This window comes from Manihot esculenta, chromosome 7 (assembly GCF_001659605.2).
Source record: "Manihot esculenta cultivar AM560-2 chromosome 7, M.esculenta_v8, whole genome shotgun sequence".
NCBI classification, from domain to species: Eukaryota; Viridiplantae; Streptophyta; class Magnoliopsida; order Malpighiales; family Euphorbiaceae; genus Manihot; species Manihot esculenta.
The window spans coordinates 32,013,353-32,083,649 of NC_035167.2; the positions used below are offsets into that span (position 1 = coordinate 32,013,353).

The 70,297-nt window shown below is 34.0% G+C and overlaps 7 protein-coding genes across 12 annotated transcripts; 2 read left to right on the top strand and 5 right to left on the bottom strand.

The window, feature by feature from the left end:
- Positions 1-12,684: 12,684 nt before the first annotated feature.
- On the bottom strand, positions 12,685-15,834 carry LOC110619453 (heat shock cognate 70 kDa protein 2). Its single transcript, XM_021762909.2, has 2 exons — positions 15,488-15,834; positions 12,685-14,654 (listed from the first exon to the last, which is right to left on the bottom strand). The coding sequence occupies exons 1-2, from the start codon at positions 15,699-15,701 to the stop codon at positions 12,922-12,924; spliced, it is 1,947 nt and encodes a 648-aa protein (XP_021618601.1). The 5' UTR covers positions 15,702-15,834; the 3' UTR covers positions 12,685-12,921.
- Positions 15,835-15,977: 143 nt separating this feature from the next.
- On the top strand, positions 15,978-20,584 carry LOC110619454. 4 transcript variants are annotated; one of them, XM_021762912.2, is made up of 10 exons: positions 15,978-16,201; positions 16,271-16,332; positions 16,659-16,749; positions 17,122-17,208; positions 17,411-17,464; positions 17,611-17,795; positions 18,456-18,550; positions 18,698-18,798; positions 19,331-19,410; positions 20,052-20,404. In XM_021762912.2, the coding sequence occupies exons 1-10, from the start codon at positions 16,154-16,156 to the stop codon at positions 20,119-20,121; spliced, it is 873 nt and encodes a 290-aa protein (XP_021618604.1). In that variant the 5' UTR covers positions 15,978-16,153; the 3' UTR covers positions 20,122-20,404. The 4 variants fall into 4 exon arrangements, with proteins under 4 accessions (XP_021618604.1, XP_021618605.1, XP_021618602.1 ...); XM_021762913.2 differs by lacking the exon at positions 20,052-20,404 and having other exon boundaries at positions 15,985-16,201; positions 18,468-18,550; positions 19,331-19,609; XM_021762910.2 differs by lacking the exon at positions 19,331-19,410 and having other exon boundaries at positions 15,986-16,201; positions 20,052-20,584.
- Positions 20,585-21,140: 556 nt separating this feature from the next.
- Positions 21,141-23,551, bottom strand: LOC110619796 (B3 domain-containing transcription factor VRN1). 2 transcript variants are annotated; one of them, XM_021763351.2, is made up of 7 exons: positions 23,434-23,551; positions 22,778-22,950; positions 22,216-22,711; positions 21,967-22,127; positions 21,594-21,861; positions 21,394-21,521; positions 21,141-21,318 (listed from the first exon to the last, which is right to left on the bottom strand). In XM_021763351.2, the coding sequence occupies exons 2-7, from the start codon at positions 22,868-22,870 to the stop codon at positions 21,268-21,270; spliced, it is 1,197 nt and encodes a 398-aa protein (XP_021619043.1). In that variant the 5' UTR covers positions 22,871-22,950; positions 23,434-23,551; the 3' UTR covers positions 21,141-21,267. The 2 variants fall into 2 exon arrangements, with proteins under 2 accessions (XP_021619043.1, XP_021619041.1); XM_021763349.2 differs by having other exon boundaries at positions 21,967-22,139.
- LOC122723942 (B3 domain-containing transcription factor VRN1-like) lies at positions 23,434-26,721 on the bottom strand. The gene is made up of 4 exons (XM_043957991.1): positions 26,458-26,721; positions 25,827-26,292; positions 25,033-25,163; positions 23,434-24,936 (listed from the first exon to the last, which is right to left on the bottom strand). The coding sequence occupies exons 1-4, from the start codon at positions 26,548-26,550 to the stop codon at positions 24,691-24,693; spliced, it is 936 nt and encodes a 311-aa protein (XP_043813926.1). The 5' UTR covers positions 26,551-26,721; the 3' UTR covers positions 23,434-24,690.
- Positions 26,722-27,527: 806 nt separating this feature from the next.
- LOC110619065 (B3 domain-containing transcription factor VRN1) lies at positions 27,528-29,409 on the bottom strand. Its single transcript, XM_043958167.1, has 6 exons — positions 29,266-29,409; positions 28,710-29,175; positions 28,476-28,648; positions 28,114-28,393; positions 27,852-28,021; positions 27,528-27,770 (listed from the first exon to the last, which is right to left on the bottom strand). The coding sequence occupies exons 1-6, from the start codon at positions 29,368-29,370 to the stop codon at positions 27,528-27,530; spliced, it is 1,437 nt and encodes a 478-aa protein (XP_043814102.1). The 5' UTR covers positions 29,371-29,409.
- Positions 29,410-31,632: 2,223 nt separating this feature from the next.
- Positions 31,633-32,851, bottom strand: LOC110619066 (B3 domain-containing transcription factor VRN1). Its single transcript, XM_043958168.1, has 4 exons — positions 32,744-32,851; positions 32,248-32,657; positions 31,961-32,123; positions 31,633-31,875 (listed from the first exon to the last, which is right to left on the bottom strand). Exons 1-4 carry the CDS (start codon positions 32,849-32,851, stop codon positions 31,633-31,635), a joined length of 924 nt encoding a protein of 307 aa, XP_043814103.1.
- Positions 32,852-50,663: 17,812 nt separating this feature from the next.
- On the top strand, positions 50,664-52,707 carry LOC110618750 (dof zinc finger protein DOF3.6). 2 transcript variants are annotated; one of them, XM_021761984.2, is made up of 2 exons: positions 50,664-51,002; positions 51,213-52,707. In XM_021761984.2, exons 1-2 carry the CDS (start codon positions 50,952-50,954, stop codon positions 52,143-52,145), a joined length of 984 nt encoding a protein of 327 aa, XP_021617676.1. In that variant the 5' UTR covers positions 50,664-50,951; the 3' UTR covers positions 52,146-52,707. The 2 variants fall into 2 exon arrangements, with proteins under 2 accessions (XP_021617676.1, XP_021617677.1); XM_021761985.2 differs by having other exon boundaries at positions 51,216-52,707.
- Positions 52,708-70,297: the final 17,590 nt, after the last annotated feature.

The window sequence follows — 70,297 nt, forward strand, 5'->3', positions numbered from 1 at the left end:
TCTTGAAGAATGGCAGGCACCTTTCTGCCGACCTTGACATGAAACGATTGAGTGCTACTACCCTTCCAGTGAGTCTTTGGACGTCCCTCACACAGGTCGGCTCAGACATTTTCAATATGGCTTCCACCTTCTCAGGATTGGGCTCAATACCTTTTTCACTTACCATGTAACCCAGAAATTTTCAGCCTCTGATGAAGAAAGCGCATTTTGCTGGGTTCAGCCTCATTCTGTATCGCTCCAGTACCTCAAATACTTCCCTCAGGTCTATCAAGTGTTGCCGAAAAGTTGGACTCTTTACCACCATATCGTCCACGTACACTTCAACATTCCTACCAATCTGGTCTTTGAAAATCTTGTTCATCAATCTCTGGTACGTTGCCCCAGCGTTCTTCAGCCCAAAAGGCATGGCCTTGTAACAGTAAGTCCCATATTCTGTTATGAACGAGGTCTTCTCCTCATCCGACCTGTCCATTGCGATTTGGTGGTAACCAGACATTGCATCCAGAGACGATATGTAATCAAAACCGGCCGTAGAGTCGACCATTTTATTAATATCAGGAGGGGGTAACAATCTTTAGGGCATGCCTGGTTTAGGTCAGTAAAATCTATGCACATTCTATACTTGCCATTGGTTTTTTTCACTAGTACAAGATTTGCTAGCCATTGCGGGTACATTACTTCCCTAATAAACCCTGCTTCCTCCAGCTTTGTATCTCCTCCCTGGTGGCCTGTTGCTTCTCTCTTTCCACCACTCTCTTCTTCTGCTTTATCGACTTGGCTTCGGGGAGGACATTCAGCTTGTGAGTCATCACCTCAGGGTCTATCCCAAGTATGTCAGATGGCTTCCAGGCGAAGCCTGAGGCGTGACCTCGGATCAGGGCTATTGCTTTAGTTTTCTGCTCTTCAGTCAGGCCAGCATTGAGACTGAAAACCTTGTCTGCTTCTGCTTTTGATAAGGGGAAGGTTTCTAGTTCTCCAATTGGTTCCGTTCTAGCTTCTTTCTTCTCATCTCGGACTTTCAGGACTTCCGAGTCAAATTTTTTCCCTGCTGAGCTCGGTTCCAACACTGTGGCCAAGTATACTGCTTTTGCCTCTTCTTGACACCCTCTGACTACTCCCTCTCCTGCTTTGGTTGGAAACTTCATAGCCAGGTATCTGATACTGGTCACTACCTCAAAATCATACAGCACAGGCCTTCCCAGTATTGCGTTATAGTTCAAGGGAAGCTTTACCACCAAGAATACTGCGTAGTGAGTTCGAGCCAAGGGTGCTTCTCCGAGGGTCAGAGCCAATTTCACCTTTCCTTCCACAGGTATCGGGACTTCTTCGATCCCCTTCACCGGGGCCTGATCTCGAACTAATTGCTCTTCGGGAATTCTCATTTGCTGGAAGACCCTGTACGACAATAAGTTCACCTTACTTCCGTCGTCAATCAGGATCTTCCTGACTCGGTAGTTGTGAATGACAGTTTCAATAACGAGAGCATTATCGTGAGGCATCTGAATGCCGTTGGCATCTTCTGGGGAGAAAGAGATGACCGTTGGAGAATGTTTTGCCACTTGCATGACTTCAGTATTGCTGCCTTCCCCATCTCGGCCCCTTTTTCTTCCTCTCCTGCTCATCCGACCTCTAGTTCCCCCGACAATCATATTGATGGTTCCACTGGAACCGTCATTCATTGTTCCTATTCCCGGCCTCCGAAGGTCTTTCTGTAGTAGGATTTTGCTGGGGCCTTTCTCCTTCCGGTTTTTCACAAAGTTCCGTAGGTGTCCTCTTTTAATAAGCCTTTCAATCTTGCTAATCAGCTGGTAACAGTTATTGGTGTTGTGGCCATGCGTGCGATGGTACTGACAATATTTATCAGGATCTCTTTGGCTTGCTTCAGCCTTCATGGGCTTGGGCCATTGGAGAAACTCCTTGTTTTGGACTGCCAAAAGCACTTCAGCTCGGGAGGCATTGAGAGGGGTCAGGATCTCAAGAACTCGTGAAGGAAATGGTCTTTGGTCCTTCCGATCCCAGGGTTGTCTGTACACCTTAGGCTTTTTGTTTTGCCTCTTTTCATGTCTTTCCAGCCTCCTCTCCTCCGGGGCTTTTCCTCTATCTGCTGCCTCCTTGGCGAATCTGCTCATCATCAAGGCATCATCCTGCCTTATGTATTTTTCTGCCCTCTTCATCAGTTCTGCCAGTGAGGTAGGGGGTTTCCTACTCAACGAGCCGAAGAACTCGGGAGAGGTGGTCCCTTTCTGTATGGCTTCCACTGCCCTACCTTCATCTAGCTCAGGGATCTGTAGGGCCTCCGTATTGAAACAGGCTATATACTCCCTTAAGGATTCATTCCTCCTTTGCCTGACCATCTCCAGGTAACTAGTTTTTCTGTCTGCCGGTACTTCTGCTATGAACCGACTGATGAATATATTGGCAAGGTCCCCGAAGCTTCTGATACTTCTAGCTTCCAAGCTATTGAACCATGCCCGTGTTGGCCCTGTGAGTATCGTGGGGAATACCTTGCACATCAAGGCATCCGATAAGGTCTGCAGTTCTATGAAAGTTTTATAGTTAAGAACGTGCTCCCTGGGATTTTCCGTTCCGTCGTATGCTGCCATAGGCGGCATCATGAACTTTTTGGGGATGGTCTCCTGCTGCACCCATCTCGAGAAGGGCGAGGATGCAAGTAAGAGGGTCTGATTGTGATCTTTCGCCCCCAACTCGGCCAAAAGTTGTTCTCTCATTTTCTGCAGCTTTTGATCTATATTTTCAGCTTTTGATCTACATTTTCTTCTTCTTGTCTGGGCCTCTTCTCCACGCGATACTCCTCCTTCCATTCTTTGTTCTCTGTTCTTTTGGTTGTTTTGGCAGAGTAACTGTCCGCCTCGTCATTTTCTATCAGCTCCCTTACCCTTCTCCCATGGACTCTAGTCTCCGGCTCTTCTTTTTCACCGGCCCTTCTGCCTCTTTCTCTGGTTTCTCTGCTGTTTTGTTGGGGGTGATGGAAGGTAGGCTGGGGCTCGTTGGTTTGGATTGCTTCTATCACAGGCAGCACATTTGATGGGGTGCCGAGACCCCTTTGTTGCATCATTTGCTCCAGCTAGTGAGCGGTGTTTTGTAACTGGAGGACCATGGCCTGAAGGTCTTGGTTACATAAGGTGGCTCCGGGTACATTTCCTACCGAGCTCGGCGAGGGATTAAAAGGGGTTGGTGGTTGGTTATTGGGAGTTATGGGGCTGGAGAAAGAGAACTGTTGCCCCTCTTGGGCAGAGCTTAGGTCATTGAGGGTATTGGTAATGTTGTTTTCGTTATGGTTGGCCATTGTGGATCTCAGTGGGTTTTGTAAGAGTGGAACTCCGGTGACGGAAAGATCTCCTTCGTTTTCCACAGACGACGCCAATTGATGCTCTGAGATCCAGAGAAAATAGGGTTTACAATTGTTGAGTAAGCTTGGTCTGAGAGGAGGGTGCTCCTCTCCTTTTATTCTTTTCTTTTGTCTGCTAGTGACGTCCAATGGCCTTGCTGCTACTGGGCCACCTGTCTCTGTCATACAGATACGTACATACAAAAACGTTAGACATCTGCTCCATGCTAAACGGCCATTTAATTTTCTCCTTGACACGCGTATAAACAGATCTACTATGTGGATGGGCCGATTATCCCCTCTTTTGCTAAGCCTCATGACCGAGCTAGGGGTGAAGAGACTGAGATCCAAGAGAGACCCGATCTCAATTTGGGCCGGCCCATTTAAGAGGCTTCGTGAACCTTGGACTAAAGCTGTCATCATGGGTTCGGCCTCGTATCGGGGTGGTGAAACCCAGCGGTCATCAATATTTATATATATATATTCAAGCAAATGAGTCAAGACTTGTTTAAAGTCATCAGCTTGAAATTATCTTATAAAGAGATGAGTCCAATGAATTTTATGTTATTAGTACCGGAGCATGAGCTTCAATGGAGTATCTAAAAATCTTATACGGACACGATGTGGGATTTAATAGAGTTAGGGTCGAAAGGTTTTGAGTTCGAAATCTAGTTGAAATTCAAAATCCAGTTGAAATTTTTATAATTTAAAGAAATGGGTTAACAAAACTAAAACTAAGAAAATTAATTACACCCATTTGATCCCAAGTTGTTGAGAATCATTTGTTAGTGCAGGAATTAAACCATGATGAAGAATCAAATTAAAAGAATCAGATATGGATTTTCTTTTTTCTTTGAAAAAAGCCAAATTGTTCGATGTAATATTCTAACTTGCAAATTTTGCTCAGTAGATATTCAATTTCCTGGAAGGTTGCGCTGTTGTCTACAGGGACTATTTCAGTTGCTGGCTTGGTGATTTTACACTTACTTTGGATAGATGTGATCCTTTGGAAGCAGAGTATTAAGGTTGGCTTGAAAAAGAGGGTGGAAGAAGATTGAATTACAATCTGATTGTACAGCTGCGGTGGTTTTAGTTTAAGGACAAAGTCAAGAACAAGGTCAAGGAGTTTTCAGAATTACTAATTTATTAAATAATATTAATAGCCTTTTACACGTGTAAAATTGGAAGGTGAAAGTTAAAAAGAATTTTAAAAAAATTAATAGTGTTACAGATCATTTTGTACAACTGAGCTTGTGTGGTTAGATAAAAAATATGAGACTGACTCACTGCTAAATGCAAATTATATTGAAATTATTCTATCTAAATTAATTCAATTGGGATCTTTCATAAAAAAAAATCTTTAATTTTAATATTATTTAAAATTCATCACCTTTTGGTCACTAGAACATGAGATCATCACCGGCTAACATGGATGGCCCATACGTATTCTCAGCCACCAAGAACCATGGTGGAGGGAAACAAGGATGCAAGCTAAACTACCAAATATCCCCAGGAGATTTGTGTGAAGTCTAAACAAAGGTAACTCAAAAACGCAGGCAATAGGGAGAGCAGATCCACAAAGAGTTGGATCAATTACTGAATTCAGCCACCACAATAGGACACTAGACCTGTCTTTCAAGTCTCATGTCGCAGCTTTGACAAAAAGAAAGACGGTATCCTAATTTGAAAATGATCAACCAAAGACTAAAACAACCTAAGAAAGGCGATTGCGTGTGGTTTTTGTAGATGATTTGGTGCTGTTTTCAATTTGTCTCCCTGTATCTATGGTTGTTGGCTTGCTGATCTGAAATATCTCCATTAATCTTCAATCTATTTTTGGCTTTTATTGGTGGAGCTCCTTTTCCAACAGATTATCAGCGGTGGGGTTGCCGAGGTGTTGTTGGTGAAACGCTATACAGAATTGTATGGTGGGTTAAGATTTGGGTTTGAGTTCTTTCTGGATTTTAGAGTTTCTGGTGTATCTTGGGCTCTTTGATCTTTTGGGCCTTGAGACATTTGATTTGATGTTTTTAAGTCTTAGGATTATGTGGTTGTAGTTGAAATCTATTATGACTTTTTCCTTAAATATATTCTATCTTTTAGAAACGTTTTTTTCTCAAAATTTTCTTAAAGTTTGAAAAATAAAATCTCATACATAAAATGGTGAATTGACAAAAAAAACTTCCTTTTCAATTTAGTATTATCAAATACTTTATCCATCTTATAATTTTTTAATTAATTTTTTAATTATATTATTTTAAAAATATTAAATTTTATTAAATATTAAAAATATTTTGAATATTTATTTTAAACAATAATAATGCATAAGATAATATTTTAAAAATAAGATAAAATTAAATAATTTTGAAATGAATAAAAAAAGAAAAATTATGGAGAGAGTATTATATATGAATGATAAATTATAAAAATTAAAAGCATTATTATTTAAACTAACAATATAAGATTATTTTAAAATATATGTTCTAGTTGCTTCATATACGTTCAGAAATTCAATCCAATATTTAAATAATGATAATGACACATCATCAAATAAATTGAATAAAGTTTTATGCAATCGCAAATTATTAAATATATTCAGTACATATATTCCTTTCTTCCCTTATAAGAATGAATTTTACTATTTATAATTTAAAGAAAAATTAATTTTTATGAGTAAAAATGTACGTTACATGGTAAATCAGTGTATAATTTGCAGCCTGCGAGATACTCGTCAAAAAACTTAAAATGACAATCTCTGCAACACTGATCAATCGAGAAGTAAACACCAAGCAATTTAAGTTTAAAAGGAAAAAAAACAATAAAATCTATTTGAAGGACAAAGAATTTTTATACTAGAAACAATAGATAATAAATAGTTGTTGATCTGACTGAAAATAAAATTGGAATGCAATTGATCAATTTATAGAATATAAAGAATTATCAGTATTGTAGTCCAGTTTGAGTTTGCTAAAAAAAAGAGAACTCTGGGAGGTTCATTGAATTTCAAGAAACAGTGTAAAAATTGATTCGACATAGTAATCACAAAAAGTAAATTATAAACTGTTGAAATAAGATAGATTCACGTGGAAATAATCTAATAAGCTGACACACGATCACATAAATCTCACTCATAAAAACGAAGATCAGGACATCATAATACTCAGTGTTTCACCAAAATTCACTTTCTTTTGAGTAGATCGAGTGTTATGAAAAGTTACCGTTAGCGGATATAATCAAACAAATTCACATTACGCTTATAATCACATGATTCTTTATCCACTAGTCGGTACCAATAAGACTTTTAAAAGATGCGATAACTATTTTAATTTTCTTACAGTATAAAAGTAAATATGCACAAAGTTAAAGATACACATTTTTATACACTCATTCTAAACTCAAAGTAATGCTTTACATTCGTTCATTCTAGTAATTCACTGACTTGAGCGTCGGAGTGGCCAACCTCACCAAAGAGCGTGGACCACAGGAATACGAAGAAAAAGCCTGATTTTGACCTCACAAAAGAGTTCAGATGAATAATCAGGGCTAAAGAGTCTAGCAAAGAGCCAAAATGCTTGAAAGACGCTTGAGGGCAAATGGCCTGGAAGGTGTTTAAGGGCAGAGGGCCTAGAAGATGACAAAGTAAAAGCGCTCGAATAACGAGTCAAGGCTAAAGAGCCCGGAAGGATAAAAAGCTAAATAGCTTGGACGAAGACTTAGGCTGAAAGTCCGCAAGAGAACATAGAGCAAAAGTGCTCGGACTATGGTTCAAAGCTGGAGGAGTCTGGAATGCGACAAAAGCAAGAAGAGCTCAGATAGAAAAATCAAGAATAGGAGCATGAAATATGCAAAAAAGTAGAAAGGCTTACAAGTGGACTAAGGGCAAAAAAGCCCGGAAGCGTACGTAGGGCTGAGTATCCAGAAGACGCAAAAGAGCGAAAGGCTCAAAGAAAAGAGTCAGGGTTAAGAACCTGAAAGAGTAAAAGGGTTCAGATAAAGAACGCAAAGAGCAACGAACCCGGAATGGAGAATCAGTTCTTTGAGCCCCAAAATACTTAAGGGCATATAACCTAGAGGAGCAAAAATGCTCGGAAGACGCTTGAGGGCAAATAGCTTGGAAAGCGAATAAGGGCGAAAATAGCCTAAAAGGCGCTTAAGAGCAAAAATGTCTGAAAGTTACGAAGAGGCAAAGAGCTCAAAAGAAATAATTAGTGCTAAAAAATCCGGAGTCGGGCAAAAAATCAAGGCTAAAAAAGCTTGGAAAAGAGCTAAAATTCTTGTAAAAATAGTTAGGATTTAAGAGTCCGGAATGATATGAAAAATCAAAGAGCTCGGACAAATGTTCAGGCTAGAGAGTCTAGCAAAGAGCCATACCATTTGTGAAACCAATTAAACTAAAACGCTTATCGAAAGACCCAGGGCTTAAAGCTCGGAAGACACTTCAGAGTAAAATGCTCGAAAGGAGACCTAAAAGGGCAGACCATTAAGGTTAGGTCAGAAAGGAAAGGCTAGAAGGGTAGAGCACTCAAGTCAGAACTTCCAAAAGAAGAAACTACCAAGGTCAGACTTTTCATGAAAAAGACCACCAAGATCAGATCTTTCGAAGAGATGACTATCAAAATATAAAATTTACTCTCTTAGTTCGGTCTATACTAAGTTTACCAATTCCATTGATCGCACTTCTCTTTAAAATTCACAAGCGTCAATCAAATGAACAAGTGACATCGAATTAGCAGGACGAGTTTCATTTTCCGACGGTCATAAATAACTATCAGAAAAGCGAGAGGGCAATTGATAATGTATAAAAAATAGGAATCCCTAAGACCGTGACACATGAATCGAAAGCCTTTTCATTTAGTCGGACCGGGCAATAAGAAGCTTGACCTATTAAATACAAAGAATCAGACTGGCAACACTCCTGAGTTTACCTAAGTCCAAAACGGACAGACCGACCGACCTCCTCAAAGGCCAGAGAGGACAGACAGACCGACCTCCTCAAAGCTCGTACTACAACAAGGCTTTGAACGCTAATGTGGCCGACCTCAGTAATTGGGATGAGTTCATTTCTATACAGGTCGGATGAGCCCGACACGACCTAATGAAATCATGGTAAAGATGTTGATCTCTTATGAGCTGGTCGCCTCCTTGATTCAGTAAAAGGATCATAAGCGCGTATGTAGAAAGTACAAACCGGTTAGCTCCACATTTATTGTCCTATAGCCATTATTAATGTACTGCCTGATATATCTGCACAAAAGCATCCTTGTCCTATTAGAAGGGAGCATGGAACCAGAGATCTCAACTTTATTCGAAGGTATTTATCTACCGGACTAACTCTAAAGAAAAGGGGGATCTCTCCCTCTCGGAGGAGGGACCTATCTCTCTCTATCTCTTTAGCAGTCACGCAGGGAGAATCCAGAACCACCATCTTCTTCTCTTTTTTTGCTCTATTTTACTTTGCTTAACTCAATGAAGTTCCCAGATCTGACTTGAGCGTCGGAGGGTCTCCACCGAGAACTTCCCTGGTGGTCCCCTGACTGCCTTCTTCATCTTACAGATCCCATTTCTTAAAATCAAGTATAGAGGGATCTAATGCACCGATCACGGAACAATGATCAACCCAGTGAATTAGAAGTCTGCCTAAGTGTTCCCATCTGGACGCCTCATCGGATCTCACCATTATCACTAACCATCCTTAATATTTGAATGAGACAGGAGAGGAGATCTCAAGCTTAAAGGCGAAGCAAACCAAATTGCACTAACATATGGATAATAAAAAACCAAATAAAATAAAGATTCAGTAGCACAAAAAAAAACAATAGTCTTTGCTAATTTGTTGTATATGGTTGTTGAGGGCAACCTTATATGGAAGCCTCTCTAGAAAGAGATTCCACATAAAAATATTAAGCTTACTAGGTAAGTTCCATTCTCAAGATTGTTTCCAAAACGTTTAAGTCCTATTTGAGCATTAGGCACTAGGTTTCCATTAGATTGATTAATTAAAAAAGTTTGGAATATTTGAGTAAGCTATATCTCAATCTAACAAAATATTTTCCATGAATCTCTATATGCCACAACAACTTGTCCTCCTTAGGATGTAAACTTACAGGAATGAAGAGGATATAATTAACATCTTTTGGGTGGAAATTTGCTTTTAAGTTTTTGTATATCCTAAGAGACTCTTCCAAGAATGAGTAGTTGGCAAACCCAATTAATATTCTATTCGTGCTCTGGATTAATTCTTGGGGTAGAAGGAAAAGGACTTGGAATTCACGCTTCAAATTTGCACATAATGGATTGCTCATTCTCCACTTGCCAACAGAGGCTTTTTTGAAGCAATTCTCTTAAGTTTTGCCATCTTTAAGATGGTATACTCCCTTGCATGGTTGGAAGAAAATTGGAAAGGGGAAAGTATATTCTACAAGATATTGACATGGGAGCTTTTATAACCTTATATGCTGTTTGGATTAGTGGAAAATAAGAAAGGAAAGCAAGTATATGAGTGCTTTTCTCCTTCAGTTGTTTTGAAAGAAAGAAAATAAAAGGGGAGAAAAATAAGTGAAGAAAACCTTGTGTATGACCAGACTGAAACTATACTTTTTCAGATTGCCGAGCCGTGGTGAGCCGAGAAGGAAAGGGGTAAAATGGTAGCAGCTGCAATATATTTCCCTCGTATGAGTTGAACCTAGAGTGTGTTAGGTTTTGTAGCAACATCAGGAAAGCTCTATTGAAGACAACTGTTTGATGGAGCCCAAGGCCCTCTAAAGTTTTTGAATTGTATATAATATCCCAATTTACAAGGGATGGTTTTCTTTGGCTTTCCGAGGAATCCCAGATAAACTTTTTGGTGATTCGATCAAGTTCCTGATCTCTTGACATTGGAATCTTCTCAACTTGCATAGAATATGTCGGAATGACATTAATTATAGACTTGGCTAGAGTGATGTGACCGGCCAAGGATAGGTACCTTCCATGCATTGCTGCTAAGTCGAGCATAAACTTTATTGATCAAATATTGGAAGGAGTTCATATTAATTCTGGAGTAGATAATAGGAATTCCAAGATAGGTACCCACGTCGGATGTCAAGCAACAACCAGAGGCTACAATGATGGAGCTGCTATCCGTTTCCTTAATATTTACTGAGAAAAAGATGCAGGTTTTCTTCACATTGACTTTCTCCCCTGAGGCCTCGCAGAATATGTGTAAGCAATTATTGACAATCTCAATTTGGTCCATTGAGACTTTTGTAAATAGAATAAGGTCATTAGCAAAAAATAAGTGAGTGAACAGAGGTGCAGAGGTGTTGACCTTTTAATATGGATGCCCCTTCATAGGCCTGCTTGAACATTAATCTGATGAGCTGAGTTAGGTGTTCCATGCAGAGGATAAAAATGTACGGTGATAGTGGGCATCCTTGTCTGATGCCCTAGGAAGGAGTAAAGTAATCCGTAGCTTGACCATTCCAGAGAATAGAGAAAGAGGTTGTTGTTATGCACTTCATGATGATGGAAACTAACTAGCTGGGAAGGCCCGAAAAGATGAGGGTTTCCTGGATAAAGGACCAGTGGATACGATCATAAGCTTTCTCCAAATCTACCTTGATAGCCATGTACCCCTGCTTACACTTCATTCTGTCTATAGAATGCACTATTTTTTGGACCATGATAATATTATCTGCGATGTGTCTGCCAGGGATGAAACTGTTTTTTTCAGGGCCCATTAGAGTAGGCATGAGTGGTTTGATGCTATTGGCTAGGAGTTTGGTTAGAATTTTATAGACAACATTGTAGAGGTTGATAGGGTGAAAATATTTTATGTTCTCCGGGTTTTGGAACTTTGGAATGAAGACAAGGAGTTTTACTTAGGTTTGGTTCAAGAGGTTCACCTTTGAAAATATTGTGGATGAAAAAGATGATTCTGGGATGATTTAGGCTCCACTGATTTTGATAAAAGAGAGGATTTAGACCATCGAGGCCAGGTGACTTGAGAGTATCATTGAGAACAAAGCTCTGTGTACCGGTTAAGGAAGGAATTTCAAATAATGCTGAAAAGGAAGTGTGGTGGAAGGTGGGGAAAAGATTCGGTAGATTTTGTTGGTTTGGTGGTTCATCATCAGAGCTCAGCTCTTGACCCGTAACCCAATAACCATCCTTCAGCCCAAGATTTTTGGTACTAGAAAAACTCTTCTTACTTGAGGATAGTTCCATACTCATCCTTTAGGAAAGACTCCAAGTCCTTAAAAAGTTGATTATAAGGCCTTCTCTCAGGAGCTCGTTTGATTCCTTTGATCCTTGTTGTCAACTTTCTCGGTTTTAATTTAATACCTCCAAAGACACAGAAATTTAAAAATATTTAATTGTACTAGAAAGATCAGCCCTAAAAATCCATGCTGCTTTAACCATATTCCCAAAGTCTTTGTGGGTGGTCCAAGTTGCAAGAAATTTGAAATGGTGTTTGTAGATGAAGACAAACCTTAGAGTTCTAGCAAGATTTATGGATAATCCGACTTGATTCTTAGTAAATGGTGAACATTTGCTTGAGGGAAAAGCACTCTGCCCTCTATATTACACAAAGCACAATAAATATGCTCTTCCACACTCACCTCTCTTTCAAGTAAAATGAAAGCCAAAAAAGTCAATAGCAATAAGGTTGTAGCAATCAATCTAGATTCTAAAGTTTGCAACAAACGTCGGTCAGAACAAGGAGCGCTGCCTTGTTTCTCATACCAGGGACACCAGCAAACACTTGACTGCCTCCTGCTTGAAGTCCCTCCAGCTCTACACCAGCTGATTTTAAACGATTGTATTGGAGTCTCGCATGCTAGAATGTGTCTAATGTCACCATCTCTTTATTATTGTTAAAAAAAAAAAAATAAACCTTGTGTATGAGCGTTTTGTTCATTCCCTTTCATTTTCCCTCCATATTTTCCACCCTTATTTTTTTTCCCATATATCGCGTTAATGTAACACAGTATTTTGCTGGGGCATAATTTTCAGAAGACTAATGATATTGACAAGAATAGAGATAAAAATCCGTGATAATCTCACTTAATGGAGATTATGCATTTTGAAGCTTTTAATATAAATATTCAAGAGCAAATTATTAAAAATATAAATAAATATTTGAACCAAGAATAATGTCGGCATATCAATCAAGGATAATCCCTGAAGGAGTGATCCTGACTTATTGGTTTTGCCTGTAAAATTGGGAAAATCCAGCTCCAAAGCAGAGCTACACTCAACAGCAAGGGACACCATACTTGGACTTTAAAATCCCACAAAAGAAAATAGAATGGAAGATAAATTTATGAAATCCCTAAATATGAAATTCTGGCATATAACACAAACAAATTGGAATAAATTCCAGCAATTGTTTTATAAATAAAGAAGAATGAAGCCACCAGTGTGGCATCAGAAAAATTTGCCCCGCTAATGGCATAAAATCCAAAATAAGAAGACATTGTCTACCAACTTAAATAACGATAATAACTATGAGAAATCAAAATCATGCCGACCAAGAGAGAAGCGGAATGATTCTTTTCATCATCATACTGGAAAAATATCAAACAGATCCCTTAATCAACTTCCTCAATCTTAGGACCTGCACCACTCCCACCTGCTGGAGGAGCATCATCATCCATGCCGCCACCCATGTCAGCACCAGCACCTTGGTACATCTTTGCAATTATGGGATTGCAGATGCTCTCGAGCTCTTTCATCTTATCTTCAAATTCGTCTGCCTCTGCGAGCTGGTTGCTGTCTAGCCACTGAATGGCTTGATCGATGGCATCCTCAATCTTCTTCTTGTCAGCAGCAGCCAACTTGGAACTGATCTTCTCATCCTTCACAGTGTTCCTCATGTTGTAGGCGTAGTTCTCCAAGGCATTCTTTGCCTCAACCTTCTTCTTATGCTCTTCATCTTCAGATTTGTACTTCTCAGCTTCTTGTACCATCTTCTCAATTTCTTCCTTTGACAACCTTCCCTTGTCATTGGTGATTGTAATCTTATTCTTCTGGCCAGTGGTCTTATCCTCGGCAGATACATTTAAGATACCATTGGCATCAATATCGAAGCACACAGTGATCTGTGGAACACCCCTGGGTGCAGGAGGAATGCCTGATAGCTCGAATTTGCCCAACAAGTTGTTGTCCCTTGTTCTTGTTCTCTCACCCTCGTAAACCTGGATCAACACACCAGGTTGGTTGTCTGAGTAGGTAGAGAACACTTGTTCCTTCTTGGTTGGAATTGTTGTGTTCCTTGGTATTAAAACAGTCATGACACCACCAGCAGTTTCCAGACCAAGGGACAGAGGGGTGACATCCAAAAGAAGTAGATCCTGCACCTTCTCATTGCCTTCACCGCTTAAGATGGCAGCCTGGACAGCAGCACCATAAGCAACGGCTTCATCTGGGTTAATACTCTTGCAAAGCTCCTTCCCATTGAAGAAATCCTGCAAAAGCTGCTGCACCTTTGGAATCCTAGTGGAGCCACCAACAAGGACAACATCATGTACAGTGCTCTTATCCATCTTAGCATCTCTCAAACACTTCTCTACAGGCTCCATACACTTCCTGAAAAGATCCATATTAAGCTCCTCAAATCTGGCACGGGTAATTGTTGAGTAGAAATCAATACCCTCATACAAAGAATCAATCTCAATAGTCGTTTGAGCAGTGGACGAAAGGGTCCTCTTTGCCCTCTCACAAGCTGTCCTCAACCTCCTAAGAGCTCTTGGATTTCCACTAATGTCTTTCTTATTCTTTCTCTTGAATTCCTGAACAAAGTGGTTCACCATTCTATTGTCAAAGTCCTCACCACCAAGATGGGTGTCTCCTGCAGTAGCCTTGACCTCAAAGATACCCTCCTCAATTGTGAGCAATGACACATCAAAAGTGCCACCACCCAAGTCAAAAATCAAGACATTCTTCTCACCTACACTGGTTGCCTTCTTGTCAAGACCATAAGCGATGGCAGCAGCAGTGGGCTCATTGATGATACGCATGACATTAAGACCAGCAATGACACCAGCGTCCTTGGTGGCCTGCCTCTGAGAGTCATTAAAATAGGCTGGGACAGTGACCACAGCATTTTTCACAGTGGTGCCAAGGTAAGCCTCAGCAATCTCACGCATTTTAATGAGGACCATGGAAGAGATTTCCTCAGCAGCAAACTGCTTCTCCTCACCCTTGTAGTTAACAATAATCATGGGCTTATCTCCAGGTCCTGGAATGACCTTGAATGGCCAGAGCTTGATATCACTCTGAACTGAAGAATCAGAGAACCTCCTACCAATCAACCGCTTTGCATCTGTATCAAAAGAACGAAAATTGTTATTAAATAAAAATACGATAATGAACATCATGCATGGCAAAGTATTAAGCTTGACTGGCTCAAACCCTTGAAGACTTCCAGCCAGCAAAGATAGCATAGAAGCAATACACAAACAAAATTGACACTTGATATAAATGAAAGGTTGCTTTTATTTTGTTTCACAAAACAGAATTAAAATACATGAATAGGTTATTAAACACGAACAGAAGCAATGTCAATGAGAATGGACATGACACGATACCAAATATTAAGCCAGATTGGTTCAAGCCACTAGAAGCTTTCAGACAGCTAAGTTAGCAAGGAAGCAATATTCACAACAAATTCGAAATTTAACACATACTAATGATTGCTTTTAATGTAATTAACATAGTTAAAATTCAAAAATCATAGGAACAGAACCATAACCTTGCAGAGCATTGAACCACAAGTAACACTTTAAAATAACAATAAACGAGAAAAAAAATTCACCGACTGAGGATTTCAGATCCAAGATCTGTCAGTTCCACACAAAACATGACTCAAAATCAATAGAAGATTCAGATCTCATCCAATAATCCCAAATCTAAGCCATTAGTATTCAAATCCTCAGATTCGCATGAAAACCCATTAAGATCTAACCCATACCATACAAATCCCACTCCAAATCAATCTGAAGTTTAGATCTCATCCAAGATATCCCACATTTTAGCCATTAGAATTCAAATCCTTAGATTTGAATTAAAAACCATTAAACAACGAAGCAAACGACAGGGAACAAATTTAAAAAGAAACAAATTCTAAACTTTTATTCTGAGTCAAGAAATACTAACCAAAGACGGTGTTGATGGGGTTCATGGCGACCTGGTTCTTAGCAGCATCACCGATCAAACGCTCAGTATCGGTAAACGCAACATAAGACGGAGTCGTTCTGTTGCCTTGATCGTTGGCAATGATCTCGACTCTATCATGTTGCCAAACACCAACGCAAGAGTAAGTGGTACCGAGATCGATACCGATCGCTGGACCCTCGCCCTTGCCGGCCATTCTCACAAATCACAGAAACGGCGGCGGTTTTGAAATAATAGGAGGCGTAGAAAAGAATAAGCAAAGAATAAGCAAGCGAGCTAGGGTTTCACTCGGGCTTGCCTAGGTATGAATTGTTCCCTACAAGAGAGCGGGGATATATAGGCACTTTGCGGTGTTTTGGTTCTAGAATGTTCTGTCGGTCGGTCAGTGAATCTGGGACGTTGATTTAAAATTTCGTCAACCGTTGCGATTGGTCGATTAATTGCCCGTGTTTTTGAAAATGGAAGATTCCTTGATCGTTGCGTTTTATTGACCAAGTCGACAAAGAATTGGAGTGTGAACCCGAATCCGAGTCCGGGACCGAACCCGGATTGTTTCATTTTCCAATCCCGCCCCGGCCTCCCGCGCAGTCTCTAGGGAGTAATTTCGTCGAGCATTAGGCGTGCAAAGAAATTTCGAATTGAAAGAACATGAAAGGCAGCAAAGCTACAGTCTTAACTCTAGCTGAGAAATGCAAGGTAAGCCTCTATCTTCCTCTTCTCTCTCGCTCTCTCACCAAATTATAGTTTAATGGAAGTCTGTTTCAGAATATACTGGCTTCAAATTGGCAAGCTCGCCTCAATACCATCAAAGCTGACGCCAAGGGAAGGTATTGTTTCTAAGCTCACTTCAATACCATCAAGTATTACTTATGTTTGTTTGGTGAGAAAACCTAGGAAAATGAAAGGAAAAAGGTTTTTTTTTTCATGTTCCATATATGTAATAAATTGCTTCTTCTACCAAGTTCAATGTAAATATTGAAAGCAACTATTGTGGTGTATTTGAGCGAGATTGTGAAACAGAATAAAACTTATTATTGGTCTTCTCCTTTTTTATCCATATACATATAAGATATTTGTAGAGAATGATAAAGAACAAGAAATTAAGCTAATTTATTTGATGGATTTTTTGGGTGCTTTCTTATGTTCATGTTAGCAAGGAGGATTTACACACTTCAAAAGTTAAATACATACTTAAGAAGGGGAGGCCATATATCTGGATTCCTGAAAAAGATGTGCATAATGTGGTATGATCCTCATTCTTTTTAGTTTTTCCCCCCTCACGTTCTTCTCTGTAATGATCTTCATATTCATTGTATTTGTGTATTAAATAACACCTGTTAATTGAATTAACAAATGAAGAAATGTTGTTTATGTTCCATCTATGTAGTTTGTGACAAGTTTATCATCCCATGATAGTTAGAATAGATGTTAGAGCAGTTTAGACTACCTAAGCATGAGATGGATATCAAGTTTTTGTAGATCACCTAAGCATGATAAGGAGATCAATCTGATATTTGCTTCATACAAGATTAGCGTGATAAGTTCTCTGGTGATTATGCCTGACGCCTTTCAATTTCTGCTTCTTCTTCTTCTTCTTCTTCTTCTACTTTTCATAGAACACAATCATTGATGAACGTGGTTCATTGGCTGTTGCATGTCCTTTTCCTGGCCCTCTAGCAAATTTACTCAGATCAATAAAGAAGGTTTGTAGCTATATTTGACTTGTACTTGTTTTATATTTTTCAGTTGCATAACATATTACTGCTCCCATTCCCCTCCACTTCATCATTTCAGCTCTCCAAAATGCCTCTTTTAATAAGTTACTGTTAGATTGTCCTTGCCGGTTATGATGTGACATTAAAGTGTCTAAGAGCCTAACTTGACTGCTTTATCTACATGCTGCAGTTACCAGAACGAATTGCTCTACTTGGGGATGTCTGCCCTCTTAAAGATGGAATGGTATGGCCTTCTTGCACAAATTTCAATGACAACGAAAATTTGGACTTGTGAACAAGTTTTAAAATGAAATGTTTGTCTTCTTCGCTAGCAAAAGGATACAAAGAGGAATATTGGAATTGAATAAATACTTATTGTTCTTAATACAGGCTCAGTTGGCTATGGGAAGCATTAAAGAAGTGATACAGTCTGAGCAGAGAGCAATGAATGAGTCTACTTACACTGTTTCCAGTGTATTAAATTCTTCTAATCTTATTACTACATCCAGAAGTGAAAGCCTTAAGGAGCTACTTGATGGAGGTGGAAAATATCGTGTTTACAGGTTCAATATAAGGTATTAAAATTTTAGTTGAATTTTATCATATTCTTCTTGCAATAGTAGTTAGTGAGTTTCCACGACCATGAGTATTATGATCTAAAGGGGTCCATCACTGATTCTGACATTCTGAAAATTCTTGAAAATCCAATCTTAATAGATCTTGCACAAAGAAAATTTTCTCCCTCTCTCCCCACCCCCCCATCCCCCCATCCCTCTTTCTTCTTTCCCTTAAGATGCAAATTTTTCAATTATCAGTATCAACGTCAGCTCCTGTAAAGAAACCTGTACAGAAAATAAGGAAAAGAAGAGAGTTGTTTTCATTTCCAGTTTGATTAATGCACTTGCTAGGGATAGCACCTACACCGGTGGTTGACATCTAAGAGATACTGTTGTTCTTATATATGTAGCTTCTTTTTTTTTGCACTGAACTTGTGCATGTAGCTAAGTGCTCACATTTTGATACTCTACATTCTGTCTATCAGGGTAGTATTTAGTAAATAGTATCATTTCAGAAATGTTTTTTTTAATTTGAGGTCTTCCATGGTGAATGTCTCTCAAGGAGAATCTTCATAGTTTCAATTGTTAAAGGACTAAATTATCATATATCTTATGATATACACACAGCAGAATGGAGTTGGTTTTTTTTCTTTTTTTCTTTTTCACTAAATTCCTCAGCATATTGTCTAGGTCGTGTATGTTTGTTGATGGCTATGGACGCACTCATGAAGTGGAATCGGAAGATTTTGAAAGGTCTAAAGTAGACCCCTTAGGTAAGACTCTCATCACAAACAAGGATGATTTCTTAAAGAGAGAGGGAAAAGAGGGGTGGGTCTATAAATATACTGTCATTGACATAATATCTTTTTGAGCATTTTGTGTTAATTAAAAATGACCTTTTAAAGTTGTTCCATGTACAGCATCATTTTCTGCGAAGCTAATTGATGGCATTAATAGAAGTGAGGCGAGGCGTAGAGCTCTGATACTTTTTTGTTTGATATACTTGAATGCAAATGCGAGAGTAAGATAACACTTCTGCATCTTGCTTTAACAGAGAACAGTTGATTATCGATATTACTTGAAATAATTGTCATCTAGTACATAATTACATAGGTTGCTTTTGTCATTTATGATAGCTAGGTATTATCATATTATTCAGTGGTTATTTTCATCTAACACATAATTGCTTGGTTACTTTTGTCATTTTATGATAGTTAGGTGTCATCATATTATTCAATGGCTATTTATGTTTGTGTAAAACTGGGGCTTAGAAGAAAACACTGGGATTGATTGAGGTTTTGCTTTGCTGCTTTTGCTGCTTTTGCTGCATCTCAATTTTAGGAGTCAAGTATCAGAGGAATGAACCTATTGTTACTTATGAACATTCCACGTTGTAAGATGTGTCCTCATTTTTAAGTTGTCAAACAACATTTAACCAGATATCATTAATTTGTTGTGTAGAGTTTATTCAATCAAATTGTAAGGGTCTTCTATAATGCTTGGTTAAAGATTTGGCCCCACCATGCTACTGAAACTCTGAGGTTAATATGCAGGGGACCCTCTCAGCGTTGTCTCTGCCTAGTACAATCTTGCTGAGACCTAGAGGAGAAACGGGGGAGAAAATAAGAGGGAGGTGGTTTACCCCATGGATGCTGGAGAATAGTAGATTACAGCACATTGATTGATAAGTTGTTCATATAGTTTAGTCTAGTACTTGTAGAAACCTTTCGACTGATAATTGGTTAATGATAATTGCACAAACGGAACCAGAAGATCATTGTAATTAGCTCTGTCATGAGTACTTGTTTTTGGTTTATTTATTATTTTTTTAATGCTCACTGTCATCATCTGATCATTGCTATTAGAAACCACCAATTGCCCCCCCCCCCTCCCCCAAGCCCCCAATGGCTGCCACCATAACCAACACCATGATCGCTGCTGCCACCATCATTGTCACCTATACCATTCAGTCCACCATCACTAACTAGTCACTGCCACCATCGCATGGCCACTAGTCATCGTAGCCTTACAAGTTTCTATTCCCTTGTTAATGCCTCTACAAATAAATGAAATAATGAAACAAAAATTATCATTATGCTACATGAAGTGCATTTATTTTGCTTTCAAACATATGCATGGAATGATTAATATATTATTCAATCATTCAATTTTATCACATGATTAATTTCATTGTATTACATCTTATCTTACCAAACATAAGTTTCCATCCGGGCAACCTCAGAGCCCCTAAGTTAACTGTTTCCTATTATCCAGGATGCATTTATGGTATCTGTTGATCGCAAGGGATTTGATGTGTTGGGGAAGGTTCTTAGTGCCGTCATAAAGGATGGCCAAGGTGAATACCTGTGGAAGGAATTCAGGTTTACATTCAAGGAAGAGGCACCTGATGTTGAAACTTTTTGTCATCAACTTGTACAAATGGAGGAGGAAGCTGTGAAGAAGGTTTCAAGCTACAGTGGTTTAACATGAGAGTGCATACACATTTATCTGCAAACTAGTTTATGATCCTGAAACTGTTTTTTTTTTTTTTTCTTAAACACAGAAGGGATACGAATTTCAAGCTAGAAATTGTTAGAAAAGTAATAGTTAGGCATATTTTATGCAAACACACTACTACATCCTTATTCCTAAGTTACTGTTATTTTTGTATTTTCTTAGTCTGCATCCAGAACAAGAAAATCCTATGGATAAAACAAGGCTTCATGGGCACTAATGGCAAACTATTTCTTGTGTGCTGCTCGGACAGCAAAGATTATAATTGAAGAAATAGAACAGTTATTTGCTTCGATTTGTTTGTCTAAACAGTTTGATCATTATTTATCATAAACTAAATTGCAATTTTAATAATTATTTATAATCAACTAAATAGAAATTGACTATCCTGTTTTAATAATTATATTGCAATTTTATCTTTTAGGTAATTAAATATAGTTTAATAATACTCTTAAAAGTTATATTGTCAGTATACCAAGTAAGAAGACTAATTCTTATTGCATTCCATTTTCATTTTAAAAGTGCAACCTTGAAGTCATACAACACTATCAAATCCAATTCTTGCAGGAATTTCAGAGGCACATTCTCATAAACAAATAAAATTATATTCTCAACCTTAATGATCAGATCGGATTAAGCAAAACAAGCTTAAGTGCATAAGATTTCCAAAAAGAAAAAAAAAAGCTTAATTACTTGCTATTAAATCTTCCAAGAAGAGTAAAATAATTCATATTTCACAATAAAAATCACTCTCCTCAACCTGTCAATATAGGAACACCAAGTCACTTGAGATTTCTGAAAATGCTAACTTTTATCAGAGCAGCCTTACTGTTAATCAGCTCAAAGATGCAAACATCTCCCAACTTTAGATAATTTTCCCTTGCAAATACAATCCATCCAGCAGAAAAAGTACATTTTCCATACTGTGGATATAGATTCAGCTTCACCAGCCACCATTTGTTTCCCACCTGCAATTTTATCGCTCTGTGCTTTGCTTGATGTTGCTGATAAAGTTCTGTGGAACGTGCTGCACAAAAGTAGATCTTTTAATATTACAATGGTAAGGGCAAAACAGTAATGCATTCTCATATATAGACTCTACCATGGTGTCCAGATAACTGGATGAAATAACTGCTTTGAAAAATGGATGCACTGAAGTGAAACCTTTGTCTGCTGCAATGGCTCCAGGAGAATTACTTTCTTCTTCTTCTTTCGATATCATCTTGTCACCTGTGAGATAGAAACCAGAGTAAGTTTCTGCAGTTAGAGACTGAATCCAGCACAGAAGAATGAAGATTGGACCTTTTTTGTTTCGAAAAATTGTAACTTTAAATGTAGCTTTAGCTCCCTGAATCATTATCAGTTCAAAGGCACAAACATCACCAACTTCCAAACAATTGTCTTCTGCAAATACCCTCCAACCTCGAGTAATTTTCGCCATCGGTTGCCCATTGCTTGCTTTATTAAAGTAGAACTTAACAGACCAAGTTCTTCCATCTAAACCATTCAGGTTGACATCACTAGTATGCTTCAAGGGGAAATATTTCATGGCAAAGCTTGCTGGTATACTCTACATAAGCATTTAAACATAAAGAGAAGAAAAAGAATGATGAAAAATGATATTTTCAAGATAATAATATGTAGACCTTCAAACTTCAATTGAAATAAACCTCACCATTTTTTCTCCTGGATGAACATATGATGGTTGCATTACAATCAAGAAAAAAGGATTATCAGATTTGAAGTTAACGCTAGCTCTGTGAACAGCTTTGGTTTTTTCCTGAGTTGTCAATGGCTTTTTCCTCACAGCAATGCAATCTGATGTTTGTTTCTTTCCTACAAAATCAACTTAACAAAAAAACAATTCAGCTATTTTGACCCTTCCCAAGAAACAAAGTCTTCTGAGTAACAGTAAATTGCATACCTTCAACTTGTTTTCCAGGAAAATGCAAACTTGTGTTTCCTGTAGGATTCTCAACCTTCATCATCTTCTGAGGCTGAAGGGATGATAATAGTGCTTTTTCTTTTCTTTTTCGGCCGAGCACGGAGTCATCCAAGGTTTCAACATATGAATCATTTTCAGTTTCTTCAATGATTTTTGGCTCTTGGATTTCTTCCTGGAGATCGTTAATCTCCTTATCATCTCCATTAGTGACACTGACAGGATACTCTATCTCAGATGCACTCTTGTCAAATATGGTCACATTGAAATGGCAACTACTCTTGTCATATTCAAAAACTAAAAAGGATCCATGCACCAGAGAGTAATATTCCAGGAATCCTTGCCAGCCATTCTGAAACCATACCTCACCATCAAATTTGGTCACCTCCACTTGCCAAATTCTACCACCAGGGACTTTAAGGACTACTGGATTTGACAGAAACCCTCCATATTTCCTTGCAAATCTCTTTGGAACGCCCTGGCAAAAACTTTTAAAATAAGCAAACAGCATCTACAAGAGAGAAAGAGAGGGAGAGAGACTTACAAGCTTCTTATCACGAATGGTCTCCTCAAGAATTATCTTGAAAAAATGGGGCCTTTCTGCCGCGAACATGTCTCTTCTGGGGCAAGAAGCCATTGTTGGAACTTGGAAGTTGGCTTCTTCCTCTGCTGCTTCTTTTATTCTTCAGTGTTAAGCAGGTGGTTGGTTGGTTTTTTCTGAAGATGAATTTGAAGTTGTCCAATCAGGCTTAACATAGTAATAACTACAGTAGTTGAGATTCCTTAATTATTATTATCCAGTAGCTCAATGGCCACAAGCTTTAGTTCTGCAATTAATTAGCCAGAGAGAGCAATAATCTGTGCCATTCAGAATTCATTAGCAGGTTTCTGCTAATACAAAAGTACACCATTAATTGTATGCAAGAACATTAAAACACCATAATTGATCAAACATGATAGAACATTAATTTTAAGGAAAACTACAATTCAGTCCCTTAATTTAGTGAAATCTATACATTAGTCCCTGCATTTTAGAATCAAGCTATCCTTGTAAATTTTAAAGAACTAACAAATTAATTCCCACCTTGAAAAACAGAGAAATATACAGAAATTACTCTATTGTTTTTTGTCTTATTACAAGGTATCAGAGTCTTTAGAGTTCATTTATTATTTCTTTTGAGTTTGAGATACTGTTCTCACCGATTCCAGTGATCGTTTGATCTCACCATTAAATTTGGTCAGCTCCACTTGCCAAATTCTACCACCAGGGACTTTAATGAGTACAGGACTTGACAGATACTCTCCAAACTTTTGTGCAAACTTCCTTGGAATGCCCTGGCAAAATTTTTTAAAATAAGTGAACAGCATATACAAGAGAGAGAGAGGGAGAGATCTGTACAAGCTTCTTATCATGAATGGTCTCCTCAAGAATGATCTTGAAAAAAATGGGGCCTTTCTGCCATGAACATGTCTCTTCTGGGGCAAGAAGCCATTGTTGAAAATTGGATGCTTTCTCTGTTGCTTCTTTTATTCTTCAGTGTTAACCAGGTGGTTGCCTTTTTTGCAGATGAATTTAAAGTTGTCCAATCTCATTTAAATCAGACTTAATTATAGTAGTTGAGATTCCTTAATTATTATCTGGTTGAGATTCCTTAATTATTATCCAGTTGAGATTCCTTAATTATTATCCACAAGCTTTAGTTCTGCAATTAATTAGCCAGAGAGAGCGATAATCTGCCATTCACAATTCAATAGCAGGCTTGCAGAACAAGAAGTCATTAACTGTAATTTATCTGCTTGATGCATATGGCTTTTTTTTTTCTTTTCTCATTAAGTTGGCATTTCTCTCCATCACATGGTTAAAGTACAATTTAGTAACTTAGTTCAATGAAATCTACACATTAGTCCTTGTATTTTTGAAATCCAGCTATTTAGTCCATTTGAAAGAAAAATAAATTTGGCCCCCTACCATGAAAAACATTGTTAGAACACCAATTTTGTATTTTTTTTTTTAAAGGACTAATTTGCTATATGTATTTAAACTACATGGACTAAATTGTTGGGTTGTATGAAATTATAGCCTACAGGGACTAAATTGTGAATGGAGTAAAGGAATCCTACTGCATAGGGACTAATTTTGTTGGCTTTTTATAATTACAATAACTAGATAATTGGCTTTTGAAAATATAGGGACTAATGTGTAGGTTTTACAAAACTACAGAGGCTAAGTTGTAGCTTACCATTAATTTTATGAAAGAACATCAAAACACTTTAAAGCAGAAAAAAGGTTCCAAAAGAGAATCATTTCCCTTAATTATCATAATGAAGTTACTTGGCTTACTGCCTCTAAACCTTCCAATAACAGAAAATCCTGTCATATTTCACAATACAAAAACATTCTCCTGAGGCCAAGCATTAGCTCAAATTGCAGGCTGCCTCACAGCAATGGCAACAAATTTACTTGGCATTTCTGAAGATGGTGACTTTTACAAGCGCAGTCTCCCTATCAATCAGCTCAAAGATGCAAACATCTCCCTTTCGCAACGAATTTTCGCGTACAAATACACTCCATCCAGAAAGAAACTGACCTTTATTATGATGTGGATATATGGTCAGCTTCACAATCCACCATCTATTTTCAACTTGCAACTTTGCTTTCTTCGTACTTTTCTTAATGTTGCTGATAAAATTGCGTGGTACATGCTGCATAAAATTAGAACTTGTTATCAAAATCCACCTATAAATAATGGTAATTGCAAACAGAAACAACGACTCTCATGTTGTCATTTGAGACTATACCACGATGGGACGAGTCAGATGTCCAGATGAAATGATCAATTTGAAAAAAGGATTCAATGAAGTAAAATTTTTGGAAGTTTCAATGGCTGCAGGATGATTACTTTGTTCATGTGCCAGTGGATTCTTGTTACCTGCAAGATAGAAAGCAGAGTAAATTCTGCATTCACAGATTTGAATGCTGCATTGAAATGAGAAATTCACCTTTTACATGTCGAAAAATTTCAACTTTAGTCCTATCTCTATGAAGAGCTTCCCTTTTTCCCTTAGCATTCAATGTTGGAGCAATCTTATATGATGTTTGTTTCCCACAAGAAATTCCTCCACAGCCATTCTTAAAATCAAGTTATCGACTAATTAGTTATAGGGAAATTTACTATTTAGATGCTATGTTATGTTATGAGAAAACTTAATGATTGATCTCTTAATTTTATAAAATACATTAAAAGAACTAAAAGTTAGTATTTCTATTAGTTTTAACTATTAAATATTTTATTATTTAGTCTTATAATTTGAAAAAAATTTATTAATTGGTCTCTCGATTTTATAAAAAAATCTATTAATTAGTTTTCGTATTGAGAGTATATTAGACATTTTTGTACTATTTAATGGCTAAAAATTAATGATAGACTAATTAATAGATTTTTTAAAATTTCAGAGATTTTTTAATATGTTTTTCAAAATCAAACGATTATCTAACGAATTTTTCTATAATACAAGAACTAAATAAAAATTTTCCTTTATTTATAACCAAAAGTAAAGAAACAAAATCTTCTGGGTAACAGGAAATTGCATACCTTGAACTGGGTTTCCACAACAATGCAAGCTTGTGTTTTCTGTGGGAGTCTCAAGCTTCACCTTCTTCTGCGGCTGAGAGAACGGCAATGGCGATTTCCCTTTCCTTTTTCTGCTCAGCATCAAGTGATCCGAGATTTCAACAGATGCATCAGTTTCAGTTTCTTCAATCATCTTTGGCTCTTTAATTTCTCCATTGGTGACATTAACATGATAATCTATTTCAGATGCAGTCTTGTCAAATATGATCACATTGAAATGGCAATCTCTCTTATTGTATTCAAAAACTAGAAAGGACCCATGTGCTAGAGAGTAATACTCCAAAAATTCTTGCCACCCATTTTGTAACCAAACCTCTCCATCAGACTTGATCAGCTCCATTTGCCATGTTCTACCATCAGGGACTTTAAGAAGTACAGGATTTGACAGATCTTTTCCATACTTCCTTACAAACTTTCTTGGAATACTCTGGCAAAAATTTCCAGAACAAGTCATCGGCATATAATACATAAATAAAAAAAGGAAAAAGTACAAAAAAAAATACTTGTATTTTATTGATTTTTCGCTTCGGATGCTTTGAGATCACAGTCTGTAACACAAGAGAGATAGAGAGATAAAGAGAGATATTCTTACAAGCTTCTTATCATGAATGTTGTCGTCTAGAATTATCTTGAAAAAATGGGGTCTGTTGGTCACGGACATGTCTGTTTTGGGCCAAGAAGTCATTGTTGAAAGTTAGCTGCTGCTGCTTTTGCTCGGTAGTTGGCTTTTTGATAGTGAATTTAAAGTTCTCCAATCTCATTTAAATCAGACATAACCCAGTAATCATTACAGTGGTTGAGATTCCTTAACCAGCCACAGGCACAGCTTCGGTTCCTAGGTTATAAGCACAGACCAACGATATGATGCGATGATGGATTTTAAGAGAAAAATATAAATAAAAGAAGTACTAATAGGATTTTTTTTGTATCTTCCTTTCCTAATTAGGAATCTAAATCCTAAAGGTAGTAGGATAATAAGTCCAAAGTCTGTCGTATCTCTTAAGGCAAGAATCAATTGTTGATCACAGAGTTATTGTCTTAGATTTTCTGGACCATTGAGCCTTCACATAACAAATTTGCTTCTGAGATAGCCTGAAAAATTAAGGCTAGAATCGTGGCTGTTTTCCATATCTGTTCTCGAATTCAAAAACTACCTCTCTATCGAGTCCCGTGTCGAGTCAATACTGTGACATGTATGGTAGCTAAATTTTGTCTTAAACACTTGTTACCATGATGCAATTCTGATCTGCAGGTAAAAAAAAAAACAAGTTTTCTTGGTCTTCTTGTTTCGTTGTGCATCAAAAGCTGTCAGAAAGCAGAAGCCGGTGGGCTTTGATCAAGTTTAGATCCAACCGAACTCTAACGCCACATGTTTGGATAATTATAATTAAATTTAGAATAAATTTAAATTTGAAAAATAATAATTATAGTAGATTCGAATTTTATTTATAGAGTATTATTCAACTTATTTATATAATTAATTAATTTAATATAAAAAATATATATTTTATAATAATATTTATAAAATGTTTTCATTATAAATATTTCCTGAAAATGGTTAAGTTACTGCTTCCATCGAAGAACAAATCAGAACTTGTGACGAGCTCTCAACAAAAAATTTCTCAACCTGTCAAGGTAGCTTTATCAAGAAAACCAACAATTTTAATCAACATTCCTGAAAATGGTAACCTTTAACAGCACAGCTTCATTGGCAATCAGCTCAAAGATGCAAACATCTCCCACTTTTAGAAAATTCTCCGTTGCAAATGAACGCCATCCCTCTGCAATCATACTGTTAGGAGGATACTTGAATAATTTCACAGGCCACCGCTTGTTCTCAACCTGTAACATTGCATTGTTTCTGCGTCGCGTTGTACTTTTCGCGACGATATTTAGCGGCACATACTGCACAAGAAAATCAATTTCTGATAAATTTTCTGTCATTCTACTGCAGTTTTGCTATATGGGTGTTGCTTGATAGCTTACCAATAAGGATTGCTCCAGATGATATGAACCGATGATCACTTTGAAGAAAGGATTCGCCGAGGAAAATTTCTTTGCTGCTTCAACAGCTTCAAAAGCCTTTGAACATGAATGCCCTGGATTAAACGGCTTGCAGATGCTACTTTCTTCATGATTCAGTTGCTTGTTGTTTCCTGCATCTGCATGACAACAACTGAAAGCAGAGTTAACTTTCTGATTTGGATATGAATATTAACTATACTAGCATTCATAAATGGTAACTGACCAAGTGATGGGCTGCTATTTGTATCTTTGATATGTCGGAAAATGACTACATTGAATCTAATTGCACTGCGATTAATCAGTTCAAAGACACAAACATCACCAACTTCCAAGTAATTTTCTTGAGAAAATTTATTCCAACCAAGACCTAAACTAGCTGATTGTTTCCTGTTGCTCACAGTATAACAGAATTCAACAGACCAAGTTTTTCCATCCTTTGTAATGAGCGTGGCAATCTCACGATTCTTGATAAAATATTCCCTGGCAAAGCTTGCTGGTATAGACTACAGAAACGAATAAAAGCTGGAAATTAAGTTTAAAACGTCAATATGATTTTGAAAGTAGAAAAGTTTCAAATTTTCAAACCATGTTTACCAATTTATTAAGATATGATGGCTGCAATGCAATCATGAAATAAGGATTTCCAGAATTAAAATTAGCTGTTGCTCTATGGAGTGCAGTAGCTTTTTCCTCAGCTGTCAATGGCTGTGTCCTCACAGTATCCTTAGCCTTGCCCCTCTTTGCTGCAAAATCAAGTCCTCCAGTTAAGAAAGAAGCTCAAAATACAAGCACCCAACAAGCGGAACTTGCATATATTACCTTCAGATTGCCTAGTGGGATGGTGTGATTTTGTGTTTTCTGTGGGATTCTCTAGCTTCATCTTCTTATGAGGCTGAGTGAATGGCAATGGTGAATTCTCTTTTGTTTTTCTGGACTGCAAGGGGTTAACATTTTCAGTTTCTTCAATCTTTTGCTCTGGCAATTCTTCCTTAAGATCAGGCTCCTTATTATTTCCATTGATGATGCTGAATGGATAATCTATCTCTGAAGCACTTTTGTCCATTATGATTACATTGAAATGACAATTTTGTTCAAATTCAAAAATCAGAAAATATCCAAAGGCTAGAGAGTAATACTCCACAAATTCCTGCCAGCCATTTGTTAACCAAATCTCATCATCACATTTCAAGAGCTGTATCTCCCATTTTGCACCACTGGGCATCTTCAGGAATACAGGACTTGAGAGTTCACTTCCATATCTCCTCACAAACTTTCTTGGAATGCCCTGATACACATAAAAATCACCAGAATGAATCCTCTAAGAAACAAAACAATCAAAAATAAAAATGGTTCAAGAAAAAAATCTAACACTTACAAGCTTCCTACTACGAATGGTATCATCAAGAATTATCTTGAAAAAATGGGGCTTTGTTGACTTAAACACCAAACGTCCATCGTCTTTCTTGAGGCAAGAATCCATTGCTGAACTGCTCTTTGAGTCTTTTCTAGTGAAACTCTACTGGCATTTTATATGACAAGTAGCTTATGTGTTGGCTGGCTGCTGCTTCGTTATTGTCCTTGGAAGGCCAAAACATGATTAATAATGAGATGGGTATCAGGGCTGTTATTTTTGAATGATGGTGAATCTGAACAGGCAGAGAAAGCTGAAGATTATCAAAGTAACTCAAATCAAGTTGCCAGAGTATTAATTGATCTTGAATTCAGTTTTAATACAAGGATTGCTAGTCGTCTTCTTATGTAAAATGAAGCTTACATTAGATGCAGCATTCGGTTATTGAGTTCTTCAAGCATCGGTTAACTGAACAGCCAACAGCATTTAAAGGAATTTGGCCTCTGCTCTGACCCACTTCTCATATTGGATTAAATTTTAAGTTAGAATAACAATTTTAATTTCTGAGTTGGTTGCTCTGTTGATCCATGCACGCATCCTCAGATTTTTACCTATGAAAGTTATAAAGAAAATATGGATCCTAATTCACTGCAGGGCACACAGTAGAACTCTTTTATGGCAGTAAACTTCTAGGCATGACAGTTTGGAAGAGCTTGTAGTTATCACATTCATCAAAACTTATTCTACATTATTTTTAAATTATTATAGTCTTAAATTTAAACTTGAACCGGATCTAACTCTTATCATCAACGTCAGATTAAAAATCTACGATATTATAATTAGGTTTAATTATATCATATTTTAAAAATAATACCCGTATCAAATTTAAATTTTATACATTGGAAATATATAATTAGCTAAAATATATTTTATATATGTTAATTAAACTATATAAAGGTAAATAAGTTTGAATTTCGTTTTAGATAATAAAAAATTAGTTTTAGAATGAATTGGATAATTTAGAATGAATTGGATAATTTAGAATTAATTTTAATATAATTTAAGATAAATTCAGGTATTAAAAAATTAAATGTAATAGCTATTTGGTGTTGTCTACAATTAAAAATATAGAAAATTTACGAAAAAAATTTATTAATTGATTTACTAATTTTAAAAAATATATTTAAATGTTTTTAATATTTTAAAAAGTTTCGTAATTAATTTCTCTATTAATTTTAATGATTAAGTATTATAAAAAAAATTTAAAATTCTTTCAATGGAAAAATTAATTAATAGAATTTTTATAAATTTAAAAAATTATTAATAAAATTTTTTAAATAAAATTAAATAATAAAATATTTAATCGTTTAAAATTAATAAATGGACTAATTAATATATTTTTAAAAAAATTATAAATATTTTAATATATTATAAAATTAATAAATAAATTAATTAATATATTTTTTAAAAATATTTAATGTATTATTTAAAATCGAATGTTTGCTAATCACTTTCGCTATAATTTAATAATTAAATAATAAATTTCTTTTAAAAGTAATATTATTGTACTAGCGCATTATGTGCGGTTATTATGTATGGAACAAAACTGAAAAGAATTATCGAATTGATCAGCATACAATAAATTAAAATTATTTTGAATAAATTGCAGTTTAATCTTTTTAATTTAATAAAATACAATCTTTTATCTTTATTTTTTTAAATTATCAATTTAGCCATCATAATTTAAAAATTATCAATTCAATCATCATAATTTAAATTATCAATTCAATCATCATAATTTAATGAAATAAAAAACTTAAAATTAATCTTGTGATTTTTATATATTACGATGACTAAATTGATTATTTTTAAAAGTATGAAATTTCATATTTTATTAAATTAAAAAGATTAAAATGCAGTTTATTCAATTATTTTATTATTTTATTTAATTTTGAACTAAAATATAAATAAAAAATTACATAAATATACACATTAAATTACCTCATAATTCTTAATTAAGTATTTATATAATATACTTTTTTTTCAAAAAGCAGTATTTATATAATATACGTATTTGTTAATTATTAATGTACTTTATTATTAAAAACAATATGGTAATTCAAATATGACTTTTCATTAAGAATCGAAACCAAAATCATACCAAATTGAAACTGGAATAGATACAGTAAAAGATCTTGATTCGGTTTTGGTTCCTAGATAATCTTGAAAGGAATCGGAACCATAGTTTGGTAGACTTTACCTATAAGGTTGGGTGTCTATGCAGCTTGGGGTGGAAAAGATTTTCCCACATTTCAATTGCTTCTTGTTTCCTGCATCTGGATGACACCAAGTACAACCAGAGTTCAAGTTCTGCTTCCTGAAGCATTTGGATCATGTATGCCGGAAAATGACTACATTGAATTTACATGCAATGCGATTAATCAATTCAAACACACAAACATCTCCAACTTCCAAGTGATTTTCTTGTACAAATTTCTTCCAACCATCACGTGATCTAGCTATTGCTTTTCCAATGCTCACAAATTCAACAAACCAAGCTTTCTCTTCCTTTGTAATGAAGGTGGCAGCCTTACGATTGTTGAAATGTTCCCTTTTAAAGCTTGCTGGTATATTCTGTAAAAATCATTAAAACAAGAAATAAGAAACGAATAAATATGATTTTAAGATCATTTCAAATTTCAAAACAATGCTTAATTACCAATCTATGAAGATGTGTTTGCTGCATTACGATCATGAAGTAAGGATTTCCAGATTTAAAATTAGCTCCTGCTCTATGGAGTGCATTAGCTTTTTCTTCAGCTGTCAATGGCTGCATCCTCCCAGTCTCCTTAGCTTTGCCCCTCTTTCCTGCAAAATCAGCCCTCCAGTTAAGAAAGAAGCTAAAATACAAGCACCCAACAAGCAGATTCCGCTGCGAAAAAGTCTGCTTTATGCTTAGCAGCAATTGTAGTAGTGTATATACCTTCAGATTGCTTGGTGAGACACAGTGATTTTATGTTTTTTGTGGGTTTCTCTAGCTTCAGCTTCTTATGAGGCTGAGTGAATGGTAATGGTGATGGCAATGAGTGATCACTTTCAGTTTCTTCAACCTTTGGCCCTGGGAATTCTTCCTCAAGACAAGTATCCTCATTATGGCTCAATGGATAGTCTATCTCTGAAGAACTCTTGTCCATTATGATTACATTGAAATGGCAATTTTGTTCAAATTCAAAAACCAGGAAGTATCCACAGGCTAAAGAGTAATACCCTACAAACTCCTGCCACCCATTTGTTAACCAAATCTCATCATCACATTTCACAAGCTGTACCTCCCATTTTTCACCACTAGGCACCTTCAGGAATACAGGACTTGACATTTCACTTCCATATCTCCTCGCAAACTTTCTTGGAATCCCCTGATAGACATAAAAATCTCCAGAATAAATCCTCTGAGAAAGAAAACAATCCAAAATAAAAATGGTTCAAGCAATCTAACACTTACAAGCTTCCTTCTACGAATAGTATCATCGAGAATTATCTTGAAAAAATGGGGCTTGGCTGCCCTAAACATCAAGCGACGTCCATCGCCGCTCTTGGGCCAAGAATCCATCAATGAACTGCGGCTCTTAATCCCTTGTATAGCTTTCTAGTGAAACACTACTGCATTTTATATGGCAAGTAGCTCATGCGTTAGGTGGCTGCTGCCTTGTTTTTGTGCTCGGAAGGCCAAACCATGATTAATGCTGAGATGGGTATCAGCGTTAGAATAAAAGATATGGCTGAAGCCTGAAAGGCTGTTATTTTGAATGATGCCAAATATGAACAGACATAGAAAGCTAAAAATTACCATAAATGATTCAATTCTAGCTACTAAGCTTGAGCCAATATTTAATCTTCAAATCTGTTTTTGTATAAGCATTGTTAAGCTCGTTATTATAGAAAAAGAAGCATATTGAGTTGGATGCATTTTTCAGTTCTTGATTTCTTAAAAGATCGGTTAAGTAAACAGCCACAGCACTTTGCGGTTCTAGTTATCAGTTTTTGGGCTACCATTCCGAGGAACTTGGCCTCTGTACCTCTCATCTTGATTTGAAACCTGTTTGTAGAGTTTAAGAATCTTTCTCATTCATTTTCAAATTGATGAGATAGACTTCTGTTTCAAATTAAACAACTAAGTGGATAAGAGATATTTCGTTGTAACTAATTAATTTTATTTTACAACTCTAATCACCTTGTCGTGTACTTAAAACCCTGAAGTCGAATTAAAAGATATGCGTTTGAGAAATTTTCAACTAAATATTCTGTAGACCTCAGTTGATGCCTAAGAGGCAAGACTTCCTTTTTCTTTTCTGCTTGTTATTATTTTTGTGGGTAGAGAAAGTTAAATATTTTTTTGAATTCCTGCACTTTCCATAAAGCAAGGAACTGAGGCAGCTTGGCTAATAGGAAAATTTCGTCTAATTTCCATGCATGAGAGAGTGGGGAATCGTAAAATTTTAGACGAATTGTCGTTTAGGGAAGAACTTAATTTGCTAGTGAGAGCCGGCATGCATGGAAATGAAATGAGTAGCAAGGAATGACTAGGTATTTTCATTAGGTGATTTGTCGTTTCCATAACATTAAAATGACCAAACGACACAGACGGAGTGATCATTTTGGAAACTTTTTGTCGTTTATAGCCCAACTAAATTGTTGGGTTGGTGGCCTGGCCCATAAGAACCCAATATTATGTGTCTTTAACTCATTTTGGATATGACTCCAGGCAATTCCTGTCTAAACTCAGTGTACGTGAGATCAAGATTCTATTTTTATGAAGCCCTGTTATAAGTAGACGTATTAAAAATTTTATTTAAAATTAGTGAGACGTATTAAAAATATTCATGGGATATTAATTAATGAGATAATTAAGAGATTAATCATAATTAATTAATTAATTATATATAAAGATATAGATGGGTGATGTGGGGAAGAGAGGTGACATCAAATGAACAGATAATGGAGAAGCAAAAGCTGCAAAACAAGCTTCCTTTCCAACTATATATTATGTTTATGTGGATGATGATGATGATGATGATATATATATATATATATTTAAACACACACAAGGTGGACTGCTTTTTGCATGAAAATGAGTTAAAGATGATATTCTGCCAAACATTGATTAGATAGGGGAATTAGATTCCGACACCACCAACCTTACTAAATTATTTTTTTTATTTAATTATTTTAGGTTTTCCTCCCACTCAAAATTTTGGAATGGACAGGATTCGATTTTAACCCAAAAAAAAATTAATTAATTCAGAAATTTAATTTAATTTTTATTTTTAAAAATTTTAATTATTTTAATTTATTTCGATTTTAATTAATAAAAAGATAATTTTTCCAAATTTTAATTATTAATTTATTGCAGTTATTAAATTTTAATTTATTTTTTAAAAAATTAATAATATTTAAATGAGATAATTACTCAAATAAAATTCGGTGAAATATATATGTAATTTAAAATAATAAAAAATATTTACCATCAAATTAAATTTATAAACCTATATTTTTTATTTTTTTAATCACATTAAATTAAAAAAAATACAGCAATTCAAGTTATTTTTATCTGATACTTGCTACTAACTTTCATATTTTATGATATTTATACATTTTTTTATATTTATTTTACATATTTAAGTGAGTAATCTGTAAATATTTTTTTTAAAAATTAATTAAATATTTGTTTAATTAAAAATATATGAATATAATTTATAGAAAATATAATTTAATAATTAATCTATACTTTTTAATAAGATAATTATATAATTAAAAATAATAGATATATATTATTAATATTTTATATTGTTAGATATAAACAATAACATAAAAAAGTCCCATTTAATAAAATTTAAAAATTTAAAGTCTAAAAGATTATAGTAGTTAAAAAAGAAAAATAAATAAATTTCTTTATTATTATTTTAAATCATGTGAGAAATACATGATATGTGTCCAGCTGAAAATTTTATCGCCATTTCATATGAGTGAGTATTTCAAGAAATTATTTAAATGTTAATGACTTTTTTGAAATAAATTAAAGAGATTATAGCAGTTAAAAAAAATAAAAAAATTTCTTTATTATTATTTTAAATATATGCGTCTCGCCAAAAAATCTATTCGCATGCGTATTTCAAAAACTTATTTAAACGTTAATGACTTTTTTAAAATAAATTAAAGTCGAGTGATTATAAGTCAAAATTACCCTTAACAAAAATGGATAAAATTAAACTGAATCGATTAATGATGATAATATATTATTTTTTATAATATAAGGATATATCATAATCAACGTGGCATATTTTAATTAAATTTTAAAATATTAAAAATAAAATAAAAAAATAAAAAAATTATTAAAATATATAATCGACCAAATCAAATTAAATCGAATCAAATTAAACTGTTTTAATTTAAATCAATTTCTACTAAAATTTTGAGAATTTGAAAGAAAAAACGTGATGATTATCTAACGAGAATGAGAAATCTTAACATTTTGGGAAAATGATTTGAACTTCCACCAAACTATCATAGCTAGTTTATCATACTCATTAAATTGCTTAGTTAAATGTCACCAAAATATTAAGCAGTTTTAATTTTTCCCAATCTAGTTAAGTTCTAATATTTATCCCATTAATTTATTATTTATATATTAAATGAGATTGAATTACTATTATAGCACACGCATTTAATTAATGCATAATAATTATAGTCCATCCATAACTATAAATCTAATCACAATCTAATTCAAATCAATTTTTAATCAAATTGGAAGATTTAGGAAGGAAGTAAACTAAAATCAAACAACATCAATATAGAGTTAGTTTGGTTTTAACAAGATTCAAAGCTAGTTTCAATTCTACTTTTTCTGATTATATTATAATTTGAAAAAATCTTTCATCTACTCATTAAATCAATGATGGATTCAATTTTGAATTTGATTCAAACTAGTCTTAACTCGATTCAAGGACCGAATTGATCCTCGAGTAAGCCTAGTTAGTTGCGAGAGTTTGAGAGGATGAATTCTATTTATGTTAATGCAACCGAATTAGAGGTGAGCAGTATTCAGTTTAAACCGAAAAAATCGATCGAACCGAATTAATTTAAAATTTTGATTTAGTTTTTATTTTTTCAGTTTGGTTCGATTTTTATTTTTAACAATTTTGGTTACTTTGATTTAATTTGATCAGAAAAAATCGATAAAACTGAATTGAATTGATTAGTGAGTGACAGTATATTATCTTTGATAATACAGAGAGATTGGAGTATAATCAAAGTTGAAATACTTTAATTTAATTTTATAATATTAAAAATAAGATGTAAAAAATAAAAAGGCTAATCGATTAAACCGAATTGAATCATACCAGTTTGATTCAAATCGATTTCTATCTAAAATTAATTTGATTTGATTTTTATAAATAATAAAATTTTAATTTTTTATTTATTCGATTCAGTTCGAATGTTGAACCTTAAACCGAACTATTGAAGTGATATAAAAAAGATGGAACTATTGGGTTGTGACCAAAGAAAACGAACCAGTTTTTTTTTAACAGTAGCTAAAAATGGTGGATGGGTACAAAGCCAAACTCAATTATGAGCAAAATTCACTGTTAGTGAAGTTACACAACGTTAGCTTAAAATAGGTAATGAATTGTTATATAAAATAGGGTAATGTGATAAAAATATGATAAATCAATACACGGTACCATCCAAAGAATGGAAGGTGCAGATGATCGAGGCACCCGATTCTTCATCAAGATTCGCTCATTCCAAAACAGGCTGAATCTTCATATTAAGTTATCGTTAGAGGTAACCCAGCAGATCCCCGTTACGCCTGTAATTGTGGGATTCCCGATCGATTAGCTGGCAAGACCCCTCATCAATTAGCCGACTACATCATTGTCTGATTATCAGGAAATGCTATAATTAATCCCTCATACAGTATAAAAGCGAGTGATTATAGAGACAAATGTAGGTTATTCTCTCACACAGCTACTCTTGAGTTTTAAACATTATTCTCACTTTTCTCTTCAACTTACTGACTTGAGCATCGAAATGACTGCCGTAGGTGCCAACTACCTCACATTCTCTGTCTTGCAGGTGGACCAATCACAGCATAGCTCCGTTGGACCAATTACAGCACAACTCCATTTTAGCCATATCATCAATGTGTTTTCAATAACAACATTTGGTTCTGCTGTCGAAAGATCCATTGAATCCTTTATGTTCATTTGGATTAAATCTGATCTCTTATTCCTTTCCTCCTAGAAAGAAATCTCTCTCTGCTCTTTCTCAAAATGGCTGAAAGTTTTCGAGCTACTGCTAAGGTTGTTATCAATAAAGACGTTATCATTTCTTCCATCCTGGCAATGGACAAAACACGCCCTCGATGGTCAATGAAGCAGATCTCAACAATCTGAGTATTACGCAAATATTCTAGTATGTCAGAAGGTTGCAGGTTAACTTCAAGCAATGCAAAGCTGGGGAGGACGCTCATGACTCCTAGGGGAAGAGAGAAAGTTTCCGTTGATACCTTAAGGCCTTAGACAGAAGCAATCTAGTTGTAGCCCAAAGACAAGTTTGAGGAAGGGGAATCATTGGATGATACTTTGAAGGGCGTCGACTAGAAGCCAGTACTGGCCGCTTAAAGGTATATGGAAGAACAGGATGAGAACAAAAGAACGAGCCAAAAACAAGACCAAAAGCTGGAGAAGCAAGGATATGGGAGAGAATATGAAAGTTACCCAATCTCTCGAAGAAGGAATGACCAAGGTAAGTATAAGAATTACACTCTATTGAATGACTCACGGACATATATTTTAGTGTGGATCAGGAAAAATAACAAGACAATTAGATGGCCTCCTAAACTCAATCCTAAGAAAGCTAGAAGGCAAGATAAGACTAAGTACTGCCATTTTCATAAAGACCACTGATATACAATGGAGGAGTGACAGTATCTAAAAGATGGGATCAAGAGGTTAATAAGAAATGGCATACTTTGAAAGTTCATCAAAAAGAGTATAAGAGATAGAAGGCCCGAGCTCGAGATAATAATTCCCAAAACCACCCCTGACAGTGAATCTATGGGGTTATTCATGTAATTATAGGAGGACCGAGTGTTAATAGGGGTGACAATAAGGAGAGTGTCACAGATGTTCAGCTCCTGGGTCAAACTTTGAGTTTTAAAATTGGTTAAGACAAAAAACTGAGTCTTTTATTTTATCCTTAGAAAAATGTTTGTGATGTATGAAAATGTTATACAACTAGGATGCATTCTCCAAACTTCTTTTTGTGTAGAAAAATCAGAAACGTTAGATGGATGAAAGTGTGGAGACAAGAACAAAGGTCATAAGGCGAGTTCCGCTAGACCATTCGGGTGTTAGTCCCACTAAAAGGCCATAAGGCCATTTGAGTATTGGTCCTGCATAACAATGCATCTCATACCAGGCTACAAGGTAATTTCAGTCAAGCCATAATCTGGACGTTGGACCGTGAAAACATAAATAAATTCATAAAAAGTCACAAGGTCATCTGGGCATTGGTTCCACATAACAAGGCATTTCATGCCAGGCCATAATCCGGGAGTTGGACCGTAGAAACAGAAACAAATACATAAAAGGCCATAAAGCCATCCGGGCGTTGTTCCCCCATAACAAGGCATCTCATGCTAGGTCACAAGGTAACTTCAGCCAGGCCATAATTCGAGCATTGGATTGTAAAAATATAAACAAACTCATGAAAGGCCACAAGGCCATATGGGTGTTAAACCCACTAAATAAAAATATTCAAGGTGAGAACCTGCCAAAAGAATGAGCGTTTGACCCATTAAGCAAAAATATTCAAGGCGAAAATCCTCTAGAAGATCGAGCGTTGTACCCACTAAAAACAAAGCCATAAGTCAGAAATCCATCAGGCTAGAAAACCAGGCATTAATCCTACTAAGCAAGGCCATAAGTCAGAAATTTGTCAAGCCAGAAGACTAAATGTTGATTAGTGGGACTAACACCCGGTTATCTGGCTTGGTGAGTTTTCACTTTGTGGCCTGGCATGAGTGCCTTGATTAGTGGGTCCAACGCCCAATCTTCTAGCCTAGCGGGTTCCCGCCTTATGGCCTAGCATGAGTGCTTTAATTTAGTGGGTCCAACACCAGGTCTTGTGGCATGATGCATTCCCGACTTATGGCCTTGTTTAGTGGGACTAATACCCGATCTTTTGTCCTGACAGAATCTCATCTTATGGCCTCATTTTAGTGCGACTAACACCCGTTCTTTTGGCCTGTTTCTGATTTATAGTCTAGTTTATTAGGACTAATACCCGATCTTCTAACCTGATAGATTTTCAACTTGTGGCTTTGTTTAGTGGAACTAATACCCTGTCTTTTAGCCTAATGGATTCTCAACTTATGGTCTTGTTTAATGGGACTAACACCTAGTCTCCTGACCTGATGGATTTCTAAATTATGGCCTTGTTTAGTGGGACTAACACTCAATCTTCTGACCTGACGGAATCCTATCTTATGGCCTCGTTTTAGTGAGACTAATACTCGGTCTTCTGACCCAACGGATTTTCGACTTATGGCCTGGTTTTAGTGGGACTAACACTCGGTTTTCTAGTTTGATGAATTCCCAACTTATGGCCTAAAAACTTTTGTTTATATGGGTTCAACGCCTTGTCTTCTTGAAAATAGCAGTACTTAGTCCTATCTCGCTTTCTAGCTCTCTCTAGATTGAGCTTGGGAGGCCACCTAACCTCCTTGTTGTTCTTATTGATCCATATTAGAATATGTGTTCGTGAGTCATTCAACGAAATATAATTCTTATACTTACTTTGATCATCCCTTCTTTGGGAGATGAGGTAACTTCTATAGTCTCCTTCATATCCTCGCCCCTCTGACTTTCAGTTTTACTTTTGACCAGTTCTTTTGTCCTCTCCTAATGCTTGGGCTTCGTCATCCAGCTTTATGTATTTTCGGACCTTGTCCATTAGCTGTTGGTACGTAGTGGCCGGGTTTTTTATTAGAGAATCCATGAACTTGACGTTGTGTGTCCTTTTTTTCAATCATCACATGCTATCTCATGATTTAATTCTTCTACCTATATTACTTCTGTATTGAAACGTGAGATAAAACTCCTTAAAGACTTATCCTCTCCTTGGCCAAACTTCTGTAAGTTAGAGGAGAGCTTTTTTAGAGGTATACAAGTAATAAACCTAAATTTAAATAATATAGCGAATTGCGTAAAGTTATAAATTAAATCTGGGCTCATATGTTGGTATTATTTCTGAGCCAAACCTGTGAGTATTGATGGAAACACTCGGCACAACAAAAGTCATTGACATCCTGAAACTGCATAGTCATCCTAAAGATCGCAAAGTGACTTATGGGATTTGTTGTTTCGTCATATTTGTTCAAATTAGGCAACTTGAACTTGATTGGGAATGCTTCTGCTAAAATTTCTTTCGAAAGCGGCGAGGCACCATCCAGGCCAAAGTCCTCCTCTTACTCCTTCTGATACATTTAAACAACCCGTACCAACTTCCAGTTTACACCTTTCAGAGTATCGTTTGATTCTTCTTCTAATTCTGCCTTCCCTTTGGACCGTCTCTCAATCGCCTCTGTCTGAGTCTTCGAGGTATCAACAGAGGCTTCGTCTCTTCCCCTAGGAGCCGTGATTGATGCCTCCCCCTAAATCTTGTGCTGCTTGAGAGTAGTCTGCAACTTTTGGATGCATTGGATCATTTACTTATTGTTTAGGCTATTGAAATCTACTTCATTGATTATTGAGGGCGTGTTTTATCCACTGTTAGGGGTGGAAGGAATGATAGTGCCCTCATTGATAGCAACTTTGGCAGTAGCTTGTGAATTACCGACTATTTCGAGAAAGATCAGATAAAGATTTATTTCTAAGAGAAAAGGAATAAGAGATCGAATTTACTCCAAATAAACAGAAGGGACTCAATGAATCCCTGGTAACAGAACCAAATTATGTTGCTGAAATCAAATTGATGATGTGACCAAAATGGAGTTGTGCTATAATTGGTCCAATAAAGTTGTACTATGATTGGTCTACCTGCAAGACAAAGAACGTGAGGTAGTTGGCACTTATGGCAGTCACTCTAATGCTCAAGTCAATAAATTAAAGAGAATGACGAATATAATATTAAAACTCAAGAGCAGTTGTGTGAAATGATATCATATCTTTATCTCTATGATTATTGGCTTTTGTACTGTAAGAGGACAAAGTTATAGTATTTCCTAGGGATTAGGAAATGATGTGGTCGACTCATTGATAAAGGATCTCGCAGGTTAATTGATTGGAGTTCTATAATTACAGGCGTAACGTAAACCTGTTGGATTGTATTTGCTAATCGTAACTTTATGCGAGACTTGCCTTTATGTGAGGACTCGCGCTACTCAAGAAAGGATGAGTTTTTAATGAAAAGTCGGACGTTGCATTGTTCAAATCTTCTTTTCTATGTATGAAACTTCGTATTGGCTTATCAAACTCTTACCACGTAGTCATATCTCATAATGATAGTTCATGGCCCACTTTATCATGTAACATTAATTTTATTGATTTTTTATTTTAAAATTTTATGATTCAATTTATAATAAAAATATTTTATGATATCACATCATTAATAAATAGTGATAATTATAAATATTATTAAAAAATATTATATAAAAATTATATTACGAAATATTATCTTAACATAATTTAAATTATAAATTTTAAAATAAAAAATAAATAAAACTACATAATAGTTTTATTTACCGCATGAAGATATTTTCTCTCTTCAAAGTATTAAAAAAATGTTAATTAACAATTATTTTATTTGTCATGTGAATATGAAAGGACTTTATTGTACTCTGTCATACTGAGCAAAAATATTTAGAATATATATTAATGCAAATAAAAATAATAAAATATAATCTTATTTATTAAAAAAAATGAATTACGATCACAAATCTATCTTTTAATAATATACTTTATATGCTATTAAAAGTTTAAAACATATTAATTGTTAATAAAAATTATCAGCAAATATACAATGATGTGTACAAATTGTATACCTAAAATTTTTAATAGAAATTTCATAATATTTTAATTACAATATTATGTATAATTTATTATATTAATGTCTAAATATTATTTTTGATATTATTTATTATATGAATATTATGTACAAAATAATATTAGAAAAGTGATAGTTAAAATTTAATTTGTTGTATTAATTTTTATATATTCATGTAAAATTATAAAAATAATTAGAAAAAGAAAATAGCACTAGTGGTTGATATTTGGTGGGTGAAGGGGATGAATGTGGACCTCATACTGGAACCTTTGAGATAGAGATAATAGATAGATAATAGAGACAGAGGCTGGAGCCACACACATATGCATATGCAAATTTATATATTATATTTCTATAAAAAAATAATAAGTATCTTTTATATATATCCATATTAAATATTAAAAATTAATACTGATATAATAAAAAAAATTAAAAATAATATATTAAAAAAATAAAAGTGAGGTGATTGGTATCCGTACACCCATTCCATATTTGAATTAATAAATTATTAAAAAAATAAATATAAATAAATTATTTAAATTTAAAAGTAATTTACATATATTTTACCTTTATGATATAAAAATATATAGTTAATGATTTTCTTGAAAATTTTACTATTATTGTCTAATGATATAAAAATTTTTAATTATGGGCATAATGAGAAATCACAAACATAACGAAAGATAGTAGGCATAATAAAAATCTACGATATAATATCATTTAACGATAACTTAGATGTCACGAGAGATTCGATCGGATATAAAAGAATAATTTTTTTATTATTTCGAATGTTGATATCATGATGATCAAATCTCTTTTTATGGATGAGATTTATACTATTTTATTATATGATTCTATTGTATAGAGGCAATTCACAACATCATATTATATTATATTAAATATAAATTTATATATTATATTTTTTATTAAATAATAATTATTTATTATAAATTATATATTTGATAATTTTAATTAATAATGAAAAACTTCTTAAAGAAGGGTTACGAATCATAATCAATATTCATGAGCCTTCGGATAGAAAATTACTCTTTAGATAATTAAATTTAGGATTTGAGAGTTTTAAGTATCATAAAGAAATAAATTTACAATTATTTTAATAGATTTTTAATTAATAATTTAAACTAATAATTTATAATTATTTTAATAAATAGTAACCAAAAATATTAACTCTAGGAGAGATAAGAAAATATAGATAAATATTATGTCATAAAAATAGATTTTTTAAATAAAAATTGATAAATCTATTATTTTTAAAGTTATTGAAAAGTTTTTAAAGTCAAGTTAATATAACTAATCACTAATCTTTTAATAATTTAAATAAATATAAAAATATTAAAAACTGAAATTTTATATTTTTAAAATTATCAAATTAAATAAAAATAACAGAAATTTTTAAAATTAAAAATTAAATTAAATTTAAATTAATAAAAAATTAAATTAAAATTTTAAATTAATTTAATTCAATCAATTTTTTTTTCAAAGGAGGAAAAGCTACTCCCAAACAAAAGAAGAAACCAGAATTGAGAGCAGCTGGGCTAATTCTCAATCTAGTAGGCTCCTTGAGTCTGTCATATTTTGAGGATTAGTATAAATTTTGATTTTTTTAATATAATGAAATTAATAATGAAAATAATTATTTTATGAATATAATGAAATTTTTATGGCTCCTTTTATGCTAATTTAATTTTATATTTATAATTATATTATTGTTTAAACTCTAAATATTCTAATTATTTATAATTATATCCCTCAATTTTAAAATTAATTACAATTCCATCCTTTATTTTCCTTTATTTTTCTTTTTTTTCTCTATATTTTCCTCTCCTATCTCATAAAGAAGAAATAAAAAAAATAAAATGTAAATAATTATAAAATTAAAGGATGAAATTATTAATAATGAAAATATATGGCAACTATACAATAATTTAATTTTAAAAATAATAGAAAGATCTAAAATATGTAGCAAAAGTAAAAATGAAGAATTAAATAGGCTAATTTTTAAAGTATGGAGTTCAAATGGTTATTAGTAATAAATTTTAGGGACTAAACTGTAATATTTCCAGAAAAAAATAATACAACTTGTTTATTATCTTTTCACGCGGCATTATAATTTATCCTACTAGCTAGGCTAGGCTGTACAGACAAGTAGGGTAGTTTGTGGGACCCAACAGCATCTGACGTGGCACGTGAAAAAGCAATGTCCCCTCATCCAAACCGTAACAACTAGTCGTTCCGGGAGCTTAAGCCGCCACCATCTTCTTTCTTCATCTGTTTCGTTTTCTCAGATGTTGGTCAACTGAATAAACCCGTATTTGTTTCACCAACGTTTTCTTTTCGGAAAATATTTTTAATACTTTGAAAATTTTAAAGTATTTTTAAAAAAATAATTAATGAAAATTAAATAATTTTTTATTAACAGTATTATATATAAATTTATTAATAATATTTATTTTAAAATTATAACTAAACCATCAAAAATAATATTTCTCATCGTATGAACTTTTTTAAATAAAAAAAGATTTAAAAAAAATAAATATATTTACATACTGATGATCTGAGATCCAGAAAATAGAGTTTTACAATGAGTTCTGTAAAACTGAAAAAACTTAGACCTAGAGGAGAGTATTTCTCCTTTTATATGTTTCCTTTTGTCTGCTAGTGACGTATTAACAGAACGTGTATCATTGGACCACCTATTTCTGCTACGTTGATATGGACGTACGTTGATATGGACGTACGAGGGAATCAGATCTTTGTCCTATGCATAACGGCCCCTAATTCTCCCGAATGCGCATGCGGATGGTTCCACAAGGCGAAGGGATTGAACTCCTTTCGGGTTATGAGCTGGGTCGGAGGATGAGGTTAAGACTTGGCCCGGAGGGGATCTGTCCATTGAGCCGGAAGAGCTTGACCGGCCTGCTTGAAGAAACGGATTGGAGCCCGGTCTTTAAACTGAATGGACTGAACCTGATTCTTGGAGGAGGCTTAGAAGCCTTCAGATTATGGGCTGCCCTAACGAGTCTGACCTTATATCGAAGCGAAAAAACCAAACGGTCATCACATACCTTTTAAAAAAGAATTGTATTTTTCACGGCTCAAAAGACAAGTGTATAAGGAAAGAATGGCCAACCTTCTGAAACAAACCATCCAAACCATAATTTAGAATCAAACCAACTCATAACCCAAAATCCAATCATCCACAAAACCAACTGATGTAGCAACCCATGGAAACACCAAAAACATTGGAACAGCGCCTGATGCATGAGAAAAAGGATAGATCAGTGCAACCAAGGTCGACAACGACAATAAACTGATCCACCACTGTAATAACCACAAGAAACATCAGCAAGCATACATGCATAAAAAACGAAAAATAGAGAAGGCCCTCAATCCAGTGAAAGCACCACTATGGGCAACAAGGAGACGCAACAAAGTTTTGATCTGTCAGTACCCCACGGGAGCGTGAATATCGAAGAAAGTGGTGCGATTCTAAAATATACACCAGCGTTGCATAATGAAAATTCTCCTCAAAATTATAGATACACTCTCAATCGGATGCAAAGAAAAATCCTAACACTATAAACCTAAAAAAAATAAAATATAACGAAAACAAAATTACCATCCAACCACACCGACAGTTAACTAAGATGAACATTGGCAATCGAACAAAGCAAAAAAACCATTCCCTTACCTACAGACCAGAGAAAACAAATAAAATTCCTCTTAGAAATGAAAAAAATTAATTTACTATTTAATTTTTATATTATAAAAAAACTCATTTATTAGTCACTCGATTTTAAAAAATGTGTTAAAATGTCTTTCATATTTAAAAAAATCTACTAATTAATCCCTCCATTAATTTTACCATTAAATATTTTATTATTTAATTTTTATAATTTTGAAAAATTTATTAGTTAGTCTTTTAGATTTTTTAAAAATTTATTAATTAATCTCTTAGTAACAGAGATATTTTAAACTTTTTTTTCAATATTTAACGACTAAAACTAATGAAAAAACTAATTAATAGACTTTTTAAAATATCAGGAATGTTTTAATATACTTTTCAAAATAGAGGGATTAACTAGTGAGTTTCTCCATATTATAGAAACTAAGTATTAATTTTTCTAAAAATCAAAGGCACCAAGTAATGAAACACAATGGCAAACGCAAAGACAACAAACAGGACCAATAGAACCTCAAGCTTCTCCTTGTTCCTTTCCTTACCCTTTCTCTCTCCTTTTTCCGTGAAATTTATTTTAGCTTTAATATATCTAATTTCTTGATGATTTTTAGGACTATTATTATAATCTCGTATTCGGTTACATTGTTTATGGCATTGAAGGCGAGTTTGGCCGCATATTGAAACTTGATCCCTGTCTGAGATTGTAACAGGATCCCGATTCCTAAACCCCTGCGCTGCAAGTTTCGTCTGCCCAAACCTTCCATTCCTCTGTGTTCTCCTCTGAGGACCCTAAAGGTTCTAATGGCAGAGTCATTTCTGCAATAAAGTCAACTAGCACCTGGGCTTTTATGGCATTTCTTGGTACATACCTGACATCGTAGGCTGACAGTATTATCGTCCAAGTGGATAACCGCCTTGACAACTCCAGCCTATGTAGAACCTTCCGCAAAGGGTAATTTGTTCTGACTTCTATGGTATGTGACTCGAAATATAGTCATAGTTTTGTGGCTGACATTAAAACTATGAATGCCAACTTTTTGAGAGGAGGGTAGTTCAACTTTGCCCCCTTGAACACTTGGCTGGCATAGTATACTGGACTTTGCTCCCTATTATTTTCACGAATAAGTACCAAGCAAACTATTTCTTTTGTCACAGATAAGTATAAAAATAAAACTTCCCTTTCAATGGGCGGGCTTAGTAGTGGAGGGGATGATAAGAAGGTTTTTAGACTTTCAAATGCTACTGCACACTCTTCTCCCCATTTAAATTTGCCTTTGCCTTTCAAAGCCTTAAAGAACGGGAGGCACCTTCTGGCCAAGCTTGATATAAAATGATCAAGGGTAATGACTCGCCCATATAGCCTTTGTACCTCATTGTTAGTTTTGGGTGCTTCTATATTTTGGATGGCGCTGACATTCTCAGAATTTGCCTCTATGCCTCTTTTCGAGGTTATATATCTGAGGAACTTTCCAGCTTTTACTCCGAAAGTATATTTTTTAGGATTCTACTTCATACCCATCTTGTCCAAGATGTTGAAAACTTTTCGGATATCTTCTGGATGGTCCTCCAAGGATCAACTCTTCACCACTATATCATCCACATACACCTCCACTATTGATACCATCATTTCTTTGATGATTCCTGATACTAGCCTTTGGTACGTCACCTTGCATTTTTCAATCCGAAAGGCATTACTTTGTAATTGTAAACTCCTTCATCTATTATGAATGCATTCTTTTCTGCATCATCGATATCCATCATAATTTGGTGGTATTCTGAAATAGCATCAAGGAAGGAGACCACTGCATGTCCTGAGATTGAGTCCACTAATCTGTCAATGGACGTGTAATGGGCAGTGATTTTTCGAACATGCTTTATTTAAGTCAGTGAAGTTCACACGCATCCTTCAATTTCTGTTAGCCTTCTTTACTAGGATAGCATTGGCTTGCTATGTGGGATACTGGCCTTCCTTTATCAATCATGCACTTAGAATCTCATCAACATCTTCTTTGATCACCTATTGCCTCTCTAGTGCGAACTTCCTTTTCTTTTGTTGGACTAGTTTGACGGTCTTATCAATGGATAACTTCTGGGTGATGAGAGCTGAGTCTACACTTGTTACATCTTTTGGAGACCAAGTGAAGTGGTTACTTGATTTTTCAGTAACTCTATCAACTGAACCTTTATTTCTCCGGTTAACGCAGTGCCAAACTGTACTTTTTGCTACTTTCCTACCTGGACCTCCTCTATCGGATCCGCAGGTTTCAGCTTTATGTGAGATTCCAATTTTTTTAGCAAATCGATGGGTATGGTTGTCTTTCCAAAGCTTTTTGCAGGGTGTTTGTAATTTTTTTTTGTTGATCTCGGACTACCTTGAACCACTACTATTCTTTCGGGGGCTGGAAGCTTAAGACATATAGCACCCATATTAATAACGATACTGTGACAGTTTAAGACCGGACGACCGAGTATCACATTGTATGCAAATGGGATGTCTACCATTGCGAACTCTGCATATAGTCCTCGCCTATACTTTTCATCTCCGAGTACTAGGAAAAGGTTGATGATGCCTAGTACTGCTATGGTCTTATCTCCTAACCCTACCAAGGGGTAGGAGACTCTGACAAGACTGCTCTTATCCAAGCTTAACTTGTTGAAAAAATATAAGATAAGAAGGTTAACAAAACTATCTGTATCCACCAGTACCCTCCTTACCTCATATCGGTTTAAGAGGATTTTAACGACCAATGGTCATTTTGAAAGAATCTGATCGCCTTGTCCGCTGGGTCGAACCTTACCTCTTGCTTGGTCCATGATTCTTGATGGACATATAGGACATCCTTTGCTACCCGCTTATTTTTTCCTTTCCCTTTGTCAGGTCCTCTGGTGATGACATGTACGCTTTCGACCATTTCCAAGAACCAAGAATAAAAGTTCCTTTTTTAGAGAGAAAAAGGGAACAAAGGCCTGGCATAAACCCAAAAGAACAGAAAGAAATTCAATGAGTTTTCCAACAATGGAACTAAATGATATTGCGGAGATTAGATCGATGACGTAGTCAGAACAAGACTATGTTGTGATTGGCTAGAACCTACAAAAAAGAGAATGTGAGGCGGTAGTGGGTGCCCCGATAATCACTTCGACGCTCAAGTCAGTATTGTGCCGAGTAGAGAGAATGCAACGAATTGCTTAGAACTTTAATGTCAGAGAATAGTATACTTTTGTCTTTGGGATCATTCCCTTTTTTATATTGTAAGAAAATGGAGATAAATATAATATTTTCTAAAAATCCGGTGATGATGTGGTTGGCTACTCGGTACTAGATATCGTCAGCTAATAGATTGATGATCCTACGATCACAGGTAAAGCGGAAAAGTATCTAGTAATGGTAATCCTGTGCCAAGACTAGGTTTATAAGGGGAGGGCGATTCTTAACGATAGTTTGAGTATTAAAGTGTCTGAGTCTGTCTTTTCATAGCGAGACTGCATCTTCCATTTGTCAGATTCCTACTACATAACCTCATTTTGCGGTGAAAATTCATGATTTATTTTGAGCGAATATTATGTAATATCAGTCTAACTTTTCTATTATATCCATTTTAAAAATATAAATTTTATTAAATATTAAAAAATATTCAAAAAAAAATTTAAAAATAAAATAAAATTAGATAGAGTTATAATACTTAATTTAAATATTATTATAATATAAAAAAGAAAAATATATAATAATTTTAGAATAATGAAAAAAGAAAAATGAAAAAATTATGAGACAGTATAATAAATTTTTATTTAAAACATAATACACATAAATCTAATACTTTAATTTTAATTGATTTACAAGAATTTCCCTTTTTATCACTTGAATTGTCTAAGTCTTGATACTTCTTTATTTCACATACAACAACATTGACTAATTAATTAATATTTAATAATCATATATATTCCTCCAAGGAATTTCCACTGAAATGTCAAAGAGAATATCACTAAATAGTAACTAGGATTTTCTCTTAACCATATTCCTTCTCTTTTCACACTTTAGTCCATTTATTAATTAAGTATATGTACACATCTTTAACAGAATTTAGCTTTGGATGAGCTTCATGCCCAACAAAATTCATTTTTCATTGCTTAACAAAAATTTATTAACTAAATTTTAGATCGATAAAATAAATTATTAATTATTTATTATCCATTTAAAATATTAATTATTAAATTACTGATTGTTGTATTAATAAATTTTTGTAATTATTTTTTATATTTTTTATATAGTCTATTAGTTATTATTCAACTTTTCATATAAAAAAATAAAAAAAATAAATAAAAAAAAGCCAGGTGACCAGCCCAAGAAACAAAGCTACATTCGATGGTGACACTCCCACACATGACTTCCCCCACCAAGACCCACTTTTTTTTTTTCCAATTTTAATTTCTGTTATTATATATATAATTTTCTTTAACTAATTATAATTAATTATTGTAATTAAAATTAACTTAGGGTTCATATCTTCAACTTTTTCTCCAATTACATGCATGCCCACTAATCTTTTCTTGATGGGTACCATAAAACAGTATAAAAAGAAGCTTACTGGTTAAGAAAATTGTTTCATTTCATTCCTTTCAAACCCTAAAAATTCAATAAAACAAAAAGGAGAGAGAGAAGAGAGAGAGACTTGGAGAAGGAGAGAGACCATAGAAGAAAATATAATGAACAAAAACATATACATACACAGAGACACTACTCCTTTATCTTTCCATCTCCACTGGCCTCTCTGCAACTCTTTCTTCTTGGTGTGATTCTCCACCATATCTCTCCAAGAAAAAGAAAATCAAAAAGGACAAAAAAAAAAAAAAAAACCTATCAACCTTTACAAAAGAAAGAGAAGATTAAAGATCAAGCACCATGGTCTTCTCTTCCATTCCAGTCTATCTAGATCCACCCAACTGGCAGCAGGTAATTTTAATTTTCTTCCCTTTAATTTTCGATCCTTTTCTTGGTTTAATTTCTCTCTATTTCTGTCTATTAGCTGCATAAGGTTCCTCGCCAAAAAAGCCATGAAAAAGTTAAATAATATTCCTATACTTTTATTTTTATCTTCTCTTGAATATACTGTGTATTTTGATCTTTCTTTTTGATCTTTTTTTATTTTTTTTGAATTTTCAGCAGCCTAATCATCAACCGGGAGCTGGCGGAGAGAACCCACAACTTCCACCGCCGCCTCCGCCCTCTGGAGGTGGTGGGGGTGGTAGCTCTGGAGCAATCAGGCCTGGCTCGATGACTGAACGAGCTAGACTGGCAAAGATTCCACAGCCTGAAGCAGCTCTTAAATGTCCGAGATGTGAATCAACAAATACTAAATTTTGTTACTTCAATAATTACAGCCTTTCTCAGCCTCGCCACTTTTGTAAGACCTGCCGGCGATATTGGACTAGAGGAGGTGCATTAAGAAACGTACCGGTTGGTGGCGGATGTAGAAGAAACAAAAGGAGTAAAGGAACTAGTAGATCGAAATCTCCGACTAAAGCTGGGTCTAGCTCCAGTAGTGGACTTGTTTCTAATAGTTGCACCACAGATATTATAGGGCACATGGCCCCTCCACCACCACAATTGCCAATCTTGCCATCTTTACATCATCTTGGTGACTACAATTCCACGGACATCGAGTTAAATTTTGGTGGGATTCAGCCTCCGGTGGCAGCAACAGCTGGTGGAGGTGGTGGTATGGAGTTTCAGCTTGGAAGCTCAACTTCAGGCGGTGCTAGTGGTTCTTTATTATCTACCGGCGGACTTGTCGATCAGTGGAGATTTCAACAAGTTCAACAATTCCCTTTCTTGGCTAATATTGAGCCGCCAAATGGGCTGTATCCATTTGAAGGGATTGAGCCTGCAAATTACGTTGGCCAGCTTCGGTCTAAGCCAATGGACAGTGGGGTGACTCAGCTAGCCTCAGTGAAAGTGGAAGAAAATTATCAAGGATTGAATTTGTCAAAAAATTTTCTGGGTATTACAGGAAATGATCAGTATTGGCCGGGGAGCACTGCATGGACTGCAGATCTTCCTGGTTTTAGTTCCTCTTCTACGAGCCATCTCTTGTGATCTTGATGCTTCTTATATTCTTTTCAAAGCTCTCCCATCCAAATCTTGGTTTGTTTTCACTGAATTCATACAGATTTCACTAAAGATTATAAATCGACTGCCCCCATGATCCTAACTTTGCCAATTATCGATCTCAAAGAATCTAATCAAGAAGATAATGATGAATAGGAAGGATGGATGGGTCAAAGAAATTGTCTAGTTCTCTCTCTCTCTCTCTGCATGATCTACAGAAAGAAATTAGAAATGGTAGGCTTCTAGTCTTTGAAATTTATTTGCTTGTTATTTTTTGGTTTATCTTGTAGTCTATGGGTATGTTTACATAAGTATAGAGCCTATATGTGTTCATGGGGTTGGATATATCTGACATGAAGGGCTTGTAAAGTTATTTATTTGATCAAATCATGCACTGCACTGAGCGATTTTCCTTGTAATGATTATATGTGAAAATTGCCCTTAAGTTCTTCCTTCAGAAGAAAAAAAAAAAAGGAGCTTTCTTGCCAGAATTCAATCTCTTATGCTCAAGTAAAGCTAACTCCAGAAATGACAAGCTTCACTAATTTCATGAAATGTAGGATACCCTGCAACTCTCTCTCTCTCTCTCTCTCTCTCTCTCTTTTCTGATATAAGAAGCAAGTGTAGAGCCCAAGGAAAGAGTAGAAACACACGTCTACTCATGAATTCACAATGCTCTTTTTAGACCAGTACAGCAAGAGCAAGTTAATTCCTTTTCTAGATGAAGTCTCAGTGGTTATGTACTACTCCTGTTTCATTATTACATCTTTGTCATGAAAAAATAGTCTTTTATTACATTATGGCTTGTCTGATCACAATCAAACTTGAACCAAGTGATTGCCAATCTTAGTTTCCATAATAATCTATTTAGTAAACGTCTTCTTGTTCTAATGAACCTTACATATTAATTTATACTCAATTTATTTATTTTTCAGTTTATCCGAAAAAAATTATTCAACTTGTTTTTAAGTTGATATTATTTTTTATATAACTATAGATATTTTGTACAGATATTTTATACAGAATCGAATGCTCAAAAAATATTGAATCACTCAGTTTTAATACTCTTTTTTTTTATTACAATAATTAAAAAGAAAGAGGAAGGAAGAGAGATGGGGCTAAAACTGGCTGTGGGAGCATAGTTATGGAAGTACTTAGTTGTTTTGTTTGGTTTGGGAACTGAAAATGATTATACAATTATGGGAGATTGACCAAAAATGAGAAGTACTTGATTGTTGTATTTTGGCAGTTTCAAACTCAGAGTATACAGTAGAAATAAATATGGACAAGAAGAAGCTAAAATAAGGCCAAAATTCCACTCAAATCCATGCAAGGAAACTCCTAGCATAGGTTCTCAGAATTTTGTTAGCGAAAACCCATGTAAGACTATGCCTCTACATGTGGTCAAAAGTTGTACAAGAATGTACCTACGAAATTGGAAAAAAGAAATGGATATTTAAGAAATAAAAAATAAAAAATAAAAAAAGATCACCACCACCATACCTCATTGCCCTTTTGTTCTATTTTAGGTTTTTTCCCTGCTTTTTTCCTAGCCTATACAAGCAAATGTGCATATAAAACAACATCTAAAATCTTATCCCTAACCCTTTTTTCTTACAGATTATGATGTCATTATGGAGTTAATCTTTTTGGGTTTTGATTATATAATAGAATGGAATCTGGGTTTTGGATCTGCTTTTTGCAGTAACCAAGGCTGTTCTTACCAACAAGGAATAAAGTTATCCCTAAACTGTTATAAAAGCAAAATCCCTCTCCTCTCTCTCCCTCGCTTTCTCACTCTCTCTTTATATGTTGGATAAGTGAAACAGTGACTGAGGATTATTATTTTTTTGGTCGGCTGGCAGTTGATAGATAGAATCAGGCATATACTTATTAAAATAAATAAATAAAACATTATGTGACGGTAATATTACAAAATATTATTTAATAATGACGTGATATTATAAAATATTATTTTAATAGTAAAAATAATATAATTATAAAATAATTTTTTATATTCTAAAAAGAAAAGAAGAGGAGCTGGGAAATCCAAGGAATTAATAATGGGTGAAAATGTTTATAGTTGATGAGCACATGTTGATGTGTAACAGTGTAGGCGTGAGTATGTTATCTCTGTTTCCATGGCAGCTTTCGCTTTAGAGAGGTCATTGTTGTTATTACATATTATACCTTTCTTTCTCTTTTTCTCTCAGTCTCAGATTCCAATCTATGCTCTTGTTTTTGCCTTCCTTCTTTCAGTCCTCACGTTCTACCACATGTTGCTCAATCATGTGTTTTTGTTAGATTCTAAGTCATTCATATATACATATCTGTTTTGTGATGCATTTTGCATTACGGTATAGAATTTCTCGGCCATTATTTATTCGTATCTCAAAACTATGAGGAATTCTACACATTTTTCGCGTTTTTCACACCTATAATTATATTGAACCGTGACATATTTATAAGAGATTCAATATCGATGAAAAGTCTCTGATACCAAATTAAATTTAAGTCAGATTTACCTCACCACTAAATTTAGTTTAAAGAGAAAAAGTGTCTAAAATTTTTATAAATGACATGTTATCTCTATTCTAAATCGATATAAAATTCAATATATCAATAATTAATTTCTGAAAGAATTAAAATATAGAAAAGATAATATAAAATGCGAAGGGTATGAAGAAGCAACAATATAATTTTGAAGGAAGCAAACCCTACATGTGAAGCACACCTTTGAGAGGGACCTAAGGCAAAGACAACCCAAAAGTGAGATTTACCTCTTAAGATCTCTCGAATCTTCTATCACAATAGCCCTAGCTACCTAGATAGCTCCATTTTTTTTTTTCCATCAACATGAGTATTAATAATTAATTACCCTTGATTAAATATAACCTTTAATTTTCTTTCTCATAGTGATAACAAAGGGAGTAATTATATTACTGATGGGTTTTAATTTATTATACCAATTAAAATTATTATAAATAAAATTTAATTTTTATTCTTTATTATAATATATTTTAATAAATAACTTATATTATATTTCAAAAATTATAGTTAAATAAAAATATAATTAAATCTTTATACTACAATTACAAAAATTAATAAAATAATATTTAAATCGCCAAGTCTATCACTTATACTACTACCGATACTTAATTTTGGCGAAACAATTTTCGTTACAAAAACTGTTAAATCTATTCTCATATTATAATTGATGTCCGATTTTAATATAATAGTTTCTGTCGCAAAAAATTGTTAAATCTATCACTTATGCTATTATCGTTGTTCGATCGTTACTCGATCTCTACATAATTGCTTCTGTCGAAAAATTATAAAGTTTATAAAAAAATAAAAAAATAAAAAAAATTGATCAATTGAATTATAAAAAAATATTATAAAATAAATGATGGAAAAGATGTTGCTCTACAATTGCATACAAAATTAGTGGAATATTACGTAAAGAAGCACTAACTTTCATTGAAACATGCAAATTTAATATTAAATCATGCAATAATCAACCCAAACACGCATGTTTTCATATTCAGAAAAAAAGAGACAAACTTGGAAAAATATGTTTGACCACAACTATACACTCATCATTTTGTCTCAAACTCACCAATATTTCTTTTTTTTTTTTTTTTTTCCTTTTGTCCTTATAGCTAGTCAATCCACACTCAAAAGAAATTAAAATTTTCACTACTATATTTTAAATTTTAGACTAAAAATATTATTTAATAATGTTAAAATTAAAGTTTAATTTTATCCCATGTATCACTTAATTATTTTTAATTTTATAAAGTACATTAGACGTTTCAATAATTTAAATTTAACTAAAAAATTAAAATTTATATGTTAAATTTCTTAATTTATTTAATTAACAATAAAAAAGCTCAATGTCTTAATTTTTTAAGCTAAATTTGTTAATTTCTTAATTTAGTCCAAAATTCAAGATTTTTATAAAAAATTTTTGAGCTAAAACTAAGCTTAAATTGAAATTTATGTATTAATTTGCAAAAAAAAAAATAAAAAAAATATCCCAATTATAAATATAAGAGGTTAACTTAAGCATTACCTATTTAATTTCTAAAACCATTATTAAAAATATTGAATATTTTTGTCTAAAAATCATTTTAAATCTTCAAGACCATGTTTTAAATAAATTACTCATTATATAATAATGGAAGCATTGCTAAATGAGCAGAATAGTTGCAATTTATTTATTTATATATATATATATTAAAAAATTAAATAGGGTTATACCAATCAATTTATTTATTATTATAATTTTTAAAAAAATACAATAATTTTAAAATAATTGAAAATATAAATAAAAATTATAATACAGTAATGACTATAATTCTTTGTAATATATTCAGCCTACAAGCTTTGACCACCAATTGGAATGAGAGTTGTGTGAATTTTTCAGTATTTTATCATTTTTCTCCATTAATTAAAAGAGATTAAACAAGTAATTCTATGAAAGATTATGATTAAATTTGTGTCCAAAAAGCATTGGATTGAATGATTTTCTGTGAAGAAAGGTGGAGATTGAAACCCTAATTTTAATTTGATGTAACATTTCTTGTTTGTTCTGAGACTCCAACATGAGGGTCCTCCTTAATTATTTCACTCTTTTTAAATTTGTGTTCATGCTTTAATTCTTAAAAGCAGATTGGATTGGACCATATGCTCTCATTTACATTACATTAAATAAAATAAATAAACAATTGTCTCATTGATCAACCCTTTCACTAGCTAAGGTAAGTGATATTATTACCAAAATTGGTGGTAGCCAAATTAATCAGACCAAAAGAGGATCATAAAATAAAAATCAAAGGATAAGGCCCATGGAAACCAAAAGCTTTAGATTTTGGGTCAACAAGCCCAAAGAAAATATAGAGGACAGATCTCTTTTGTCATGTATTTTAATTCTATCAAATACTAAATTTGACTCTCAAAATTAAATGATTTTTATATTAATCAAAATCATTTTATATCTTTTCTTTTTATTTTATTTTTATTAACTAAAGGTTAAACTTTAATATTATAAAATTTTTAACATGTCTTTAAGGAAATACAACTATTATTATAATATGATATATGTAATAAAAATAAGAAAAATAATAAAATATATTAAATATAATTTTCTTATAAAGATTAAATAACATTGTAAATTAATTGAAAAATATTTCATAATTTTTTTATTAGCTTTGGATGACTTTTACTAATTTTTATATTTTCATAGTTTTTATGGTTAAACTTTATTAAGAAAATATTAATTAGTTTCTTATAAATTAAATTTTCAATATATTTTATGATTTGTATTATTTATCTTATATATGTAATATTATCTATAATTACATATTTTAATAATACTTATAAATTTTTAAATGAGATGTTAATATTAAAATTAGTATTTAATTAAAGAAAAAAAAAGTAATTTAACTTTTTTAAAATAAATTATTCTTTTATACTTTATAATAATTTTAAACTTAAATATTTATAAATTTCTATGATATTTTATTTATTTTATAAAATTATTATTTTTATTTATTAATAAAAAAGATAAATAAATATATTTATAAATTAGAATTAAAATTTAAAAATTAGATTTATTTATTCAATAACAATATTGGTGATTATTAAATTATTTTTTAAAAATTTAAAAATTTAATTTTTTAATTTATAAATGGAGAGTTAAGGGTATTATGAATTTAAATTAACTATTATATATTAATTTAAAAAATTAAATCAATTATTTTATTTGATCAAAGTTTAAATGATTTTTAATAAAATTTTTAAAGGTGTAAGAAGGTTATTTACCTAAATTAAAATTCAAAGGACAAAAGCTAACTTTCAGAATAGTAAATGAAAAATTAAGCTCTTACTTTTTCATAAATATTTATACAATCAAAATTTAAATTATTTACAATTTAAAAACTAAAAAATTAAATAAAATGAAGATAAAACTAAAAAAATAAAATAATTCTTTATAAAAAAAATAAAAGGGCAAAATTATACATTACTCTTTGAAAATAGTCAAATTTAGCTTGGGTTGGAAAATTCTTAAAAGTGGAGACTTCGTCTCTCCCCGCATACTCACCAAATTATGTTGACTTGGTACATTAAATCAACAGCACTAAAATAAATAATTAAAAAAATAAAATTTAATAAATTTAAATACATGGTGATAAATACATCCGAATAAATTTGAGAGATCTCAAGTTCGAATCCTCCAACTCTATTTAAAAAAAATAATAATAATAAATTTAAATTAAATTTTCATTTTCATTTATGTATAATTTTCTTGTAATTTTTTTAGATTTTTTTTAATAACAGTGTAAATGTAGTTGTTAATTTTTATTTTTTTATCACATGTCTTAATATTATTAGTTGGGTGTGTCAACTCAGCATGATAAAGTGATACACCTGACGCACTGAATAAGCTTTTGTCTCTCCGAATTTAAAATAATAATTTATATATTATTTTATCATATATATATTTATATGTAATGCAAAATTATATTAAAATTATTTATTTATCATTATATAGTTAATAAAATTTTAAAACATTGACAGTTTCAAAAAGTCGTTGAGTTTAACTATATTTTATTATAATATCTTTACGTAAATAAAACAAAATTAGTTTTATATAAAATATTGAACAAAGTACCTCCTCTTAACAATAATATTTGACTAATTATAAATTTTTTTTTATATATCTTTTCATTCTATCTGCCTTATTCCCCGAAGGTACTTTACCTCAAAAAAAAAAAAAATAACAATAATAATAGAAGAAAAAATTAAATCAAAATAAAAAAAAATCAGTTTTTTTTTTTTTTACTTTCTCAATCATATTTAAAAATTGAAAAGTCAAATTCAAATATGCAATAATTCCAACGTCAAAAACATTTTTTTTAAAATTATTATAAATCTTTTTAAAAATATTTAATTTTTTCATATATATAACATTTAGTATTTAAAATTTATTGATTGAATTAATTTAAATTCGGTTCTTAAATTCATTAAAGCGTTTTTAAATTTTGAAGGTTAAAATTTAAATTTAAATTCAAAACCTCTAATTAAAAAAAAAGATATTTATATTTTATCTCGTTAAATATATATTTATTTAATTTAATTTATTTAATAATTACAACATTGCATATAATTTTTTCTAAAAGAAACAACATTAATTTACATATTCTATCTTCCATATAGACAAAAACTAAATTAATTAATTTGTAGCCAGAGACTGAACAAGAGGAAAAACAAGAGTTGCAAACGCAGTGATTGGATCTCCAAATATAGCCGAGAGAATAAGCTTGAGAACCGAGGCTACCATCTTCCAGTAATGCGTGGCTTTCCCTGGACGTGGCTGCACCATCTCCGTGCTAGAGCTCGGACCACTGGGAACCAAACTTCTCACCACCGACCCATCAACGTTGGGGTCAGGTTCAGTTTCTTGACCATTAAAGTAACCCATTTCCCAGGCCTCATAGACCATTTCCTTCACACAAGCCACATGAAAACAAAACTTTCCACAGCCAGAAACATAACACCAACCCCTTGCACCTTCACTCGAATTCCTCCGACTCTTGCATTTCAGGCACTTGGATTTGACATTTTTTTTGAGTTCTAGCGTCATCCCTTCACCAGCCAGAGTCGCTGGGAGCTTTGCACAAGGAGGGTGCAAGTCATTTGCTCCCTCATGTGAGCTCTGATACACAAACCCTCCAATATCTCTCCCGCATCCATCACAACGCCTAGCATCCGGTCTTGGAGATTTCTCATAGAATTTAAACTCACATCCTTCGAAGAAACGGTGATAGAAACTAGAGGAAGGGACTCCACATTCCTTGTGCAAGTGAAAGTTGCATATTTGGCATTGGTAGCAGATACCAAACCCTAGCTCTTTGCATCCATCGCAGATGTAAGGCACCGGAGAAGATTCAAGCTTGAGTTTGTGCAGTGGGTGAGTGGGGTGTTCTATCTCTGTAATAAGCATGTTGTTAACTGGATTCTTGGGCTTGTCGCAGTTGTTTCTGCGAGAGGATTTATAGAAAGGATTCCTTAGGGTCGGCAGTTTGTGAAACTGCCAGGAACATTCGTCATTAGTAAGATGCCGGTCATTAGTAAGATGCCGTGTTCTTTGGACAAATTAGATTAGATTTTCTCAGAATGCAGCTGTCCATGCAGCGTAGTATTGGTAATTTCGGTTTACTATCCTTTCCTCGTAATCGGCTGAGGGGAGGAAAGAAAAATTTATTGCATCTTTCTTCATCACCTAGGAATAATAATTTTGGGGATGGCTTATTATTATCAGGGTTATATTGTTGTGGAAGGGACTCTAAGAAAATGGAAAAATAGAAGAAAATTTAGGGCAATTTCATCGAAGCTGCACAGAAATTGAAATATTTTCAAAAGGAAAGGTATATATAATTCCACAAGGCATCTTATTTTTTGATAAATCTCCACAGGGTCTCTTATTAATTTCCAACAACGAAGACCTTGGCTGTGTTCAGTTACAAATGGCAAGTTCTCATAGGTTACATGAGATGTGTCCCACATCGGTAGATTATTAATTGGTCAAACATGGAATGACAAGTACTTCAAAATGAAATTTGTCGGTTGACGTAAATGGGCCAAACATCACAAGATTGAAATAATATAGTTATTAAGGAAAATTACTTTTTTTTTTTTTTTTTGAAATGGAAAATTACTTTTTTTTTTAAAACTATATTAATTTATTTTTATAACTATTAATCAATTACTTTATAAACCATTAATTATTTAGCTTATTTTGTTAATTATATGAATTAAATAGTTGTTACCCTCTGTTTTTTATTTGTTTTTTAAAAATTTTCAAACTATTCAAAAAATCAATGAATATATTAAATTTTAACAAAAATAAAAATCAAAAAATCTTATTACTCTTCAATTAGAATAATTATATAATATAATAAACCCAATTAATATTTTAGAAAAACTTGACAGATAAATAAAAAAACATTTAATAGAATATTTGAATAATATAAAACTCTTGAAAACAAAAACAAAAATTGCTAAAACAACAGATAAAAAAATCGAGATTTTGTAACTACAAAAACTAATTAACTGTGAAATATTTGAATCATAAACTCACTTATTTGGAAAAAAAAATTTAATAAAATAATCGAGATAATCAATTATATAATTCTTATTTTGAATCACACACCACTTTAGAATAAAAATAACGTGTCGTTTATAAAAAATTTAAACACTCTTAAACTTTGAGTTAACTAAGACCATCTCCATAACAAGATAGCACATCTCACGGAAAAGAAAGAAACCCTAAAAACAACAAAACCAACAGCCAATTCTTGCCACCACCATGTACCCCTCTGCAGAGACAAATGGCACCGATGAAGCCATCTATTGAAGTTTGTCGATGATAATAGACGAGTATCCAAGCAACTAAAGAGAAGAGTAAAGGAGTATAGAGAGTCTAAAGCAAAACCACAAAGTATTAAACTATGGAGAGAATCACCAAATATACTCTTTACTACCTCATTCACGCTTTTCCGTCCATTCACAGTTTTTTATGAAATACTGCTAACTTCTTCTTTCTTGCACCCAACAATGACCATGGAGAACAAAAGATCCACAAATCTCAAAACCTGTAAGCACATAAGAAAAAATAAAACACAACAGCCATGCCATGAGCCACAATCTCTAAAGGATGATGATTTCCATCAATACAGAGCATGATTTACAGATCTCTAAATAGAGACTATAAATCACGCAAATAAAATAAAAATAAATAAAAATCCAATATGCAAATAGAAGAAAACATGTTTAGGAGGTAAACCACTAAACCAAGTCGAATTTTGAAAAGTTTAATATTAGTTCATTAAAATTTTTCGAACTCAAACCGAATTCGAGTTTTATTCATTTTGAATTCGAGTCGAATATTAAAAAATTTAAATTTAGCTTGTTTAGCAAACGAGTTTCGACGAATTAAATTTTTATCGAGTTTAGTTTCAAATAATTCACAAATAGTTCAATTTATTTATATGTATAATGAGTTTTAATTTAAAACTAATAAATTTAAAACTAAATTATTTTAGTTAAATAAGTATATTTACAAATTAGCTCGTAAACTTATAAAGATTAAATCTTAAATTCTAACAATCTAAATATATGTAAGTTTAATAGTGTAATTAAACTATATAAAACTAAACTTTAAAAAAATTTAGGTTTAGCTCATAAAAGCATATGTAAAATTTGAGTTTATTTCTCTTATAATAATAATTTTAATTTGCTTAACGAAACTGTTTACGAGTCTATTCACGAGTCTGTTCATAAATTCAGAAACGAACCGAACTCACAAGTTTTAACGAGGCGAATACTGTAAAATTTAAATTTGGCTCGTTTACTAAACGAGTCTAAAAATTAAGTTCTGATGTTCTGAGATTCAGGAAATCGGGTTTACAATGGTCGCGTAAGCTTAAAATAAGAAGGGTCCTTTTTTTTTTTTATTCTTTTTTTTCTGACTTGCTAATGACGCTTAACTGTTTCTCTGTGTGGCACCCATCTCTGTCGGGCTTTTTTTATATTATATAAATTAAATAATAATTTTTCTTATGGCAATGTAACGGTAGGGCAATGGTGATAGGTTTGGTGATAATGTTATAAAAGGTAATTGTTAATGACACTGATAGTAGTCAAGGAGGAATAAGTAAATTTTATTAATTAATAAAAAATGAATGAAAATATTTAATAAATTTTTAAAAATATAAAAATTATTTTAATAATAATAATAATATTTAAAAATTAAATAATAAATTTCCCTTAATTCAATAATAAAAATGAAACAAAATAAGCCGTGCTGACTAATTTTAATAGTCTCCACTCTAATAATTATTGGTTATTTATTTTTTTTTTGTGTAATAATCACTAAGTTTACAGTAGGCTTACTACGGGTCCCGGCGGTCTTAAGCCGATCTGGATCCTAGTGCCGGTGATGGTCCGGTAAGCGGGCTGTTACAATTTTCTCCTATAAGCATTTTAAATTTATCACTTTAAAACCTATTAAAATTAGAGTTTTAAATTATAATTTTTCATGAAAACAGTGCTAATTGCAACAAGAATATTTAATTTTTATGTAAAAATTCATTAAGTAGTTTATTAATTTTATAAAAAATTTTACTAAATATTCTTTTTATATTAAAAAAATTTAAATTTTTTTATAATATTTAACAATTAAAATTAATAAAGAAATTAATTAATAAATTTTTAAAAATATCAGAGATATTTTAATATATTTTTAAAAATATACAGATTAACTAATAATTTTTTTATATTTAATTTTATTTCTTTATTTTATTAAAAAAAACTTAGATATTACTGTTAAAATGTTTGAGAAAACAGATTCAATAAAAATCAAACAAAATAATAAAGTTGGAACCTCAGGATTAATCGAAAACGGTTAGTAAGAACAATTTATAAAAATATATTGATATAAAAATAGTTTTCAGAAAACGTATAATAAAAAGTAAAAAAAAAATTAAAAAACAAAAATCATATATTAATACCGAATGAATACCCTTAAATTTTAATGAAAGTAATGCTATTGTAATAATATTTAATTACATACGAACTTTGACTGCGTTGTAATAACATTTAATATAATTTAATAAATTATATTTAATTATTTTTTAAAAAAATATATCAACTATAAATTTTAAAAAAATATATATATCAATTATAAAATTTAAAATTTTGTGTGTTTTTATAATTTAATTTAAAAATTTAAATTTTAGTATAATTGTTCAAATTTTTGCAATTATATTCAAATTGAAATATCAAATTAGGGAGTGTGCACCTAACCTGACTCAATCTAAGCCCTTCATTCTCACGGCGAAGGAATCTCAGCTACTGTTTCAAAGGTTAGTCGAAACCAGCATCTTCATCTTCCTGCTGATCGCCACCCAATCGGAGAGTATATTCTGTTAAATTCAAGTAAGTTTAATTTATTTAAAAAACTCGATTAAAAAGGAAAAATAAAATTCTCACAATCCTGTTTCAAATTTGAGAGTGGGATTAACTGCTTAAGGGAATTATTAATATAATATATTTTTAAATGAATAATTCTTTAGAATTGTATATATAGCAATATATATATATATATATATATATATATATATATATATATATATATATTGGCATTTAATTTATGAAATATTTGATTTTAAATAAAAAATTAGAATTTTAATTCTCACAAAAATATTGTCCAATTAATTAATGTCTTCAATTCCTAGTTCAATGATATGGTGCAAGTTTAGTGAGCGTGTCCTTTGGTTTTAAAGCAATCATTTTTCTATTGCAAAGTCTTCCATTTATTTTCCACAAGAAAGCAACTTCTCTCTTACTTTTCTTAACATGCATGTCTTTTTTTATTCATTAATTTTCTATTCATTATGTTATTATAATATAAAAAAGAAAAATAGATAATAATTTTAAAATAATAGAAAAAAGAAAAGGTGAAAAAAATTATAAGAAAATAGAATATATTAATTAGGTTTTTATGTTAAAAAATTCAATTATTATAAATAAATAATATTACATCTAAAGGCAAAATAATATTTTGCCCCAAATAATATATACTTATCAGTAATAAATATATTTTTTATCCCAAAATATTTCTTAAAAATACTATTTTGTAGTAGAGATTCAATATTATTAATTCTTTTTTGGAGGTTTGCGTGATTTTTGGTATACTCAACTATTTTCTTCGGTCTCCTTCCATTATTGATCTTAATTTTAACTTTTAAAATAGACCTAAACTTTAATTCAATTAAATATAAAATTATTGTATGATGTAGCGAATTGTTATTATTTTTATTATTGATGTAAGTTTACTGAGCGTTTGATTTGGTTTTAAAACTATCATTTTGTGCCAAAAGTCCAAGTCTTCCTCCTCTTCCACTTTATGTTCATTAACAAATGCCATTATTTTCCACAAGAAAGCAACATTTCTTTTCTTTTATGCTTTTTTTCTTTTTTATTTATGAAAATTGTTATCATTTTTGTTTTGTTCTTTTATAAAATATCTTGACTTCAAGTCAATTCTTTTACAATACCTTACTAAAAATTTCACACATAGAAATTGAAATTAACTTATATGATAACTCAAAAATCTATGAATAATCGAATTAAGACATGATCTAGTTAAAAGTTTAGATAGTAAATATTATGAACGAGCTTAGTAAATGAGAGTAGTAATAATTATGGATATAAGACATTTAAGAGGTTTAAAATTTATAAGTTGTAGAAAAATTATGAGAAAAACACATAATGAAATTCCATTTTTGATGTGGGGAGGAATATTTATACTTTTGATCTACACCAAAATATAAAAGCATATTAATAACGAAAATTAGTAACGGGATTTCTAAATAATAAAGGATTAGTAATGGATATTAATGTAGGAAATAAATTAGTAACGGATTATCAAATTCGTTACTATTCCGTTATCAAATTTTGTAAAGGATATGCATCCGTTACTAAATGGTTTTAATTTTTATTTTGTAGTAATGAATATCCAAATATGTTAATGAAGTGTAACTTGTTAACATATTTTAGTAACGGACTATAATATCCGTTACTAACTTATAAGTTAGTAACGGATTGCATTCATTACTAAAGTTAAATTTCTAACTTAAAAGTTTTCATCTTTCTCTCCCCCGTCATTCATATAATTTTTCAGCCCTGCTAACAAGATTCCTATCCATTGATCCCAGCTTTCCTCCTAGACCAGTTGACGTCATTGCCCGAAGTTATCGCTGTTAGCCGTCTCTTTCTCCTCTCCCCTTAGTTCATTGCCATCTCTTTCTCCTCTCCCCTTTTACATTGTTGTCTTCCTATCAAAAATTGGTGCATTGTTGTCTTCTTATCGGACATTGCCATCAGTCGCCAGGCTTGGGCCCTTTTTGCTCTCAAAGATCGCGTTCTTCTCTAGTTCTTTGCAATTAATTCTCAAATGTTACTTCTTTTTTAATCTGTGTATAAAAATAAAGGTATTAAGGGTTTTTCTGTTTTTGTTGTTTTAAGATTCTTACTTTCGCTTCTCCTTGCATAAACAACATTCTTATTTTCGCATCTCTTTGATTTTATGTATTTGATTTGATTTATTATGTTATAATTATTGTGGGTTTTAATTTCTTGAAGTTAGGAGCTATTAATTGAATCTAGATTTAACTGAGGATTGTCAAATTCTAGACGCAATACTTCTAAAATAGATTTAGCATTTTAAATTTACTTATTAGTTTCTTTGTAGGGTATTTTAGACTTTTTATAATAATTAATCCTTAAAATTAAGAAATTAATTAATAAATTTTTAAAATATTAAAATTATTTTAATATATTTTTTAAAATCGATAGATCAATTAATAATTTTTTTATATTATAAAAATTAAATAATAATTTTTTCTTGTGACAATGTGACGGTAGGGCAATGGTGGTAGGGTTGGTGATAATGTTATAAAAGGTGATTGTTAATGATGACCGATGGATTTCTTCACCCCGGACCAGGGGCTTAACCACCGAAGGCCCATAACATAGAGGCCCACGTATCTGATATACCCAACAAGCCTGGCTCATTCAACCTTCAAGACCGGGCTCGGCCCAGCTTCTTCATAACGGCCCAGCCCACACGAAGCAGGCTCTCTCCTCTCAGGCCTAGCGTCCGGCCCGACTCTCGGCCCAACCCAGGATCCAGAATAATATTCACCAGACAGCCTGGCAGATCCGCTTAGACGTACGCACGAGGAGAATCAGAGGCCGTTACGCATGGAGCAGGCGGCTGATACCCTAGTACCTCCGAATCCGCATGGCAGAGACGCGTGGCCCAATCCTGGAGAGGCCTTTACACGTCACCAGCAAGCAAGACAATGTATAAAAGAGGAGTCCCCTCCTCAGGAAACTTAAGCCTTATTTTGTAATACATAAACCCTTGTAAAACCCTATTCTATTGGATCTCAGATCATCAATTGGCGCCGTCTGTGGGAAACGACGGAGATCTTTTCATCACCGGAGTTTTCACTTTCAAAACCCACTGAGATCCACGATGGCAAACCACCAAGAAAGTAACCTTAACATTCCAAACGACCTGAGCTCTGCCCAAGAAGGGCAGCAGTTCTCTTTTTCTAGCCCTACAACGCTGAATAACCAAACGCCTATTCCTCTTAATCCCTCGCCAAGCTTGGCAGGGAATACTCCCACCATGATCCTGTCCAACCAGGACATTCAAACTATGGCCCTCCAGCTACAGACTACTGCTCACTGGTTGGGGCAGATAATGCAACAGAGGGGACTTAGCACCCCAATGAATACACTCCCAGTGGTGGAAGTGTAACAGCCCGGCCTTCCTCTGGGTCCGGCACTGTTACCGCTCACGGCCCAGGGCTATCCCTCGCCTGGCCTCTTGCCACCTCGGGCTTTCCACTGGCGTCGTGAGCAGCTCTTAACATCCCTTTCCACAATTGGTACTCACTCTCACCAGACTATTCCCTTAAAGTGGGAGGTCAAGGGTTCGAGCAGTGGGGGAGGCGACCTAATTCCCAGAGGAAGGAATTGGGCCAAATCCACTCGGGCTAGGGCGGGCCGTAATGGCTCCCCCGAGGGACAAATCCTGCCTGGAACCCGTGAGGGTGAAGGGATGTTAAGAGCTGCTCACGACGCCAGTGGAAAGCCCGAGGTGGCAAGAGGCCAGGCGAGGGATAGCCCTGGGCCGTGAGCGGTAACAGTGCCGGACCCAGAGGAAGGCCGGGCTGTTACATAAAAAGACGCCTTTTTAAATGGAACAATTGGTACTCACTCTCACCAGACTATTCCCTTAAAGTGGGAGGTCACGGGTTCGAGTAGTGAGGGAGGCGACCTAATTCCCAGAGGAAGGAATTGGGCCAAATCCACTCGGGCTAAGGTGGGCCGTACTGGCTCCCCCGAGGGACAAATCCTGCCTCAAGAGCCCGTGAGGGTGAGAGGATGTTAAGAGCTGCTCACAGCGCTGGAGCCAGTCCGGGCTGTGAGTGGTAACAGTGCCGGTGGAAAAGGGCCGGGCTGTTACAGGAAGAACCCAGAACCAATGAGCCCCGACCCACCTCTGACCGCCTCCAAACTAACAGCCATGACGCCAGGGAAGAAGAAGAACCGGAGGCCCGAATCCATGGGAGAAGGGCAAGGGAGTTGATAGAAAATGAGGAGGCGGACAACTATTCCGCCGAAACAACCAGGGAAACGGGAACTGGAACGGAGGAGGAGGAATGCAGCTTGGGCAAAAGCTCCAGCCCTGAAGATGAGAAGATGAACCAAAAGCTGAAAAGGTTGAAAGAGCAGCTCCTAGCCGAGCTAGGTAAGAAAGACCAGAGTCAAACCTCCTTACCTACTTCTTCTCCCTTCTCAAAGTTAGTGCAGCAGGAGACCGTTCCCAAGAAATTTATGATGCCGCCGATGGCGGCCTATAATGGGGCTGGTAACCCGAGAGAGCATGTCATGAACTATAAGACCTTCATGGAGTTGCAAACTCTGTCAGATGCTCTGATGTGCAAGGTGTTCCCAACAACGCTCTCGGGACCAGCGAGGGCATGGTTCAACAGCCTGGAGGCCGGAAGCATTAAAAGTTTCGGAGATCTTGCCACCCGCTTCATCAGCCGGTTCGTAGTCGGGGTGCCAGCAGATAGGAAGACGAGCTATCTAGAAACAGTGAGACAAAAAGCTGGTGAATCCCTCAGAGAGTATGTCGCCCGTTTCAATACGGAGGCCCTGCAGATTCCCGAGCTTGACGAAGGAAGGGCGGTAGAGGCCATGCAAAAGGGAACAACCTCTGCCGAGTTCTTTGGTTCTCTGAGCAGGAAACCTCCGACCTCACTGGCCGAGTTGATGAAGAGGGCAGAAAAGTATATAAGGCAGGATGACGCCTTAGTAACGAGTAGATTTGCCAAAGGGGTGGCAGGAAAAGAGAAAGCCCCGGAGGAGGGGAGGCCGGAGAAACACGAGAAGAAGCGTGGAAAGAGGCCTGAGCCGTACAAGCAGGCCTGGGAAAGAAGGGATCAAAGGCCTCATCCTCCTCGGGTTCTCGAACCAAGAGTGCTCCCTCCTTGGGTCCCAGAGAAACCAACTCCATTAAATGCATCCAGAGCTGAGGTGCTCATGGCTGTCCAAGATAAGGAGTTTCTCCAGTGGCCCAAACCTTTGAAGTCGGAAGCAGACCAACAGAATCCTGACAAGTATTGTCAATATCATCGGACGCATGGCCACGATACCAACAGCTGCTTCCAGTTGATAGCAGAAATCGAGAGCTTGATAAAGAGGGGGCACCTAAAGAATTTTGTGAAGAAATCGGAGGGGCAGAGGCCTTAGCCCGGTCCGGCAGCTCAGACGCCGAGAAGAACTGGAGGTGGTCCAGTGAATGATGGGTCCAGTGGGACCATCAACATGATTGTTGGAGGAACGGGAGGACGGATGAGCCGTCGAGGCAAGAAAAGAAACCGGGAAGGAGAGACCAGCAGTGCGGAAGTCATGCAGATCGTTGACCATTCTCCCCTGACCATCACCTTCTCCTCAGAAGATGCTCAGGGCATTCAAATGCCCCATGATGACGCGCTTGTCATTGAAGCCGTCATTCATAATTATCGGGTAAAGAAGGTTTTGGTAGACGACGGGAGCAAGGTCAACCTGCTGCCATACCGAGTGTTCCAGCAGATGGGGATTCCGGAAGAGCAGCTAGTCCGAGACCAGGCACCAATCAAGGGGATCGGAGGAGCACCGGTACTCGTAGAAGGAAAGGTGAAGCTGGCTCTGACCTTAGGAGAAGCGCCTAGAGCTCGCACCCATCATGAGGTGTTTTTGGTGGTCAAGCTCCCGCTGAGTTACAATGCGATTTTGGGGAGACCGGCGTTGTTCAACTTTGAAGCTGTTACTAGCATCAGATATTTGGCACTCAAGTTCCCAACAGAGGAAGGAGTGGGGATAGTACGGGGCAGCCAGGAAGAGGCAAGGGCAGTATACTTGGCCACAGTGACGGAACCAAGCTCAAACGGAGAAGCGCTTGACTCGGAAGTTCTGGAGGTCAGGGATGAGACAAAGGAAGCCCGGACAGA

What these genes read in the sequence shown, in the direction of transcription:
- LOC110619453 (XM_021762909.2), bottom strand. Translation starts at nt 15,701, where the DNA reads ATGGCCGGCAAGGGCGAGGGTCCAGCGATCGGTATCGATCTCGGTACC. An exon ending in CCCCATCAACACCGTCTTTG is followed by an intron (nt 14,655 to 15,487) that starts GTTAGTATTTCT and finishes CTTTTGATACAG; the next exon opens with ATGCAAAGCGGTTGATTGGT.
- LOC110619454 (XM_021762910.2), top strand. Translation starts at nt 16,154, where the DNA reads ATGAAAGGCAGCAAAGCTACAGTCTTAACTCTAGCTGAGAAATGCAAG. An exon ending in AAAAAGATGTGCATAATGTG is followed by an intron (nt 16,750 to 17,121) that starts GTATGATCCTCA and finishes TACTTTTCATAG; the next exon opens with AACACAATCATTGATGAACG. An exon ending in ACTTGAATGCAAATGCGAGA is followed by an intron (nt 18,799 to 20,051) that starts GTAAGATAACAC and finishes CCTATTATCCAG; the next exon opens with GATGCATTTATGGTATCTGT.
- LOC110619796 (XM_021763349.2), bottom strand. Translation starts at nt 22,870, where the DNA reads ATGGCTTCTTGCCCCAGAAGAGACATGTTCGCGGCAGAAAGGCCCCAT. An exon ending in CCATTCGTGATAAGAAGCTT is followed by an intron (nt 22,712 to 22,777) that starts GTAAGTCTCTCT and finishes AGTTTTTGCCAG; the next exon opens with GGCGTTCCAAAGAGATTTGC. An exon ending in AATTTTTCGAAACAAAAAAG is followed by an intron (nt 21,522 to 21,593) that starts GTCCAATCTTCA and finishes TCTATCTCACAG; the next exon opens with GTGACAAGATGATATCGAAA.
- LOC122723942 (XM_043957991.1), bottom strand. Translation starts at nt 26,550, where the DNA reads ATGACTTCTTGGCCCAAAACAGACATGTCCGTGACCAACAGACCCCAT. An exon ending in ACATTCATGATAAGAAGCTT is followed by an intron (nt 26,293 to 26,457) that starts GTAAGAATATCT and finishes AATTTTTGCCAG; the next exon opens with AGTATTCCAAGAAAGTTTGT. An exon ending in TTGTGGAAACCCAGTTCAAG is followed by an intron (nt 25,164 to 25,826) that starts GTATGCAATTTC and finishes TCTATCTTGCAG; the next exon opens with GTAACAAGAATCCACTGGCA.
- LOC110619065 (XM_043958167.1), bottom strand. Translation starts at nt 29,370, where the DNA reads ATGGATTCTTGCCTCAAGAAAGACGATGGACGTTTGGTGTTTAAGTCA. An exon ending in CCATTCGTAGTAGGAAGCTT is followed by an intron (nt 29,176 to 29,265) that starts GTAAGTGTTAGA and finishes TATGTGTATCAG; the next exon opens with GGCATTCCAAGAAAGTTTGT. An exon ending in AAATAGCAGCCCATCACTTG is followed by an intron (nt 28,022 to 28,113) that starts GTCAGTTACCAT and finishes ATGCAGATGCAG; the next exon opens with GAAACAACAAGCAACTGAAT.
- LOC110619066 (XM_043958168.1), bottom strand. Translation starts at nt 32,851, where the DNA reads ATGGATTCTTGGCCCAAGAGCGGCGATGGACGTCGCTTGATGTTTAGG. An exon ending in CTATTCGTAGAAGGAAGCTT is followed by an intron (nt 32,658 to 32,743) that starts GTAAGTGTTAGA and finishes TATGTCTATCAG; the next exon opens with GGGATTCCAAGAAAGTTTGC. An exon ending in ACAAAAAACATAAAATCACT is followed by an intron (nt 32,124 to 32,247) that starts GTGTCTCACCAA and finishes TCTTAACTGGAG; the next exon opens with GGCTGATTTTGCAGGAAAGA.
- LOC110618750 (XM_021761984.2), top strand. Translation starts at nt 50,952, where the DNA reads ATGGTCTTCTCTTCCATTCCAGTCTATCTAGATCCACCCAACTGGCAG. An exon ending in ATCCACCCAACTGGCAGCAG is followed by an intron (nt 51,003 to 51,212) that starts GTAATTTTAATT and finishes TTGAATTTTCAG; the next exon opens with CAGCCTAATCATCAACCGGG.